A 64,596-nucleotide genomic window follows, 5' to 3' on the forward strand; every position below is an offset into this window, starting at 1 on the left:
TCCCTAGAGTTCCTCCAGCTCTTCCGTTTTTTGTTTTTTTTGCTCAAGATTCCAGCACCTGCAGTTTCTTGTGTCACCAAAATTCATAACTGTATCAGAACAGTTCTAAATATCTAAAAGAGAATCCAAAAAAAATGTACAAAATAATCACAGTCAAATCAGAAAACTACATGCCAGGAATTGGACACAATGCTGAATGTTTACAAGGGAAACTAAGGTGACTGCAAAATATCCACATCTAAATTGAAAATGCCATTAAATGTTTAAACAGAGTCTGAGAATTCTATCATGAAATCAATATGGTGCTTAATATACAAAAGAGAATTAGGTTTGTCCCTAAATATTAATAATTGAATCAGAAAAGAATCCTAAATTTGCATGGCAAAACCTAAATAGAATATTAAACGCAACCTATGAAATATGTATATGATGTATATGATGACAAATGTCAATAGACAATAGACAATAGGTGCAGGAGTAGGCCATTCGGCCCTTCGAGCCAGCATCACCATTTAATGTGATCATGGCTGATCATTCTCAATCAGTACCCCGTTCCTGCCTTCTCCCCATACCCGTCCCCTCCCCTGACATCAGTCTGAAGAAGAGTCTCGACCCGAAATGTCACCCATTCCTTCTCTCCCGAGATGCTGCCTGACCCGCTGAGTTACTCCAGCATTTTGTGTCTACCGAAGATCAGTCTAGATTTGGTTTAGTTCAGTTTATTGTTGTACTGAGGTAGGGTGAAAAGTTCTTGTTTGCGTAGTATCCAGTCAAAGAAAAGACTATACACGAATAGCCATCGACTTTGCACAGATAAAGGCTGTTGAAATAAAAATTGCAAAGAGTGGAGCGATTGTAATAAATGATGGCAGATCCTCTTCTGGGACCGATAGATTTGCTGCCCTCCAGCCCCGTCTAACATCGATGCCACTAACTATCCAGTTTTGTACCAGAATCTGGTTTGTAACACCGTGAACAGAATCACAATATAACACTCAGTATCCTTTTGTGATTAAGAATTTTCTGTTGAATACAGAAAGCAAAATTGGAATATGGTATTCACTATATTTGATGTCCTCTCTCCAGCTAGAGAGTAGTCCCGACCTACCATCTAACTAATTGGGAACTTTTGAACTGTCTTTAAATGAACTTTATTGAGCAACTTTGGTGCGTTAAATAATATTCCGTTTATCCTGTATCTGTACACTGTGGACAGTTGGATTGTGATCATGTGTAGTCTTCTCGTTGACTGGACAGTATGCAACAAAGCTTTCATGTGTATCTTGGTACACATGACAATAATAACACAAACTGAACTAATACTGATTCCACACAGCATAATTGGATAATGTTTCCAACACAAAAATCGGGAGACATATAATGTGCTTATAAATACATTATTGTAAATATTAAATTCTGGTATTTGAATCTCATACCAAATATCCACCTTTGAGTCAGGAAATGACAATAAACGTCACAAAAGAATAAAAAAGAACAAATAGTCAAAATGTAGTAATCATTAGGATTAATTTTGACATGTTAACATTTGCATAATTAGCATAGTAATCATTTAGATTACGATATCCACAGCAGGATTTCAGTCTGAAGACCCGAAACGTCACCCATTCCTTCTCTCCAGAGATGCTGCCTGTCCCGCTGAGTTACTCCAGCATTTTGTGTCTACCTTCGATTTAAACCAGCATCTGCAGTTCCTTCTCACACAGGGTGTCAACGGCTGTTTGAATATTGTGTCAAGTGTAAATCGCGGAAACAAAAAATCAAATGGCCACATTTACAACTTGATCATTTGAGAAAAGAATCGAGATATAGGATCGAATACCTGTAGCCGGCTCTGAAAGTGGCACAAAATAGGTACGAAAGAATCAAAATATTGTACAAAACATGCATGGAAGATTAACATGTTGGTGCTAAACCCACAGCAAAATCAAAACGTGGCAAAAATAGCCTGGAGGAAAATAGCAAATCACAAAGAAATATCCACGGTCCAAATAAAATCTCACCACCGCGCATACAGATAAGTTAGAACACAAATATAATGAGACATCGGAACACCCACAGCCAGAGGTGCAGTGTTGCTGGAGGTCACCGGAGTGCCGCTCCGGCACGTCTGTACAAAAAAAGCCAAAATAAACAGCGGGGAATTTTAACTAGTGGGAATTTAACAGCAGCAGCTCTGTCATCTAAAAAATTAGCACTGCAACACTGCCCACAACAGGAACAGAATTTGCAGTCAGATTCCAGATTGACATGTGTGCATTCCTATGCAATGTAACCCTGTATATTCCTGTTGAATTTATTCCTTCGTAAAATGTCCAAAAATAAAGTTGGAACATAATGCAAATATCAAAACCAAATTTAGTGTAATGAACCAGAATTCGTACAAATTAAACTGAGTAGCCTGTAGTTGCAAGGTATATCCTTCCACCCCCTTTTTTGTGCAGAGGTAAGACAATTGAACATCACTATGTTCAACTGGGATAAAATCCTTGATGATGAATAGTTTACACAATGGCAAAATTAATATTCTAAACGTTAAATATTGAAAAGATCTTACTGCACTTTCAAGGTATTTATTCACAAAATGCTGGAGTAACTCAGCAGGTCAGGCAGCATCTCAGGAGAGACGGAATGGGTGACTTTTCAGGTCGAGACCCTTCTTCAGACTGAAGAAATCTCGACCCGAAACGTTCAGTCTGAAGAAGGGTCTCGACCCGAAACATCACCCATTCCTTCTCTCCTGAGATGCTGCCTGACCTGCTGAGTTACTCCAGCATTTTGTGAATAAATACCTTCGATTTGTACCAGCATCTGCAGTTATTTTCTTATACTGCACTTTCAATTCAATGGCAAATATTCCATAAGATTATGTCACGTTTCCACCTTTTCGGAAGCTTAATGACCTTTTAACGACATGAATAATTCAGCAAGACTGAAAAACATTGAAGAGGGTCCTGACCCGAAATATCATCTCTCCATTCCTTCCACGGATACTGCCTGATCTGCTGAGTTCTTCCAGCACTTTGTGTTGTACTCTGCACCCAATTCAGTGGCGCTCGATACCAAATGAACAGAACATCTTTGACATTAATGATACTCCACTGGGCTGCTGCAAGTAAGATGTCTATTGCTCATTTCAGTACATATGACTACTAAATACCCTTGTCTCTTGACTTTACATTTTCCTTTTTTTCTTCTTTTTTTAGTTTAAAACAAAAATTGCAGTGGGTATGATTTGTTTTATTACCTTGGGTAACATTTTCCAGTATATTAAGAAGATACTGTCAAACATTTCAAGGGCATCTAGAGCAGCCGAATGTGTGAGTTTTGAGATTGAAAAAACAAAGAACACAATTTCTTTCAGGACACATCTCGTTTCCCTATTGAGCAAACAAAAAAATTAAAAGAAATTTAAATCATAATTTATTTCTTTATGCAGATAAACAAAATAAAAGACAATTTTTGAAACATTTACTTCTAATATCATCTAATATCATAGAATAGAATAGAATAGTTCCTTTATTGTCATTGTAACATGAGCCATGTACAACGAAATTGTAAAATGTCAGCCAGTCAGTGCACCATTCAAACATTTCTAAAAGCTAACGATACATACAAGGTAAAATATTTTAAAAAAGATAAACAACTAAAATAAATATCATGAAAATAGCACGCATAAACACCCAACCCTACATCCTTCTGTCGATTTCACAGTCTCTTATTATGTATCGCCCCTGCGTTCCTTGGCGGCTACATTTAGTGCCTTTATAGCAGTGGGGTAAAAACTATTTTTAAGTCTGTTTGTCCTTGTCCTTGTAGATCTGTACCGTCTACCGTCCGGGGTGGGAAATGTCCAACCATTTATAATAGGTGGTGTAAGAAAATAACTGCAGATGCTGGTACAAATCGAAGGAATTTATTTCACAAAATGCTGGAGTAACTCAGCGGGTCAGGCAGCATCTCAGGAGAGAAGGAATGGGTGACGTTTCGGGTTGAGACCCTTCTTCAGACTGTATCCCTGACTGCAGAATAAGCTTTAATCCAGCAACAAATTTTCTAAAAGATCACTTGTTCCTCTTCTGCAATGTAAGAGGGAAATATTGGTAAAGGGCACAATCAAATACGCATGCAACTTATAAACTGACATTTCATTTGCTTGGTAATTGTGACCAATTGTGTTGGAAAGTAGAATCATAATTACAGCCAAACCTTGGAACAATATCTTTTGTGTGTTGCCTTTCATGTGCGTCCTCTGTTTTATTATTTATTTATGTTTTATTGGAAACATTTGTATTAAAAAAACATGACAATTTTGTAGCTTTATGAACAGCTTCAATTTTAACACTTTCCGAAAAGGGCATTTAATCAAATACAATACAATACAATACAATATATCTTTATTGTCATTGTACCCAGGGGTACAACGAGATTGGGAATGCGCCTCCCATACGATGCAATAATTTAAGAAAATTTAATTTAAGAATTTAAGAATAATTTAATAAAAAAGAGATAGAAAGAAGGAAAAGAGAAATAAAAAATAAAAAATAAAAAAGGGGATTTGTACCTGCTCACCCAGCCCTACGAGTGATATTGAATTGTGTTCAAATATTGTATTGTTCGAGAAAATCAAGAAAAGGTGACCATATTTTTAAAAATTGCTTCAGTTTGTCATTCGAGATAAACCTAATTCTCTCTAAATGTAATGTGTCCATCATTTCTGTAATCCACATCTTCACTGGAGGAACTTCAACACTTTTCCAGAATTTAAGTATGAGTTTTTTTTGTTAATATTAGTCCATAGCCGACAAAGCGTGGCTGAAAAACAGTCAGTGTACTACATGCTTCTGATATTCCCAGTATTATCAGTTTGGAGTCTGGCTCTAATGGGATTTTCAGTATATTGGAGAAAATGTTGAATATTTCCGTCAAAAAACATTCTATTTCTGTACATAGTACGAAACTGATTATGGATTAAAGTGGCTTCTTGGAATTGACACTTATCGCAAAGAGGAGAAGCACTGGGGAAAATTTTGTTCAGTTTGGTTTTTGAATAGTATAACCTGTACAGCACTTTGAACTGTACCAGGCAATGTCTGGCATTTAAGGAGCACTTATGGATATGTTGTAAGCTTACGTCCCATGTATCATTGGAAATTTGTTGACCCATTTCATCTTCCCATGCACGCCTGTAAAACTCAGATGATGGGGAGTTGATGTTTTGAAGAACATTGTAAATGTAGAAGTCTGAAGAAGGGTCTCGACCCGAAACGTCACCCATTCCTTCTCTCCTGAGATGCTGCCTGACCTGCTGAGTTACTCCAGCATTTTGTGAATAAATACCTTCGATTTGTACCAGCATCTGCAGTTATTTTCTTACACTTGTAAATGTAGGATATCAACTTCTCTGTATCTGCATGTCTATTCAAACATTCGTCAAGTTTATCTGGACTTGCAGTGTTGTAGTCTTGCATGTATGTTTTCACATAGTCCCTAACCTGAAGATATCTGAAAAAAGTATTCGTATTCAAATCGTATTTCACCTGCAACTCTTGGAAGGAGGAAAAAGTTCCCTTCCAGTATAGGTCTCCCACAGTATTAATTCCTTTGTTCTTCCATTGGGTGAAGACACCGTTTAAAATAGAGGGTTTAAAAGAGGGGTTATTTGCAATAGGAAGGAGTAGAGACATGTCTCTCAATTTAAGACTGAACTTCAACTGTTTCCCGATACGAATAGTACCATGAATTATAGGGTTATAATCGTACATTGACTTATTCAGGGTTATTGGAGACAGGACAATCGAGCCTATGGAACAAGGCAAACAATCTTCTCTTTCCATTTTTAGCCAATTGGCCTGTTGGTATGAATCATCCAACCAGAAGATAATGGTTTTAATATTCGTTGCCCAGTAGTAAAAAAGAAAATTGGGTAAAGCTAGTCCTCCATTCTCTTTGGATTTGCATCGTTTATGTATTCGGTGACTTTTGTAGTCCCATATAAAGTTAGTAACATTGGAATCCATTTTTTTAAAGAAAGATTTGGGAAGATATATCGGTATTGTCTGAAATAAATATAAAAGCTGCAGGAGAAAAATCATCTTTAAGGCATTCAATCTGCCAAGGAGGGAAATAGGCAGTGTGTTCCAAAATTCAATATAAGTATGAAGTTTTGTAATTAATGGAGAGAAATTTGTTTTAAACAGGAGAGAATATTTCCTGGTAACGTAAACTCCGAGATATCCCTAAATCTCTAAATCTAAAAAAAAATCTTTTAAAAATCTGAATTTATCGGTAACAGTTCTAAAAGGGAACTGTTGGAGCCGGGGGACGTTTTGTTCATTTATTGGCATAATATCGCTTTTATTCCAATTAATTCTGTAGCCAGAGAAGATGCCGAATTGGTCTATAATGGATAGTGAATTTTGGAAACTAGTTTGGGGGTTAGTGATGTATAATAGTACATCATCTGCGTAGAGGGGAATTTTGTTCGTAGTATGTTTAGTATTGTATCCATATATGCCTGGGTGGGTCATGATTCTCTCAGCAAGTGGTTCTATGGCTAATGCGAGTAGCATCGGGGAGAGAGCACATCCTTGTCTAATACCCCTGAATAGGCAACATTTAGATGAGAGGGTTTGATTGATTAATATTCTGGTGTTCGGGTTCCCATATAAAAGCTTCAGCCATAAGATAAAGTTTTTGCCTAATTGGAATTTTCCAGCGCTGTGAAAAGATAGGACCAATCAACTTGGTCAAAGGCTTTCTCCGCATCCAATGCGATAATTGTGAGATCTTTATTCGGTATTCTATGTGAGTAAATTATATTAAACAGACGTCTCAGATTAAAGAATGAGTGTCGTTTAGGTATGAACCCGGTTTGATCTGAGTGTATAAGTTTGCCAATGACTAGGTTGAGTTTATGACCCAGAGTCTTGGCTAGGATCTTCTGATCGCTATTGAAAAGGGCAATTGCTCGATACGATCCCGGCTCTCCTAGATTCTTATCTTTTTTCGGAATTAATGTAATAATTGATTCTGCTAGAGTGTGTGGTAAAGTCTGCTCCTTGAACGCTTGAATATACAGGCATTGTAGACGTGGGGAAATTATATTGTTAAATCTTTTGTAAAATTCATTATTGACCCCGTCTGGGCCAGAAGTTTTTCCATTTTTCACTGATTTAATAGTCTCTGAAATGTCCTTTACTGTTATCTCTGAACCCTACTCGTTACGTTCGGTCTCACTGAGGGTTGGAAGATTGCACTTATCCAGAAAAGTCTGCATCATCACTGAGTCGGCTATTGTTTGAGATGAGTAAAGGGTTTGGTAAAATTGTTGAAATCTTTCGTTGATATCTTTGGGCAGTGAAAGTAGTTCTCCTTTTTCCGATCTAATTTTACGTATTGTACGGTCATTTTCTAAATTGCTAAAAGTTTATGGGGTTTATCGCCGAATTCAAAGTATTTTTGATTGGTAAATTGAAATGCCCTACTGATTCTTGCTGAGAGTATCTGATTTAATTTGTATTTAAGTGCAGCAATTTTGTTATGTTTTCCTATGAATGTGTCGGCAGCATTTTCTGAGTTCAACTGTTTTATTTATTTTTCTAGTTCCTGTTCCTCTGCCTTTCTTCTCTTGTTCTGCGATGCTTGGTAAGAAATAATGCAGCCTCTAAGGTAGGCTTTAAAGGTTTCCCAAAGCAATGTTGGAGAAATGCCAGGGGTATCATTTGTCTCAAAGAAGATTTCCATCTGTAACTTCAGGTATTCACAAAATGTAGCCTCTGTGAGTATTTGTGGATTAAATCTCCAACACGGCTGTCTTTTCGCCATTCCTTCCAGTTTCACAGAGAATGTAAGAGGACAATGATTTGAATTAATAATATTGTGATATTTTGGGTTGTGGGTATATGGCAGGAGTTTTGAATCGACCAGAAAATAATCTATTCTTGTATATACTTTATGGGCACCTGAGTAGAAAGAATACTCTCTTCCTGAGGGGTTGGCAATCCTCCATACATCTTTTATATTTGTGTTGTTCATATACGTATTCAAAAGTTCACTGGACATGGATGTAATTATTCTACGGAATGAAGATCTGTCTAAATATTGGTCTAATACACAATTTAGATCACCCCCGATTATCAAATTGGACTGGAACATATCTGGGATTAAATTAAATACTTTATTGAAAAATTGGGGGTTATCAAAATTTGGACCGTAAATGTTCACCAAAGTCTGTGAGGTTGAATACACTTCTCCGGTCACTATGATATACCTGCCCTCCTTATTAACTATTGTAGATTTATGTTTGAATGGGGTACCTTTGCGGATTAAGATTGCGGTACCCCTGGCTTTTGAGGGAAAGGTGGACCGCTCATCTTTGTAAAATTGCGTATCAGTAATGAGCTGTTTAAACAGTGGATACGTTGCAAAATGAACTGTTTTGTTCTTTTATTCTTTTTGTTGATGTGATTTGTTCAGCAAGGTGCAGAGCTACTTAGACGTATGTCCTATCTCTCCATAACGCCACCGCTACATTTTATGCTGATATTTTCTTCTAATCTTGATGACAATGTTTACAATGATTATAATGCCTGAACACAGTCACAGTCACAGTCACAGTCACATGCCTGAGCACAGTCACACTTATAATCCCAGTCCATCTTTCCCACCATACCGCTGGTACTGACCTCCCCACCATTGAAGGGATCTATAAGAGGCGTTGCCTCAAAAAGGCAGCCAGCATCACCAGAGACCCCACGCCACCCTGGCCGCGCTCTCATTTCACTCCTGCCATCAGGAAGAAGGTACAGGAGTCTGAAAACTGTGATCACCAGGCTCAGGAATAGCTTCTTCTCAACAACACGATGAACACCAACTAAACAACAAACTCTGAAACGTCTTGATGGTACTAGGGATATTGGGCTTTTGTTTTTTTTAGTTTCTTGAACTTGTTTTGTTGATGATGTTGTCTATGAGAACAGTGTTTACAGACCTGTTGTGCTGCTGCAAGTAAGAATGTCATCATTCCGCATCGGGACATCTGACAATTAAACTCTTGACCCCCTTAATCGATCCTTGGAGTCTGGAAATGAAGGACAGAAGCGTTTAAACAAATTCAAGTCTCTTTCGTTTCAACGGGTATTCTTTGCATTGAGAAGAATTTCGACAATATGACTGCAGAGCGCTTTAGTTTCAGTGTTGGGCGCTGTAGTTGAATACTTTGGGTTTTCTGAATGTCAGAAGGTATACCTCAGGGTGCCAAAACAAACAACAAAAGGAAACTGAATGCTTCTGTGGACCACACAATTTTAACCAGTTTGAGTCCAAGATTCAACCACCGATCCCTAATTTTATGACCTACTAGATATCCGTGTAAGATCCAGTATTTTAAAAGAGTTCTGTACTTCTGTCATGTTGAAATGTCCTCACGAACAACTTATAATTTAGTGAACAAGAAAAGGAATGCTAATTTCGAACCTTGGGGTGATTTGGCAACAGATAATCAATCATTAAATTATTTTATTTCTTGAGGGTATTTCGAATTTTCTCATTGTCCATTTTGGATAAATCTACCATTTACTTCAGCTAACGGAAAATAAAGAGCAATCATTTTAAAATTACTTCAAATAGGATCACATTTGTAAATTAATTTTAAACTAAAGTGATGGATTCACCATGCCTAAATTATCCAGAAAATGAAACTAAGTACAAAAGATGTGAAAGATATTTCTTTTCCAGAATAAAGTTTATTCGTATTTTCACTGAAAAATTTTTATTGCAGAGTTTTATAGAATTCAGGAGAGGGTTTTGCTTTGAACATTTTCCACAGCAAACCTTTCCTTGCAGCTAACCTTCAAATGTTTACATGTTTGTGGCTGCCATCATCTCTTTAAAAGAGGGAAAAAGATGGATCAGAGGTTAGGAAATATTCAGCTGGACAAAAGGTGGCATTCAGGAACCTAAATGATACTTTGGTGAACTGATCCATCATTCCAGTTTTGCATCCACCAGGAAATACACGGACCAGAAGCCATGAACTTTGAAGGTGCCTTTGAACTGCGGGTTCTGTGTCTGTTTCCAGCTCTGCACAGGGACTAAGCCTATAAAGGCCGGAAGCTGCAGATGCTGGAATCCTGAACAAAAAGCAAAGTGCCAGAGGAACTCAGCAAGTCAGGAAGCATCTGTGGAGGGAATGGGCAGATGACGTTTCGGGTTGGGACCCTACTTCAGTTTAATGATGGACAGACCCTCAGCCTGAAGAAGAGTTCTGACCCAAAACATCATGTGTTCCGATGACTGAACGACCCAAGGCAACACCTGTGGAGGGAAATGAAAGACAATGTTTAGGGGAGAAAGGGACCGGACTTGAAACATCGTCTGCCCATTCCCTTCAGAGATGCTGCCTGACCTGCTGAGTTCCTCCAGCATTTTGCGTTTTGCAAGATACTTAATATTGATTGAAAATCAAGGAATAGTAGGCTAATCTCTTAATTGTGAAAGGCGTGGAATAACAGAAAATGGCTTTTGTACACAAATTTTAGAAATGGTAAGTGCAGGTAGATAAAGCCAATAACTCAGCTCTTGCTCTATGCACCTCTCACGGTCACCTTTACATTATCTCAAAGTTCAGGAACTCAAGCAATGTCTTTACTTGTGACTTTATCTACCTGCACTTCCCATTTGTGTATAGGAAGGAACTGCAGATGCTGGTTTACACCGAAGATAGAAACAAGACACTGGAGTAACTCAGCGGGACAGGCAGCATCTCTGGAGAGAAGGAATGATTGACATTTTGGGTGGAGACCCTTCTTCAGACTGAAGTCACCCATTCCTTCTCTCCAGAGACGCTGCCTGTCCAACTAAGTTACTCTTACCATTTCTGTGATCCGTGTAAACAAACCACGATTGTTATTGGTGACAACAGCTTTTCCTCGTAGCTTAAAACTTACCAGAACTAAAATTTAAATGTTCACTTATAGGTAGAAGGCTTTTCTTTAAAAAAAGGAATGATTTTGATTATTAACATCAGTTTTGCGATTCAGTTAATTAAATTTAACATTTCGCATGTATGATTAATTAAGCTAATGATATGAATAAGATCTAAATTCCAAACTATCAGTGTTGGAAAGAACTGCAGATGCTGGTTTAAATCAAAGGTAGACACAAAATGCTGGAGTAACTCAGCGGGACTGGCAACATCTCTGGAGATGGAAGGTAGACACTACCTTCTCTCCAGAGATGCCTTACAAACTATCAGTGCAGACACAAGAAACACAAGATTCACTGCTGCGATTTGTGCGAAAAACACAAGATGTTGGAGAATCTCAGCAGGTCAGGCAGTATCTGTGCAGGGAATAGAAAGACAATGTTTAGGGGAGAGGAGAAAGGGAGCCGACCTGAAACATTGTCTGTCCACTCCCTCCACAGATGCTGCCTGACCTGCTGAGTTCTAACAAGCACTTTGTGTTTTGCTCAAGCTAACAGTGATGTCGTTATTAAATGGTAAAGATGGTAAAGAATCATTGATACATCATTTCAGATATACTGTCATTTACTCCAGCATTTTGTGTCTACCTTCGATTTAAACCAGCATCTGCAGTTTTCTTTCCTATCTATAATCATAAATCTTTGCCTGGTTTGGGCTGTCATGACAGGACTGAGATGAGGAAAAACTGTTTCACCCAGAGAGTTGTGAATCTGTGGAATTCTCTGCCACAGAAGGCAGTGGAGGCAGTTTTCTTCCCACATAAATAGATCATTGGCTGCTTCATGCAACTAAATTTCAGGGAGGAAAATGCGACTGGGTTTTATCTTGAGTGTGGAGAGGCAGTCTGCTCTCCATGTTTAGTGATCACCATCTGCTTGGAAGGATTGGAATGGTTCTGCATTGTTGAGACATTTCACAGGAGTGCATCAGTAGGCAATAGACAATAGACAATAGGTGTAGGAGAAGGCCATTCGGCCCTTCGAGCCAGCACCGCCATTCAATGTGATCATGGCTGATCATTCTCAATCAGTACCCCGTTCCTGCCTTCTCCCCATACCCCCTGACTCCGCTATCCTTAAGAGCTTTATCTAGCTGTAACAGTCGGGGCAACAAACTGCAACTACCTTACAGAATTTTAAAACTGTTTAACTCCATTGAAGTTTTGATGCCTAAGATGGTTGTGATTATAAAATGGATTAGTTGAGCCATTTCAAGAGCAAGGCATTCCCTGGTGCATGATTATTTTTCCTTCTGAAGAATCACACGGCATGTAATTAATTATGTCCATCATTTTAATCCAAGGGTTCCTGTAAAATATTGTTTTTACACAAGTCATTAATTTGTGGCATTATTTGCCTTGAATTGATTTCACATGTGTGTATTTGTAGACCACACCAATGCCACAGCGGGTGCAGCGGGTGGAGCTGCTGCCTCACAGCGCCAGGGACCCGGGTTCGATCCTGACCTCGAGTGCTGTTTGTGTGGATCTTGTACGTTCTCCCTGTGACCGCGTGGGTTTCCTCTGGGTGCTCCGGTTCCCTACTACATCCCAACGATGTGCGGGTTTGTGGGTTAATTAATGTCTGTAAACTGCCCCGGTAACTAAATTCCTTTCAAACTTGTTTTGAATGACAAATAAATTCAATTCAATTTTGTGTAGGGAGTGTGAGATAAATGGTTACCTCATATGATAGTTATCAATTTATTATATTATTGATTGGTATATATTATCGGTGTTATTCCATTTACTGACCTATTAAGCTGCAGCAGGTAACCAAGTAAGAAGTAAGTCTGAAGAACGGTCTCGACCCCAAACGTCACCCGTTCCTTCTCTCCAGAGATGCTGCCTGTCCCGCTGAGTGACTCCAGTGTTTTGTGTCTACCTTGAGAATATTATTGTACCATTACCGGTTCACATGACAATTCTTCACTCTAGATTAATCTTCGCATTTAATTTGTAGAGGCTTTATTTTCTTAATATTGTTTCACGTTGTCTGTTGAGAGTCACAATTTTCTGATCCTGAGTTTGGTAAAATTATAGATAGACAAAAAATGCTGGAGTAACTCAGCGGGACAGGCAGCATCTCTGGAGAGAAGGAATGGGTGACGTTTCGGGTCGAGACCCTTCTTCAGACTGATAAAACTTGTAAAATTATCCCGTGTGTGGCAATATTAAGTAACAATTTGATCGTTATGACCTCTGGGAACAATTTTTCCAGAAATCTCCATTGTGAGCGATATTTTGTAGTGGCCCTTTTGGTTTCCAATAACAACTTAGGTTCAGATTTATCATTGCCAAGTGTACCTAGGTACAGTGAAAAGCTGTGTTATGCATGCTATCCAAACAGACCATCAAGGCAACTTCCAAGGACAATAGCTGGAGCAAAGGGGAAGATACAGAGTGTAGAATTTGGTTCTCAGCATTATAGCGCATCAGGCATTGTAACATGTCTAAAGAACTGAAGTGCTACAATACTGAGAACAATGCTGGACTACAGTTATGTTGCTTGGCAATTAACATTGTGTCTTATTAGTTTAGTTTAGTTTAGTTTAGTTTACTTTAGAGATAGAGCACACAAACAGGTCCTTTGGAGCACCAAGTCTATGCCGACCAGCAATCCCTGTACACTAGTGCCATCCTGCACACCAAGAACAATTTACAATTTTACCAAAGTCAATTAACCTACAAACCTGTACATGTTTGGAGTGTGGGAGGAAACCGGAGCAGCTGGCGAAAACCCATGCAGATCACGGGGAGAACGTACAAACTCCATACTGACAGCACCTTTAGTCAGGATCGAACTCGGGTGTCCGGCGCTGTGAGGCAGCAACTCTGCCACTGCGCCACCGTGCCGCCCTGATTAAGAACTCTACTGATGTGCTCCCTTTGGAAAAACTGTCAGCATCGACAAATATAATTGTTCAAGGTCAACAAAACGTCATTTTTTGTCCGGGTCAATAAATGGCTTTCTGTGCCTTTTGTAAATAGTTTTACACTCGTAACTAAGTGCAAGATGACATTTAGAGTGCGGCAAACTCTGGCTGAGTGGTTTCAAATCTGGGCTGCATCACCTCTTTGAGACAAAGGATGGAGAAAGTGAGGTAGAAAATAATGGCACTGAAAGATTTTGAAGGAGTTATCTCTGGTGATAACCGATGCACTGTCAGATCTCGCTCTAGATTTCACTGATTTGGGAATGATTCCCACAGATTGGAAACTGGCAAATATGGTGCCGCTATGTAACGAAGGAGGGAAGACAGGAATCTATGGAAGAGTTAGAAAAGTCCGTTATGAAGGAAGTGCGAGAATCAAGAGTCAAGAGTGTTTCATTGTCATATGTAACGATAATGGAACAATAAAATTCTTACTTGCTGCAGCTTAATAGAATCGTAGGCATAATAACACCGAAATAAATAAATAATAATCAATAATACAATCAATGAATAACAGTAATAATAGATGACCATAATAATGTAAAACTGTAGTCCATAATGCAACCAAAACAAAGCCCATACACCATTACAGTTGCTGAGGTCAGTCTTGTGCAATTTTCAAAAGCCTGATGTTTGCTGGGCATAAGTTGTTATTAAACCTGGTGACCATGGTTTTCAGGCTCCTGTACCTTATTCCCCATGGTAGCAGCGAGATGAGAGAGTGGCCAGAGTGGTGTTGGTCTCTGGTGATGCTGGCTGCCTTTTTGAGGTAGTGCTTCCTGTAGATCCCTTCAATGGTGGGGAAGTCAGTACCCGTGATGGACCGGGCAGTGTCCACCACTCTCTGTATTCTCCTTCATTCCAGGGCATTCAAGTTGCTGAACCAGGCCGTAATGCAACCAATCAGTACGCTCTCTACCGCGCTCTCTACGCTCTCTACCACGCATCTGTAGAAGTTCAAGAATGTTTTCATCAACATCGCGAATCTCTTCAATTTTCCAAGGACCGAGAGGCATTGATAGGCTCATTCACTTAAGACAGAGATCAATATATTTTTGGGCATGAATAAGATCAATGATGTAGAATTAGTGCAGGATAGTGACATTGAGCTGAAAGATCAACCCACAATCTTATTGGGAATGCCAATGGGGCCAAATAGCCAAACCTTGCTGCTATATCTTATTTTCTTGTGTATAAAACTGAAGCTGTTAAAATCCATGTTCTGTGAAGTTATACTGAGAAAGACTGTGGACACAAGGAACAGCAGATGCTGGTTTACAAAAATATACACAAAATGCTGGAGTAACAGCATCTGTGGAGAACATGGATAGGTGACATTTTGGGTCAGGACCCTTCTTCAGTAAATGTGTCCAGCTTGTTAGCTTAGCCGAATGGAAAAAGTCTACTCTTTCCAATTAAATTGTGACCAATGAACTTTTGGGAAAAATACTCAACTTCCAAGTATTGTCTCAATGGACAAAAAAGTGTTGCCTTTTGAGTTTAAGAAAATAACTGCAGATGCTGGTACAAATCGAAGGTATTTATTTCACAAAATGCTGGAGTAACTCAGCAGGTCAGGCAGCATCTCAGGAGAGAAGGATTGGGTGACATTTCGGGTCGAGACCCTTCTTCAGCCTTTTGAGTTTAGCGATCAGACTTCAGAAACTCTCTCCAGAGATGCTGCCTGTCCTGCTGACTTACTCCAGCAGTTTGTGTCAATCTTCAGAAACAGTTAACTGGCTGGTTCAGTTTTACAGACTCGTTTTTGCTTCTTTCACTTATTTATTATATAATTTCAAACAAAATCCACAATTACAGGGGACGCGTTGGTTGCCTCCAGGGTCTGGGCTTTGATGTGGCCCTGACCATAATCTGTCTACTTTTATTGCAATACAGCACTGGCAACCCTGGCCAAGAAATGTGCAACACTGCTCTTCCCCAATACAATTTCAACAGCGCAACATAACTTTAAAAAAATACATATCCTAAATTGTATTAATGAATTTCCAGCACCACGACATAAAAACCTTGTAGACACAAGGAACTGCTGACCCTGGAATCTTGAGCAAAACACAAAGTGCTGGAGGAACTCAGCTGGTCAGGCAGCTTCTGTGGAGTGGGAATGGACAGGCAGTGTTTCGGCTTGGCTTGAAGTTATACACCTCTCGATGGACACAAAATGCTTGAACGGAGGGTGGGGGGGGAGAAAGCGAGAACAGAGAGGTGGGGGCAGGATCAAAACTTTTTTATCTCAGCGTTGGTCAAGATGCACTATCACCAAACTTTTGATAACCCCTCCTCAATGTTCATTTTGTTAACACCACATCTATTTTCTCCCTTCCTTTTAAATTTTAAATATTGAAATTATTTTTATTTTTTTTCAAGCTACAACATGGAAACAGGCCCTTCATCCCACTGAGTCCACGTGGGTCATCGATCACCCGTTCACACTAGTTCTACGTTATCCCACTTTCTCATCCACTCCCTGCAATAAGCCTACATCAAATCTCATTGTGACTGTCTGCAAATAACCACCACAATTTCTCTCTGCTTCATTTCAATAGACAATAGGCAATAGACAGTAGACAATAGACAATAGACAAAAGGTGCAGGAGTAGGCCATTCGGCCCTTCGAGCCAGCACCGCCATTCACCATGAGCATGGCTGATCATGCACAATCAGTACCCTGTTCCTGCCTTCTCCCCATATCCTCTGTCTCCGCTATCATTAAGAGCTCTATCTAACTCTCTCTTTCAATATGATACGATACGATACAATACGATAGAACTTTATTCATTTATTAACAAATGTAGCTGCTCAAAATTTTAATGAAAAAATTTATTTTGCCTTTAATCATGAGAATATAACAACAAAAATTGATTTCAGAGATAAGAAATAATTCTGTTAACTGTTTAAGTGAAATATTTTCATCGTTTGGAATATGTCCTTAAAAAATCTATATCAGCTGCACTCTATTTTATACAAAGAGGAATGACCTGAACAGGTTGTAAATGGAGTCTGAAATCTACAAAGATTGTAAATCCAGTTGTTTGCAAAGCATTGGTCGTAAGAGTCGGCGTTTGTGTGTAAATGTCCTGAATGTTTATTCAACAGAAGAATGGAACTTTCACAGTACGGCACAGTGGTGCAGCAGTAGAGCTTCTGCGTCAAAGCACCAGAGACCCTGGTTCGATCCCAACTACGGGTGCTGACTGTGTGGAGTTTGTACGTTCTCGCTGTGATCGAATGGGTTTTCTCCAGGTGTTCTGGTTTCCTCCCACACTCCATAAGACGTATAGGTTTGTAGGTTGATTGGCTTTTTTAAAATTGCCCCCGGGTGCGTAGGATGGGAAACTGGGATAACATGGAAACAGTGTGAACAGGTGATTGATGGTCAGCGTGGACTCGGTGGGCCGAAGGGCCTGTTTCAACTCTGTATCTCTAAACTAAACTACATTGTAATGTCAGTTAAAACTAACCTATTTTAGCAGAGACAGTGACAGTTACCATCCACGCCCAATGTCCGTTTATTTGTTATATGTTACTGTTGTTATCTGAGACCTCCATATTGAGTATCCATTCGTACAAAACCCACAACACCTATGACACTGTGTCAGAGGGACTGAGTTATGAGGTAAAACTGGAAAAGGGTGACTTTAGAGATATGGACACGTGTAAACAGTAAAAATGATTAGACTCAGGACCAAACCAAACCACAACACACGTGACACATACTTAAAGCACTCACAAACAAATTTGTTGCGACTAATTAAATTTACTTGAAACTAAGAATGATGAATAGGCAGAATAGATTTTTATGGAACATAATAGTTGGGGAAATAGCAGTATTCAACAATTATTTAAGGAGCGTCATCCAGTTCTCCAAAAGAAGAAAGATTTAGAGATGGGCAAATGAAGGAGGTTTATTAATAATTTTTAAAAAGTGCATTTTTCAGTTCCAATCATTCCATGAACATTCCCAAAGCTTCCCTCAGATGGCAAATTTAATTCTGGTCATACTCAAATGTTAAAGGACAAAGACTCCACTTATATGGGTAGTGAAGTAGAATTGAACAAAAGAACATGAGAAATGGAAGCACGAGTCAAGAGTGTTTTATGTCAAATGTTCCGAAATCTAACAATGGGATTCTTACTTGCAACACAACAGGTCTGTAAACGTAGTACTCTGTAGATACCACAAGAAATAACAAAAGGAAATTTAATAAATTTTAAAAACCAATATCGTGCAAAAACAAGAAAGGAGCCTGAAATCCTTCATGCAATCAAGGCAGTTTGTAGTTGAGAGTTTAGTTGGAGTTTGTGGTCTTCAATAGCCTGATGGCAATTGGCCTCTAGTGACAAACCCACCATCGGGTAAGATCATGGTGATCAGTTGCCTCATCACCACACCAATGCACTCAGTCTAAAGAAGGGTCTCGACCCGAAACGTCACCCATTCCTTCTCTCCAGAGATTCTGCCTGTCCTGCTGAGTTACTCCAGCATTTTGTGTCCACTCAGTCCATAGCCTCTGGTTCACTTTACATCCAAAGTTCTATTGATCTCTTCCTTCGGGAGAGAGACTCGGAAGATTGTCGACCTGCCATCCTGGCCTTATTTTGCCCATGTCACCCCTGGTTCCAGATCTTTAAGGTATTAACCAAGAAAAATGGGGTGATCGAAACATTGAGTGTGAGCTGCCAGAAGTTAAATAAAGTAAGTCCGTTATTTCAAACTAATTTTAAAATATAATTGAAGTCTACATGGCCAAGTATAGATTTCTAGTTGAAAGCATTAAAGAAATCTCAGAGACTCAACGTATAAAGCACGTGTGTATTATTGCCCCTATGGACAAGTTATGAAGTACCAGCTGTGCTAAATATTCACCAATGTTCACGAATTAAGATTATGTGAGAGTAATTTGTTAATGGACCTTAATAAAACCCATAGGAAAAAACATTTCGGTTTCTATTTAAATATAGAAATGAAACCTAAATTAAGTTAATGAAAGCAGGAATGGGGTACTGATTTTGGATGATCGGTCATGATCATATTGAATGGCAGTGCTGACTTGAATGGCAGTGCTGACTTGAATGGCCTACTCCTGCACCTATTTTTGATGTTTCTATGTTTCTACGTTTGGCCACTCTGATACACAGAAACAAAGGACACTACAGAAGTGGTGGACACTGCCCGGTCCATCACAGGTGCTGATGTCACCACCATTAAAGGCACTGCCTCTAAAAGTCAGCTAACATCATCAAAGACCCACACCACCCTGGCCACGCTCTCATCTCACTGCTACAATCAGGAAGAAGGTACAGGAGCCTGAAAACCGTAACGTCCAGGTTCAAGAACAGCTTCTTCCCAACAACCGTCAAGGTCTTGAACATTGCACAACACTAACCTCAGCAGCTATGACATATCCATGGATTATGTCTTTGGGTCTACTATGGACTTCGGTTTTGAACTATTAAGGTTGCCTAGTATTATTGTTATTAATTTATTGCATTATTGATCAATACATATTTATCTTTTATTACATTTACAGATCTGTTAAGTTGCATCAAGTAATTAGTGCATTACTCTGTTGCCGACAGACATGACAATTAAACACTCTTGACTAAATGTCCAAAATATTTATCATATTCAGTCACTCTTTACTGCTTCATTTCAAACAGAATTAAGCGTCTGCTTCTTTCTAAATCCTTTCTAGAAGATTATTTTGCAATTAGGTCACCTACATTGGAACGAAGAACTGCACTGAAGAATAACTCAATGAAGAACTTAGGTGAAAATTACAATATTTTAAAAAGTGGTGAACACTGCCCCGGTCCATCATGGGTACTGACCTCCCCACCACACACTGCCCGGTCCATCACGGGTACTGACCTCCCCACCATCCAAGGGATCTACAGGAGGCGCTACCTCATCAGGCACCCACACCAGCCTGCCCACACACTCATTTCACTCCTGCCATCGGGAAGAAGGTACAGGAGTCTGAAAACTGTAACGTCCAGGTTCAGGAACAGCTTCTTCCCCAACAACCAGCAGACTCTTGAACACTACACAACAACAACTGAACATCACACTACGAACTGTCTTTAGACACAAAAAGCAGGAGCTACTCTGCAGGCCAGACAGCATTTCTGGAGAAAAGGAATAGGTGACGTTTTGAGTCGAGATCCTTCTTCGGACTGAGAGTCAGGGGAAAGGCAAACGAGAGATATAGACCAGAAGGGTCTCGACCCGAAATGCCACCCATTCCTTCTCTCCAGGCCAGTCTGAAGAAGGGTCTCGACCTGAAATGTCACCCTTCCCTTCTCTCCAGAGATGCTGCCTGTCCCACTGAGTTACTCCAGCATTTGGTGTCTATCGAGGGATGTGGATGGTGATATAGAGAAATATAGAACAAATTAATGAAGAATATGTAAAAAAGTAACGATGATAAAGGAAACGGGCCATTATTGGCTGTGGGCTAGGTGAAAACAAGTGATACATCTCTGGATAGACACAAAATGCTGGAGTTGCTCAGCGGGTCAGGCAGGATAGAAGGAATGGGCAAAGTTACATTGTGAATTGATGCTGGAACTGGTTTGTGTGAAGGGCAGCAGGTTTCATCGAAATGTGCCACCTACAGGTTTGTGGCCCAATTACAAGCAGCGAGCAGTTAGTTTTGCAACAGGCGGAGCAAGTTTTGCACATGTGGAATTGGGAGGTTTGCAGATGTTTTTATCAACAAGAACTCAAGCGATCATTTCTGACCCACCAGTCTGGCATGAAATTCCACAGCATTTCTGCAATCAACCTTCTATCACATTGCAATTATTTATTAAAGTCATGGGCAACAATTGTTTTGGTTGGAATCTCTGGTTGGATATTTCTTTCTTTCAATTTTCAGTCTAAATACATTTTTATATAATTAGGTGATTTTCATCCAGATAAAAGCTAACCATGTTATGAAAAAAAATTGATTAAGTGAATATTTTATTAGTTAACGTTGAAAAACAATGTAATTGCAACGTTGAGACACATACTAATGTTGTGTCCTTTATTCTGTACCTCTGCACTGTGGGCAGCTTGATTGTATTCATGTCCAGTCATTTCATAGACTGGTTAGCACACAAACAAATGTTTCAGGGTGGGACCCTTCTAGGGTTGCCAACTTCCTAGAGTTGGCCGCCATTGATGGAGCAGGAGCACGTGGCCGCTGGCTGGGTGAGGTCACGTGGGGCGCGGGGCGGTGACGTCACCCTTTGTCCCTTCTTTGGGAATGAGGAAGTTGGCACCCTACTAATACGGGACAAGGGCGGTCCCGTACGGGACAAACTAATTTAGCCCAAAATACGATGTCCTGGCTAACAGGGGACAGTTGGCAACCCTAGACCCTTCTACAATGCAGTGTTGGTTTGGTTACAACCATTGCAAGGAGCATCGTTATATTCTCATTTCAGCAGCTACTTTAACATAGATTACTGAAGATTAGCCTTTCTGAAGAAGGGTCCTGAGCCGAAAATTGTCTGACAATTCCCTCCGCAGATACTGCCTGACTGCTGAGTTCCTCCAGCATTTTGCGTTTAGTTCCAGATTGCAGCATCTGCAGTTTCTGGTGTCTCTATTTTACTGTTCCTCTGCCAAACTCCTCAGAATGTTCTCACTTTGAAGAGGTTCTCCTCCTCTCTCCAGCAGGATTTCTGCAAGACCCTCTCTCGCTGTGACCCACAGCCCCCCCCCCCCCACCCCCCAGAGATGCTGCCTGTCCCGCTGAGGCACTCCACCATTTTGCGTCTATCTTTGAAATAGTCAATGATCGATTGTAGAACGTGTGGTTTTAAACACACATGCAAGGTTTGCTAATCAATCACTGCACACTGGCCAGCCCACTGGAGATGTGCGTTGGGAGGGAGGTTAAACCCAACTGCCTGCCGCATAAAAACATTGTGCTACAAGAGAGAATGTCCAGGCCAGGAGCCAGAGCAATAGAGGACCATAGGGAAGGAATCAGTGGGATTTAAGAACCCAGTGTGATTTGAGTGGATTAGTGTATGCACAAAATAGGAAGAGATTCTGTACAAAGATAGACACAAAATGCTGGAGTAACTCAGCGGGACAGGCAGCATCTCTGGAGAGAAGGAATGGGTGACGTTTCAGGTCGAGACTGCCTGTCCCGCTGAGTTACTCCAGCATTTTATGTCGATCTTCGGTTTAAACCAGCATCTGCAGTTCCTTCCTACAGATTTCTCCATCACGATTGCTTAACGATACGATATGATAGAACTTTATTTATCCCAGGAGGGAAATTGAGGCTCTTTGGTCTTTTTGGTGAAGCTGTTGCTTGTTCAGATAGTGCACTATTTTATTACAATCTGGCTGCATCTACAAAACTGCTCTGTGGATTTTCAGTGAAGGGTCTCGACCCATAATGTCGCCCATTCCTTCTCTCCAGAGATGCTGCCTGTCCCGCTGAGCTACTCCAGCAATTTGTGTCTACCTGCAAATTATCAACGTGATAATTCATATCATCGGAAAGGTTAAAGAATCAGTGCTTGAAGTGTTTGCAAATTAATGTTTGAATAAATATTTGTGGTTCTGTATTTATTAGAATTTTTTTTAAACGTACTCTCGTGAAGTAAAATATGAATTGGATTACAGCAGTGGTATTCCACTATATAGCAGGGAGATCCAAATTTATCATCCAAACCAATTCGAAGGACGACTTATGAGAAGCAAGCTTTATTTGACCAAGCTATTCACAGAAATACATAAAACTAAGTGGGTTTTTTTAAATGCCCAGCTGTTAATACCTTTTTCTCAGAGGAAAAACATTTCCCACTGCTCTAAATCAGGAAGTTTTAATAGGAGAAAGATTTAATAGGAACCTGAGAGGCAACCTGTTTCACACAGAAGGCGGTGGGATATGGAACGAGCTGCCGTACTGTTGAGGCGCGTACAATAACAACTTTCAAAAGACGCTTGGACAGGTACATGGACGGCAGGTTTAGAGGGACATGGGCCAAATGGAGGCAGGTGGGAGGAGGTTAAAAGGGGCATCTTGGTCAGCATGGGTACGTTGGGATGAGCGGCATGTTTCCATGCTCTTGGAGTTTCTGACTCTATGTTGAACTCAATTTTTCCCTGTCCACCCTCAATAACCCATGTACTTTGAGTCAGTGCATCCATGCCTGTTTGTAACAATCAAAGGCACAAAGTGCCGGAGTAATTTCAGCGGGTCAGTCAGCATCTGTGGAGAACATGCTGCCTGACCCATTGACTTACTACAGCACTCTGTGTCTTTCTTTTTGTAAAGCAGCATTTGCAGTTCCTTGTGTCTCTGTAAAAATGTCAGGGTCAGAGACTGAGGCAAGAATGGCCTGTCGTGCTTGTACCAATTTCTTAGCAGACCCCTGAAACTTCAGCCAGTACCAGTGTGAAATTTGTACTCACCTGTACAGTTCCCTCGTGTGCCCACTGATACTTGTAGAATCCGCAGGAGGCTGCAGACTAGTTGGTGATGTTGCTGCTTAATTAACAAAGTAACAGCAGCACAGATATCACCAAAAGATCCTTGAGAGCCATAGAGTTGGACAGATGGGAATCAGGCCCTTCGGCCCAACTGGTCCATACTGACCAAGATCCCCATCTAAGCTATTCCCATTGCTATGTCCCTCTAAACCTTACGTTGAAAGCATTAAATGTAGAGTTTGACAATAGTTATTTTGAAAAAATGGTAAGTTCACCAATGAACCAGATTGATTCCTGGGATGGCAGGACTTTCATATGAAGAAAGACTGGATAGACTTGGTTTGTACTCGCTGGAATTTAGAAGATTGAGGGGGGATCTTATAGAAACTTACAAAATTCTTAAGGGGTTGGATAGGCTAGATGCAGGAAGATTGTTCCCGATGTTGGGGAAGTCCAGAACAAGGGGTCACAGTTTAAGGATAAGGGGGAAGTCTTTTAGGACCAAGATGAGAAAGTTTTTTTTCACACAGAGACTGGTGAATCTGTGGAATTCTCTGCCACAGAAGGTAGTTGAGGCTAGTTCATTGGCTATATTTAAGAGGGAGTTAGATGTGGCCCTTGTGGCTAAAGGGATCAGGGGGTATGGAGAGAAGGCAGGTACGGGATACTGAGTTGGATGATCAGCCATGATCATATTGAATGGCGGTGCAGGCTCGAAGGGCCGAATGGCCTACTCCTGCACCTATTTTCTATGTTTCTATGTTTCTATGAAACTGTGAGACTTACCTGGGTGAACGCAAACCCATCTGCTTCACTGTAGGTTTGGGAATGTGATATCTCCAGACGTGGGATAGTAAGTAAGTTGGTAATACGTGCATTCTGCATCACAGGAAATTGCAGTGTGTTCTGCCCAATCCATCATGCAGACCAGACTCCCTATCACTGACCCCATCTATTGTCAAATTCTACATTCAGTAGTTTCAATATATCATTACTTTTATCACGAGAAATTGCAGAAAGTCGTGGCAAGTCCATCACACAGACCAGAATCTGCACCATTGACTCCATCTACACTTCACACTGCCTCGGGAAAGCAGCCGACATTACCAAAGGTCTCTTCCACCCCATACCTTCCTTCTTCTCCCAGCTTCTGTCGGGCAGAAGGTACAGAAGCTTCAAAGTGCGCATCACCAGACTCGGGAACAGCTTCAAATGAGACATTAGAAAATCTGTGGTGAAGAGGTGGTTACAGTGGTAGATCTTGAATGATGATATATTGTCTGAGAGTAAAACGGAAAGTAAGATAATGCATCTATACTTGTGTTCTGCAAATGAATAGGAAAATATGCGAAGCAGAAAATTGCACCTGGCATCATTTAAGTAATATATATCTTTTAATCAAATAACACTGTTATATAAATAGCAGCATGTAAAAACAATGACCAGGTTGAAGATCGGCTTCTTTCCAGCGACTGTCAGGCTCTTGAAAACAACACAACACTAACCTCAGCGACGATGAACTTCTCTGGACTGTGGTTTTGCTTGCACTACGGACTTGTGTTTTGCACTGGTTATCCGTTTATTGAATTTTTTCCCCCTTATATTTATCTGTATTATTGCGTTAATGGGCTTGTTAAGTTGCTGAAACTAAGAATTTAATTGTCTGTTGTCAGTACATATGACAATTAAACACTCTTGCCTAAATTCATTAATGCCTTCTCCAATTTTTGAAAAATATTTTGTACTGATCATAAACTGAATTATGGTTAACTTTTTGAGATTAAAAGGTTTTCAAAATAAAGAGTATGAAATTATGAAACACCATGAGCGACATACAAGAAGAAATTTTGACTCAGTTACGACAATGTTCCTCTTTTTTCATTAAAATAAGTTAGTTAAAATGTATTAGATGGCAGATAGAGGATGTTTCCAAAGATGCACAGGCAGCATCCAGCTGTTAGAATTACTAATGGTATTGTACATTCCCATTTGGAACGATAGATTAACAACAATACTCCACACTAACCCAGATATCTTTAATACTGTAAACCTCAATGAGGCAGGATTATTCAATTTATTCACAAGTGAAATAAAGCAAATACCAAAAAGGGAAAACCATGATGGTGATGTCCACAAAATACAGTCATCACCCTTCCTCCACCAGTCCTATCAATTAAGAAAAATGAGTGTACTTTTGCAGATAAACAGCGAATTGTATTTCATTTTTTGCCCATCTCATCCAGAGCTGCTTTAAATCCTACTAGACAAAGTGGACCCGTTGGGCCCAAACCTCTCCTGCATTAGTGCAGTACACTGTCCTCCCCCCCCCTCCCCTCTCTCCTCAACCCTCCCCCTCCCCTCTCCCTTCTCCCCCACTTCCCCCTTCCCCCCTCCTCCCTCCTCCCCTCCCCCTCCCCTCCTTTTAAACTTTAAAATGTGAATAACTTAAAAGATATAACACCGATTTCAATAAAACGACTTGCATTATCACTAAAGTGACAATGGTGAGTAAGGTGGGCCTAAAATTGTCACGCTATCGTGTACCGTTTTGGCTGAAGTTCAGTCACAAACAGGCTAACAAACGAGAGTTTGTAGTATATAGATATTCACTTACTAATCCATACTGGAGGTTAATGGGATTTCCTTTATTTTTTTACTGAAGGGACATGGAAGACAATACACAAAACAGAGGCAATCACTCATAACTGTGCAGATGACTCCCGTTATAATGGACCATGGGCGGGAGGGGGGTGGGGGGGAATAGTGCCTGTTATTGTCAATGGTCCCCTGTAACCGAGTAAGGGGGAGGGGGGGGGGGTAAATATGTACAGTATTGGAAGAACAGCCAATAAACATACACATAGAAACATAGAAAATAGGTGCAGGAGTAGGCCATTTGGCCCTTCGAGCCAGCACAACCATTCAATATGATCATGGCTGATCATCCACAATCAGTACCCCGTTCCTGTTTTCTCCCCATATTCTTTGATTCCTTTAGCCCTAAGAGCTAAATCTAACTCTCTCTTGGAAACATCCAGTGAATTGGTCTCCACTGCCTTCTGTGGCAGAGAATTCCACAGATTCACAGCTCTGGGGATTTATTCAAATGCACTAAACATGACACAAAATAAAAAGGAAAGGACGCAAAATACATAAAACTACAATGTGAGCGCACAACCCTGCCCTGACACTGAGTGGCGGCAAACACAGACAGAGACAAGATTTGCTCCAACCACCTGGTGGTCACTCCGTGAAGCAGGAACTTGGCCCTTTGTTCACAAATACGAAAGAACAGTTACAAACAGATTTAGTCCGTTCAATTCAATTCAATACTTTATTTACAGGCTCAGGGTTTAGATAAAAGACAAGACACTGCATAGAATAAATTACATACAAAAGCACAATAAATTACACACAAAAGCACAATAGATTACATACAAAAGCGCAATAAATTACATCCAAAAGCACAATACATGGTTTAAAACCAAGAATTAAAAAATCAGTGTCCTACAACAAGACAACTACACCAATGTCTCCACAGCTGGGATTGGTAGCCTGTAGTGCTAAACCTTATGTTTGATAAGGCCAAGATTATTTCATTTTCAGAGTCATTAATCCAGCAAATAGATTTATACATAAGATTTCTTAAGACAGTTTGTAAAGTATTGACTCCTGCAGCCCACAAACATTTCACTTGCACTACACCATCTAGGTCTCTTAAGTAATATTCTCATAGCATCATTATAAGCTACCTGAAGTCTCTGTAAGCTTGCTTTTCTGTAGTTTGACCACAAGTGTGCAGTACAGAGTGGTGTACAATATGCTCTGAACAGAGACATCTTCACTCCATCTGTACACGCACTAAACTTGCGTAAGATAATGTTTGCTTGTGTATTAATCATGCAGTGTTGCCTATAAATATCCTCATCATCTGTCATTTGTTCTGTAATTAAATGTCCAAGATATTTTACCTTATTACGGACACACTAAGATTATTATCAGACAATTTAAAATCATTATAAAGAGATCCGTAATAACGAGTGTAGATAGTTTTACTACATAGAACCTGTGGAAATCACACTTGTTTTGGCCAAGGGTAGGGGGAATCAAAAGAAAGAGGCTCTTTATATGTGTATGGAGAAAGGTACAAGATTTAATATAAACCCGAGGGACGACTTTTAACACATAGGGTGGTGGGTTTATGGAAGGAGCTACCAGAGGAGGGAGTTGAGGCAGGGACTATAACAACATATAAGATGCATTTGGACAGGTACATGGATAGGAAAGGTTTAGAAGAAAAACTTGAAGGTTTTTCAAGTGCGGATGACAAACCAAGAGAGCTCCTCCATGCTTTGCATCCATGCATCTCAACTCACTGAAGAAGGGTCTCGACCCAAAACATCACCCATTCCTTCTCTCCAGAGATGCTGCCTGTTTCTCCAGCATTTTGTGTCTATCTTCGTTTTAAACCAGCATCTGCAGTTCCTTCCCACAACATCAATTCACATTCTGTCAAACTCATTAAACTTCTCACTCCCAGCAGAAACTGATTCATGTCAGAGGATTGGGTCTTCATTTGGATTAGGTCCACGAAGCAAAACTATTGATGCACAATATGCAATGAATATTAAGATGTTAAACCAATTCTGCGTCTGAAGAATGGTCTTGGACCAAAACGTCACCTATTCCTTTTCTCCAGAGTTGCTGCCTGACCCGCTGAGTTACTCCAGCTTTTTGTTGTCTACCTTCTGTTTGGAGACACAAGGAACTGCAGATGCTGGAATCCTGCATAAAGTACTGAAGTAACTCAACGGGGTCAGGCAGCATCTCTGGAGGACGTGGATAGGCGACGTTTCGGATTGGGACCCATCTACCACAATCAACCTGAAGAAGAGTCCCAATTTGAAATGTTCTCCAGAGATGCTGCCTGACCTGTTGAGTTACTCCTGCACTTTGTTATTTTGTTTGGGGATCTAAAAGATTCACTGACACTGTTTGAAGAGGGAAATAGTGTCCTAGATTTATATTCCTGAATGTTGTAAATAGGTTATCTCCCCATTATCTCAACGGAGTTGTGTGTTCTATTGCTGTACTTATTGAGTAAGTTCTATTTCAACAGTGCTTAACTGATTACTTATTGCTTTGAGAAACTCTCAAGACACGAAAAGCACTAATCCATGACAAATTATCGCCATTTCTCTTGGATTAACTTCTTCGGGGAACTGCTCAAGGTTACAAATTATTTCAGTTAAGCAGAAAATAATTAAAGAACAAACCAATAGAAACATTCAAACTCCTGTTGAGGTTTCTCAGAACAAATAATGATGGTATATTTACATTGTTGGGTGGATTAATAACAGTGTATAAGTTTGTAGTTTACAATAGAAATATAAGATGAGGGTTTGTAAACTTATTTGTGTGTGTGAATAGATTTGGGCTACATTATTACAGGTAGCTCATGGAGCTCACTTACCCCACGTTGCTATGTAGAGTCTATTGTTTGTGTTTGGCAGTGAACCTAGCAACCCCCTGCAGAAGGTGTTTTGAAGGAGAGAAGACGACATCTGAGAAGAAAAAGCTGTTGGTAATGTGAGCTAACATGATTCTAGCTTAGGAAACTGAGTGGTTAATAATTTGGCGGTCATAGGGTCAAGCAAGCTGGGTCCCATTGATGAGATGAACTCGGAGAAGGCATGGGGCAAATGGGCCAGGCAGCAGCTTGGCTTCAGAGACTTGGGGAGGGCAGGAAAAGAAACTATGGGGGAGGGTACCAACTCAAAACGTTGTCTGTCCAATCCCTCCACAGATGCTGCCCGACCCGCTGAGTTCCTCCAGCACGTTGTAGAGTCAGTTGATCGAATAGGTACATTGGGAGTGACAAGAAAGCACAGAGTTCCACTCATGATAGTGGAGTTAAGAATGCAGGAACCTAGAGACAGGGTGACTTCATCAATATGAAATTCCAAATATGGTCAAATTGAAATGAATTTTACGCACCAGGAGTCTTAATCCATTTTAATTTTACACACCAAGATGTAGACACAAAATGCTGGAGTAAGTCAGCGGGATAGGCACATCTCTAGAGAGAAAGAATGGGTGACATTTCGGGTTGAGACCCTTCTTCAAGTCAAGTCAAGTCAACTTTATTTGTCACATACATATACAAGATGTGCAGTGAAATGAAAGTGGCAACGCCTGCGGATTGTGCTAAAACTACAAAACAGAATAGAAAAAAAAATTCAACACAAAAATTAAATGAATACAGTAAATTAAATTAGTCCCTGGTGATATGAGAGTTAACAGTCCTGATGGCCTGTGGGAAGAAACCGTCTCATCCTCTCTGTTTTCACAGCGTGACAGCGGAGGCGTTTGCCTGACCGTAGCAGCTGGAACAGTCCATTTGTCCGTTGCAGATCGATATATTAATATTAATTTTACGCTGAATCTTAATTGTTTACTGTATGTTCATGTTGTTACTTGCGAACGCGGAGCACCAAGGCACACATTCCTTGTGTGTGTACATATAGTTGGCCAATAAACTTATTCATTTATTTATTCATTCACTCATTCATTCATTCATTTATTCATTCATTCACTCATTCATTCATTCATTCACTCACTCACTCACACACAGTGAGCTCTTACTGTGAACCAGAACCAGAACTTCAGGTTAACTTTAGGGCACATGAGCCTGTTCCGGCTCCAGAGTGGAATCCGGTCCGTGTTTTGTCTGCAGCTCCAGTGCGGGCTCCGCTCCGCTCCGCTCCGGGTTCCGGCTGCGCTCCACCCCGGGTTTTGGGTGCGCTGGGCGGGCGGGCGGGCGGCGCTGATGGCGGACGGACGGCGGCGGCGCTGAGGGGAGAGGAGGTAGAGAACATCTCCCCAACACTGTCCGGCGGGCTGGTGGCCAGAGGCTGCCCGTCCCCACGCCCGGTCGGCGGGCAGGCAGGGTGACCTGGGCGGGAGGGGAGGGGGGCTGCGGCCGTTGCTAGGGCCTAGGCCGCCGGGGGACCGGGGACTCGGGTGGAAGCGGCGCCTGGGGAGTGAGGGGGGGGGGGGAGGGGGAGGTGGGTGGGTAGGGAGTGAGGGGGAGAGAGGGTGAAGGTGAGGGGGGGAGAGGGAGTGAAGGGGAGGGAGTGAGGGGGTAGGGACTTGTGAGGGGGGAGAGGGAGTGAAGGTGAGGGGGGGAGAGGGAGTGAAGGGGAGGGAGTGAGGGGGTAGGGACTTGTGAGGGGGAGAGGGGGAGAGGGAGTGAGGGGGGGAGGGAGTGAGGGGGAGAGGGAGTGAGTGAGGGGGGGAGGGAGTGAAGGGGAGGGAGTGAGGGGGTAGGGACTTGTGAGGGGGGAGAGGGAGTGAAGGTGAGGGGGGGAGAGGGAGTGAGGGGGTAGGGACTTGTGAGGGGGGGAGAGGGAGTGAAGGGGAGGGAGTGAGGGGGGAGAGGGAGTGAGGGGGGGAGGGAGTGAGGGGGAGAGGGAGTGAGTGAGGGGGGGAGGGAGTGGAGGGGGGGAGGGAGTGAGGGGGGGGAGGGAGTGAGGGGGAGGGAGTAAGAGGGGGAGAGAGGGAGTGAGGAGGTGAGGGAGGAATGGGAGTGAGGGGGGGAGGGAGTGAGGGGGGGAGGGAGTGAGGGGGAGAGGGAGTGAGGGGGGGAGGGAGTGAGGGGGGGAGGGAGTGAGGGGGAGAGGGAGTGAGGGGGGGAGGGAGTGAAGGGGAGGGAGTGAGGGGGTAGGGACTTGTGAGGGGGGGAGAGGGAGTGAAGGGGAGGGAGTGAGGGGGGAGAGGGAGTGAGGGGGGGAGGGAGTGAGGGGGAGAGGGAGTGAGTGAGGGGGGGAGGGAGTGAGGGGGGGAGGGAGTGAGGGGGAGGGAGTAAGAGGGGGAGAGAGGGAGTGAGGAGGTGAGGGAGGAGAGGGAGTGAGGGAGGTGAGGGGGGGAGGGAGTGAGGGGGGGAGAGTGAGGGGGGGAGGGAGTGAGGGGGAGAGGGAGTGAAGGGGTGGGGGATAAGAACTGGTTCGTAGGGGAAAGGGATGGGGGACAGGGGTTCTGGGGTGGTGGGTAACACAGTGGGGGTAGGGCATTAGAGGGAGTACAGAGAAGGTTCACTAGATTGATCCCTGGGATGGCGGGACTTTCATATGAAGAAAGACTGGATAGACTAGGCTTGTACTCGCTGGAATTTAGAAGACTGAGGGGGGATCTTATACAAACATATAGAAACATAGAAACTAGGTGCAGGAGTAGGCCATTCGGCCCTTCGAGCCTGCACCACCATTCAATATAATCATGGCTGATCATCCAGCTCAGTAGCCTGTACCTGCCTTCTCTCCATACCCCCTGATCCCTTTAGCAAAAAGGGCCACATCTAACTCCCTCTTAAATATAGCCAATGAACTGGCCTCAACTACCTTCTGTGGCAGAGAATTCTACAGACTCACCACTCACTGTGTGAAGAAATGTTTTCTCATCTCGGTCCTAAAAGACTTCCCCCTTATCCTTAAGCTGTGACCCCTGGTTCTGGACTCCCCCAACATCGGGAACAATCTTCCCGCATCTAGCCTCTCCAACCCCTTAAGAATTTTATATGTTTCTATGATCCCCCCTCAGTCTTCTAAATTCCAGTGATTACAAGCCCAGTCTATCCAGTCTTTCCTCATATGAAAGTCCCTGCCATCCCAGGGATCAATCTGGTGAACCTCTGTACTCCCTCTAAGGCAAGAACGTCTTTCCTCAGGTTAGGAGACCAAAACTGCACACAATACTCCCGGTGCGGTCTCACCAAGGCCCTGTACAACTGCAGCAGAACCTCCCTGCTCCTAAACTCAAATCCTCTTGCAATGAATGCCAACATACCATTCGCTTTCTTCACTGCCTGCTGCACCTGCATGCTTGCTTTCAATGACTGGTGCACCATGACACCCAGGTCACGTTGCATCTCCCCTTCTCCCAATCGGTCACCATTCAGGTAATACTCTGCTTTCCTGTTCTTGCTGCCAAAGTGGATAACCTTTCATTTATCCACATTATATTGCATCTGCCATGCATTTGCCCACTCGCCTAATCTATCCAAGTCACTCTGCAGCCTCCTAGCATCCTCCTCGCAGCTAACACTGCCACCCAGCTTCGTGTCATCCGCAAACTTAGAGATGTTGCATTCAATTCCCTCGTCCAAATCATTAATATACACTGTAAATAACTGGGGTCCCAGCACTGAGCCTTGCGGTACCCCACTAGTCACTGCCTGCCATTCCGAAAAGGACCCGTTTATTCCTACTCTTTGCTTCCTGTCCGCCAACCAATTTTCTATCCACCTCAACACTGAACCCTCAATACCGTGTGCTTTAAGTTCTTAAGGGGTTGGAGAGGTTAGATGCGGGAAGATTGTTCCCGATGTTGGGGGAGTCCAGAACCAGGGGTCACAGCTTAAGGATAAGGGGGAAGTCTTTTAGGACCAAGATGAGAAAACATTTCTTCACACAGAGAGTGGTGAGTCTGTGGAATTCTCTGCCACAGAAGGTAGTTGAGGCCAGTTCATTGGCTATATTTAAGAGGGTTAGATGTGGCCCTTTTTGCTAAAGGGATCAGGGGGTATGAAGAGAAGGCAGGTACAGATTACTGAGCTGGATGATCAGCCATGATCATATTGAATGGCGGTGCAGGCTCGAAGGGCCGAATGGCCTACTCCTGCACCTATTTTCTATGTTTCTATTGCACTGGTGGGGACGGGTGATGGGCAGAGGGGGGGAGACACAAGGAGCTACAGATGTTGGAACCTGGAGCAAAAAGCAAAGTAGACAAAAATGCTGGAGTAACTCAGCGGGACAGGCAGCATCTCTGGAGAGAAAGAATAGGTGACGTTTCGGGTTGAGACCCTTCTTCAGACTGAAGAAAACAAAGTGGTGGAGGAACACAGTGGGTTAGGGACATCTGTGGAAGCAATGGACAGACGACCTTTCGGGTTGGGAAAATTCTTCCATCTGATGGCATGGGGAGGGAAGAAAGCTGGAAAAGAGAGGTGGGGGCGGGCAAAGCCTGGCAAGTGATAGATGGATACAGGTGGATACCTCTGCCAATACATATTGGCAGATGTGTGTAAGAGACAAAGGCTAGAGGTGAAAAGGAGATGTTAGATGAGAGACGAGCAGTGAATTATTAAACCAGGGAGAGAATTGTGAAGGCCTATCGGGGCATTGAAGAGGCTTTTAGATTTGCAAAACAGAAAGTGCTAGATGGTACAGAGTGCTGGGTAACTCAGCGTGTCAGGCAGCATCTGTGGAGGGAATGGATACGCACTTGGAAATGCAGGGATTGCAGAGATAGAGATCACATACGGACAGAGGAGATTAGTTTAATTTGGCATCATGTTTGGCAAGGACATTGTGGGCTGAACTTGGAGCCTGTCCCTGTGCTGTACAGTTTGATGTGTTCAGGGGAGAGGTGAAATAAAGCCAGGGGAAGGATGTGGGTGGAAGGGGTTGGGGGAGGCGAAAGAGAGGGGAATAAAGTTCTTTAAAAGGGGCCACTTGAGGATGGGAGGTGAGTGTATGAAGGTGGGGAAAGGAGCAGGGTGACTGGGAGGTGGGAGTGCACTGAGGTGAAGGTGGGCAAAGGAAGAATTCAGTGTTCATACCATTGGGTTGTAAGCTACCCAAGTGGAATATGAGGTACTGTTCCTCCAGTTTGCTTGTGGCCTCTCTCTTGCAATAAAGAAGGCCAAGGTCAGAGAGTTTGGTATGGGAATAGGGAGGGGAGTTAAAATGGTTAGCAATGTGGAGGGAAGGGGAGAGGCGTGTATCCAGCCTGGTGATTCAGGGGTGGGGTTGGTGGGGAAGGAGTGGGGGGGGAGGGCTGAGGGATGTGAACACAGATCATAACACAGGAATGATAGGAGAATGGAGAGGGAGTGACTGCCAGTGGAGGTGGTAAGGAGGAGAGTAGCACAATGAGCATGGCTGAGAACCTTGGACAGCTGAATGGATGGGAAAAGTTTAGAGGGATTTGGGCTGAATGCAGGCAAATGTCCATGCAGTCCAATGTACCAACCTGGTCGGCATGAACAAAGTAGGCCAAGAGGCCTGTTTCCGTGCTGTACAGCTCTATGACGATATTGGAGTAACTCAGCGGATCAGGCAGCATCTCTGGAGAACATGGATAGCAACGTTTCGGTCTGGAAGACAAATCTGAAAAGGGTTCTGACATGAAATGTTGCCTATCCATGTTCTCCAAGGATGCTGCATGAGCTGCCGAGTTACTCCAGCACTTGGGTCTTTCTAAGGAATCGTAAACGACTGGGTTTGGAGTTTTGCCAATAGGGAGTTGGAGAGACTAAGGACTGGTGGATGGCTGCCCTCCTGTGCCCAACCTTAATCAGTCAATCTCCATGAATCCAGCTCTTGTTTGGAATGTTTGTTTCAAATCAACACCCTAAATGTTTACTATTTATAGTAGTTTATAACTTTTTAGAAGTTGCATGTTCATGTTTATCTAAATATGCCATACTGATAGTTAAGTCATTTCAAGGATCTCTTCCAGTTATTTGGTCGTTCTGTACGGTTGTTTCATGCTCCTTCAGCAAAAACAGTCACTTTGTGATGAGTTTAATATTCCCACACCTCTGGTGATTGATGTAAACTGAGGTTTAACATTTGACCGAGAATGTGCTCATTGGGGAAATGGGGAAATTAATATTTTGCTGTGGTATACAAGCAATACAGCTCATTCCTGTAGGGCACTAAACTGGCCTCAGTGTTTTGGGAAGTCATGTCTGCCAGGGTGTGACTGGTGACCGCATGTGTCACAACCTGACTGAGTACTTCCAAAAGTGTTTCCAGAACAGTGTGAGGCTGGATTTGTACCTCACAGAGAGACATTCGCCAAATGGGTGTCAAATTTGATACACTTGCCAGACATACTTTTTGTAGCTGAACTTAAATTTCAACCAGGTTCATCTGACACTTAAAAAAAAAGTTGAATGTTTTACTTTGTTTACAGAGTTTGTTTTTGTCATTATACCTACAGATATGATTTTGTCACGTGTACCAAGGTGCAGTGAAAAGCTTTGTTTTGCCTGCTATTCATTCAAATCAGATAATACTATACATCAATACAATGAATCCAAACTCAAATACAATACAAAGGGAAAGACAGAGTGCAGACTATAGTTCCAGATTTACAAATAGATAAGAGATTTGAGAGAGTAGGACGTTTGTATCAAATGATAGCAGATGCACCTATGGAATCAGTACGCAGAGAGTCATCACATTCTGGCACAGTCTTGTTCCATTTTTTGATGCCTTCCAAAGATCAAACCAGGTGCTAACCATAATGCATTAACAACGATGTGCTTATCTGAATGGTCTAGTGTGTGTAAATTACTCTCATTCTATTATCTGTACTGTCCTGTAGGGTGGAGGTAAAAGAGACTGCAGATGCTGGAATCCTGAGCAAAAACAAAGTGCTGGAGGAACTCAGTGGGTCAGGCAACATAGCTGGAATGAAAGAAATGGACAGATGATGTTTTGGGTCGGGACACTTCCACAGATGCTGCCAGATGTGCTGAGTTCCACCAGCATTTTATTTTCTGCCTGATAGGACTTTGTTAGGTTATGTTACAATTTTAAAAGGTGTGATAAACAAAGAACTGAATTTTTCAGCAGCAGAAATTTGCATACTTATTATATACAGTGATCAGCCAAAACATTATGATCACTGACAGGCGAAGTGAATAACATTGATTATCTTGTAACAATGGCACCTGTCAAGAGGTAGTATATATTAGGCAGCAAGTGAACAGTCGGTTCTTGAAGTTGATGTGTTGGATGCAGGAGAAATGGGCAGGAGTAAAGACCTGAGCGACTTTGACAAGGGCCAAATTGTTATGGCCAGACGACTGGGTCAGAGCATCTCTGAAACGGCAAGGCTTGTGGGGTGCTCCCATTCAGCAGTGGTGAGTACCTACCGACAGTACTCCGAGGAGGGACAATTCACAAACTGGCGACAGGGTGTTGGGCGCCCAAGACTCATCGATGCGGGAGGGCAACAAAGGCTATCTGGTCTGGTCCAAACCGACAGAAGGTCTACTGTGGCACAAGTCACAGAACATTTTAATGGTGGTTACGGGAGGAATGTGTCACAATACACAGTGCATCGCACCCTGCTGCTTAAAGGGCTGCACACGGAGGACCAACAGCATATTAGGCAGGTGGTCATTATGTTTTGGCTCATCAGGTCATAATGTTTTGGCTGATCGGTGTATCTACTGTGCAGCCAATCCCACTAATTTCCTGTGTACTGAGGAATAAAGGCTAAGTTTTAAAAAAAATACTCTACTGGCTGCAATCTGTTCAATTTATTTAGTACACTTGTCTGCACAATTAGAAATGCTGTAGAAAGGGTTTATAAATGCACTTTTATACCATGAAAATAAAATAGGAAGAGTCAGGTTGTACATTTACTGGTGCAAGCAAACAATTCTCACATAATCAGGATTGTTCAGGTAACAGAAATTTGCCCTTGCAGAATTCGCAAATCAATACTCAATTAGACATGGAATAAAATTCATTTTCACAGAATTTATAAGAAAACCCCCCCCACTTTTTTTCCTAACTTGCGTTTCTTGATGCAAGTGCCGATGATGTGGCTTTGTTTTGTGGAGAATTGTGGTGACACAGACCGTAATGTGGGGGTCATCAGCAGTTGTTTCCATAGCAATCTGGTACAAGAGCACAAAATCCACACGGCCGTCTTTTGTTGAATTTGTTGTTTTTTGCTGTTTTCTGTGGATTTATTTCTTGTAAATTCCTGTCCCGGGTGAATGCAACTTATTTGAGATATTGGATATTTTTGTAATCTGATTCTTTAGTTGCAGTGGCTGTCATTGAAGTTAATTCGTGATCTGTTGTGTGGAAATTCGGTTCTTGGTCTTTCATTCCTATTCTCCTTGCGAGGATTCTTATTCCTGAGAGCAACATTAAAATAAATCAGGATTCTCAGATGTGTTGCATGTTTTAGTTTGTTCAGCTTTTACCTTTACCTCCCCCCAACCCCGTTTATGGGGAAATGGAATTGGAATATTCCTAGAAATTATTTTCTATGATGATTTGAACAACTTACTTCATAAAATATTTATTATCATGGCTCCAGGGTTTAATTTCTTTAACTTCCTCCAATCAATAAAAAATGTTTCATTGGCATTTGGATCGTAACAATGTGTTTTGAGGTGCAGTTTGAGTTCTGCTTGAAATAGCTTGGAGTCTTTGGCTTCTGCTGAAAAATTTAAATCTAAATTTGGATGTTTTATGACAGGTTCTGCTAGGTGTAAGCTAAGAATAGAAAGTTCAATCCCATTCTTCACTTTCCACAAGAATAGGTGGGGACATTTTGGACCTTGTGGCTGCTGCTCTCTTCAATATGAGTATGGCTGATCTTTCACCTCAATGTTCAATTATTCAATAAGTACTTTATTGTCACATATACCTAGATACAGTGAAATGCTTTGTTTAACATACAATCCAGTAAAATCATACCAAACATAAGCACAATCATACTTATACTTATAAGTAAAATAGTGCAACCATTGTAATTTCATTAAATTGCAGATTTCTTCCGAGGAGTACACAAAGAGCCACCATGATTTTAGTGCCAACTTGTGCCTTTCAAGTATCGTTCTTAAAAATATTGAGTCTTATCTTGGCCCTAAAGACCCCTTGTCCCGACGGTGGCACCGTGCCAGTGATGTAGGCGTTCACTTTTGATCTCATTCTTTAACAATATTCAGTGCCTGAACTCCTCAGGCCTCCTGTGTAGTGAAATCGAAAGATTCACAACATCTTGGATGAATAAATTTATTTGCTTTTGACCACATACTTTGCGGTAAAAAAAACCCAGAATCCAGCGGGCCAGACAGTATCTGCAGAAAGAGATGAAAATTTGGTTTGGGAGAAGGAAGAGAGTATTTTGATTAAGATCGAATTAGATTTTAATAATGGATACATTTCTAAATAAGGAATAAAAATATAAAGGTTATTACGTTTAACATTTTTCCAAGGAAGTGGAACTGTAATAAGTGTGTAAAAAGAATAAAATGGACGTGGGAGAGTTTTATAACATTCTGCAAGCTGAGGGATCTGAATCCCTGAAACAGATTATCCGTAAAATGCATGGGTGATTGATACGGCTTAGTTATTTGAAGGATTTGTGTTATTGCAAGTCATGGAATGAAAGGACTGAAATAATAAGTTGGAAGTTTGTTACGGCCACAGAAAACTAATATTGCAGTGTTCTCACTGGTTTAGCCAAGAGCATATTGATTTATGGGTACGAAGGAAGACAATATCCATAAATATTATTACATGCTTGATTTAAATTATTATGCCATTTTATTAGATGGAATTTATGTGTCAAAGAAGAATTCATTTCTTAAACCCCAACTTTGATACAGTGCCCTCCATAATGTTTGGGACAAAGACCCATCATTTATTTATTTGCCTCTGTACTCCACAATTTGAGATTTGTAATAGAAGAAATCACACGTGGTTAAAGTGCACATTGTCAGATTTTATTAAATGCCATTTTTATGCATTTTGGTTTCACCATATAGAAATTACAGCTGTGTTGAAAATAGTCTCCCCATTTCAGGGCACTGTAATGTTTGGGACACATGGCTTCACAGGCATTTGTAATTGCTCAGGTGTGTTTAATTGTCTCCTTAATGCAGGTATAAGAGAACTCTCAGCATCTAGTCTTTACTCCAGTCTTTCCATTACCTTTGGAAACTTTTATTGCTGTTTATCAACATGAGGACCAAAGTTGTGCCAATGAGAGTCAATGAAGCCAATTTCAGACTGAGAAACACGAATAAAACTGTTAGAGACATCAGCCAAACCTTAGGCTTACCAAAATCAACCGTTTGGAACATCATTAAGAAGAAAGAGAGCACTGGTGAGCTTACTAATCGCACAGGGACTGGCAGGCCAAGGAAGACCTTCACAGCTGATGACAGAAGAATACTCTCTATAATAAAGAAATATCCCCAAATACCTGTCCGACAGATCAGAAACACTCTTCAGGAGTCAGGCGTGGATTTGTCAATGACCACTGTCCACAGAAAACTTCATGAACAGAAATAGAGAGATTGCAAGATGCAAACCACTGGTTAGCTGCAAAAATAGGATGGCCAGGTTACAGTTTGCCAAGAAGTACTTAAAAGAGCAACCACAGTTCTGAAAAAAGGTCTTGTGGACAGATGAGACGAAGATTAACTTATATCAGAGTGATGACAAGACCAAAGTGTGGAGGAGAGAAGGAACTGCCCAAGATCCAAAGCATACCACCTCATCTGTGAAACACAGTGGTGGGGGTGTTAGGGCCTGGGTATGTATAACTGCTGAAGATACTGGCTCACTTATCTTCATTGATGATACAACTGTTAATCGTAGCAGCATAATGAATTCTGAAGTGCATAGACACATCTTATCTGCTCATGTTCAAACAAATGCCTCAAAACCCATTGGCCAGCAGTTCATTCTACAGCAAGACAATGATCTCAAACATACTGCTAAAGCAACAAAGGAGTTTTTCAAAACTAAAAAATGGTCAATTCTTGAGTGGACAAGTCAATCACCCGATCTGAACCCAATTGAGCATGCCTTTTATATGTTGAAGAGAAAACTGAAGGGGACTAGCCCCCAAAACGAGCATAAGCTAAAGATGGCTGTAATACAGGTCTGCCAGAGCATCATCAGAGAAGATACCCAGCAACTGGTGATGTCCATGAATCACAGACTTCAAGCAGTCATTGCATTCAAAGGATATGCAACAAAATTCTAAACATGACTACTTTCATTTACATGACATTGCTGTGTCCCAAACATTATGGTGCCCTGAAATGGGGGGAACTATGAATAAACAGTGCTGTAATTTCTCCATGGTGAAGCCGAAATGTATAAAAATGGCATTTATTAAAATTTGACAATGTGCACTTTAACCACCTGTGATTTTTTTTAAATTACAAATCTCAAATTGTGGAATACAGGGGCAAATAAATAAATGATGGGTCTTTGTCCCAAACATTATGGAGGGTACTGTATATGGCCAACAAAGATGTACGGAAGACTATTCGGAAAATATTTTGATTTTGTTGCTGGAAAAATAATGTTGGGAAGTTGAGTTCCAGCACACGGAAACAAGCTGAGTAGATAAATTAGATTTAGTTAACAAAATAAATTACAAGACATCTGGACAGATAATTGGGTGGGAAAGGTTTAGAGGGATATGGGCCAAGCGTGGGTAAACGAGCCTAGTTTAGATGGGGCGTCTTGGTGGACATGGACAAGTTAGGCTAAAGGCGCTATTTTTGAATGGCTCTGACTTTATATGGTGTCAGGAGTGACCCATGAAGATGAGGGTACTCGGTTTATAAACTTCACCTCATTTATTGATGTTGTTCAAACATCTTGCTGGGTTTTTCCAGTAGTTTTATTTGAATTTAGTACACGATTCATAAGTGTTTAATCTCTTTACAGGTGCCCAGAGGCAAGAACAATTGTTGGAATTTGAATCTTTCCACAATGTCAAAGTTAAAAAGTTCTGAATCGGTGAAGGTGGTTGTACGATGCAGGCCAATAAATGAGAAGGAGGTGGCAGGAGGCTACGACCAAATTGTTCGAATTGATGTGAAACTGGGTCAGATTTTGGTGAAACACCCCAAAGGAAGTTCAAGTGAATTACCCAAAACATTCACGTTTGATGCTGTGTACGATCAAAATTCTAAACAATTAGAATTATATGATGAGACTTTTCGACCTCTCGTGGAATCGGTTCTATTGGGTTTCAATGGAACAATATTTGCTTATGGACAAACTGGAACTGGGAAAACATATACAATGGAGGGAATTCGTTTAGATCCTGAAAGAAGAGGTGTTATCCCAAATTCCTTTGAGCACATATTCACACACATATCTCGATCACAAAATCAGCAGTATTTGGTGAGGGCTTCGTATCTGGAGATTTACCAGGAGGAAATAAAGGATTTACTAGCAAAAGATCAAACTAAGAGATTGGAGCTAAAGGAAAGACCAGACACTGGCGTGTATGTCAAAGACCTGTCATCTTTTGTGACAAAGAATGTCAAAGAAATCGAACATGTCATGAATGTTGGCAATCAAAATCGATCGGTGGGTTCCACAAACATGAATGAACACAGCTCGCGTTCCCATGCTATCTTCGTTATAACGGTTGAGTGCAGTGAAATTGGACTTGATGGAGAGAACCATATCCGTGTTGGAAAGTTAAATTTAGTTGACCTCGCTGGCAGTGAACGCCAGGCTAAAACTGGAGCCCAAGGAGACCGGTTAAAAGAAGCGACCAAGATTAACCTTTCTCTCTCAGCTCTAGGCAACGTGATATCTGCACTAGTGGATGGTAAAAGCACTCACATTCCTTACCGGGATTCCAAGCTAACACGATTACTGCAGGACTCATTGGGTGGGAATGCCAAAACAGTGATGGTAGCAAATATCGGCCCGGCGTCCTATAACTGCGAAGAGACCCTGACAACACTAAGATATGCAAATCGTGCAAAGAACATCAAGAATAAACCACGTGTAAATGAAGATCCTAAAGATGCACTTTTGAGGGAGTTCCAAGAGGAGATAGCGCGGCTGAAAACCCAGCTGGAAAAACGAGGTGTGGACAAGCAAAAGAAAAAAAACCGAAGAAGGCAGGGAGGCGAAGGAGAGGAGGATATCGAGGAAGACGACGGAGAAGATGAGGAAGGAATTAAAATTGATCCTGAATACTGGAAGGCCCAACAGGAAAAGCTGGAGAGGGAGAAGCGAGCCATTTTAGATGACCACAGCCTCGTGGCAGAAGAAAAACAAAAGTTACTACATGAAAAGGAGAAAAAGATGGGGGATGTACGGAGAGAGAGAGAAGCCTCCGAGGCTCTTGCTACTAAAATAAAGGTACGGTCATCAGCCACTGCACGGATCATTAGTTTAAAATTAGAAACTTCCATTGATTAGGTTTTGAAACACACAAAACCAGTTGAAATAGTGAATATCTGTTTGATACAATGTTAAAATCATGGATTATTTCCTTTTTCCCTGGGGTGGAAATGTCAAAGACCAGAGAGGGGCAAAGTTTTAAGATGATGCGTGGGACAGGTTTTTGTTTTACACAGACTGTGGTGGGTGCCTGGAACACGCTGCCAGAGGTGATGGTGGAGGCAGATACATCAGTGAAATTGAAGAGGTTTTTAGATGGGCATGTGGCAAGCAGGGAATGAATGGATATTGGATCTTGCATAGGCATGATTAGTTTAACTTAGCATAATGTTCGGCATGGACACTGTGGGCCGGAGGGCCCCTTCCTGTGCTGTTCAGTGCTATGTACAATATAATGTTTGGCACACATGGGGGTCAAAGCATCTTTAAAATCGTGTGCTTTGAAAATAAAGTGCAATGATGATTATGTATTCGTGGTCAACATACCTTTGAGGAAAGGAGTCAGTAAATTAATTTGAAATGTTTTAATTTTCCGCATAAATAGGGCTCGTCAGATAACACATTGTGATCAGTTTTGCTGAGTTAATCCTCCATAAGGGATTCTGCTAATTAAAATGTCACTCCAACCTCTCCCTTGTCCATAAACACCATTTCTGCTGCACTTACTGCATGCAAAGGTCACTGCAATTGTTCAATAAGATGACTAAGCTAATAGATCCCAAATGTACAAACTATATTTCCAGTTAGGAAATGGGCAGAGGATGCATGGAAACACAACAGACCCTTCTCAATCCTTCATCAATTGTGCTGTGTTTCAAAGCTCAAAAGAAAGATACAATTTTAAAGGGCGGCACAGAGGTAGAGCTGCTGTCTCACAGCGTTAGATACCCGAGTTCGATCTTGACGTTGAGTGCTATCTATGTGGAGTTTGCACTTTCTCCCCATGACCACGTGGATTTGCTCCGGGTGCGCCTGTTTCCTCCCAATTCTCAAAGATGTGTGGGTTAATTGGCCTTTATAAATTGGTCCAAGTGCGGATGAGAAAATAGGATAACATAAAACTAGTGTGAACAGGTAGCCAATGGTCAGTGAGTCGAAGGGCCTGTTTCTATGCTGTATTGTTCAGTCAGCACCCAAACACGAATAGTGAAATCTCTGTTATCTACCTTGTGCTGGATTTGGCTTGGGCCTGAGAGCTCCCTCGATACTGTCCCTCAATTGGCCAGGCTGCTCTGTCTGTGCCACTGGTTGCCGGAGGATGCCAGTTAGTGGTTATCGGCGAAACCAAGCGCAGGCTCGGCGATCGCTTCGCTGAACACCTGCGCTCGGTCCGCATTAACGCCACTGATCTCCCGGTGGCCCAGCACTTCAACTCCCCCTCCCATTCCCAGTCTGACCTCTCTGTCATGGGCCTCCTCCAGTGCCATAGTGAGGCCCGCCGGAAATTGGAGGAGCAGCACCTCATATTTCGCCTGGGCAGTTTGCGGCCCGGTGGTATGAACGTTGACTTCTCCAACTTCAGATAGCTCCTCTGTCCCTCCCTTCCCCTCCTCCTTCCCAGATCTCCCTCTATCTTCCTGTCTCCACCTATATCCTTCCTTTGTCCCACCCCCGACATCAGTCTGAAGAAGGGTCTCGACCCGAAACGTCACCCATTCCTTCTCTCCCGAGATGCTGCCTGACCTGCTGAGTTACTCCAGCATTTTGTGAATAGTGGTTATCTGTATTGCTGGCTCCATTTCCTCCTGCTCCCGATGCACAATGCTACAGAAAAACCTTCAAGCAATGAAGTTGAATAGGTTGTACCGTCATCATCTCAAGGACAGCAAGGAGTGCTGACTTTTCCAGCGGCTCTTGCATTTGCTAATATATAAAACCACAGGGAGAAGTCGCCTTCATCTCTCATCCTTGCTGGATGCTGAATCTAAATTAAGTATGAAGCAAAGAGATCAGCACATATTTATAACTTTGATGAGTACTCCAGCAGCCAATGCATCATAAAAACGTGTAATGTACATCCTCAACCCCCCCCCCCCCTTTAACGTATGTGGAAGGTTTTTATTGTTTGTGATTTTTAAAAATTAAAAAAAGAACCAATCCTTATTTCACACACCAGGAAATAAAGTGGATAATCCATGTTTATTAGTTACTTTCAGATCGCTTATTTTATTAAGTTAAATGTTTATAAGTATTAAGACGAAGTAATCGTCTCAGAAAACCTGTCAACAACTTAAAAGATTTCAAATGTCAAGTAATTGAATTTAAATCTTCTTTATCAGGCTATGGAAAGCAAACTTCTTGTTGGAGGGAAAAATATTGTGGATCACACAAATGAACAGCAGAAGGTTCTGGAACAGAGACGCCAAGAAATTGCAGAGCAGGTAATGGTGGGGACTAGACAGAGAATTCAAAACTATTTGGTAGTTACAAATGGAGTCAACACTGTCATGAAGGGCGTAAGGTTATTTGCTTCAGTATCTTTAAGCAGCAAGAACACATAAGCAAGAACATCCTTCCATCGGCATGCAGCACATTGGATCCCTTCCAACTGTTAATGTTTTTATTGCCCTTTGCTTATTAAGTGAAGGTGAAATAGTCTATAATTGTATTTTGCAAATATGGTAGATTTGGTCTGGGGTCATATCATTGACTGACTAGATTATGGAGGCTGAAGGTATTGCAGGAGACAGGAATGTTATAAATCAGCTGCATAAGGAAACAAAAATGACCTTTATTGTAAACAGGTTTTCTGGCAATCAAAGTCACAGATACCTATTTCATCTTGTCTTTTATGGGCTAGTAACAGATTCATCATTATTGCACTGCTGTCATGAAATTAAAATACTTCAAATAAGATACCCCATTTCTGTTTTAAACCACTATTTTCACACTTTTTCAATTACTATCATTTTTAATTACAATTACTGTCAATCCCATCCGTGCTGAGATTGATTTATGTCCATCAGAGAAGCGCAAGCACAGGTCTGGGGAACTTATTAAAATACAATTTAAAAAATAAAATCACATCATTATTTACAAGCAACATAAAACCTGCACACAATTAAAACAATGAACTACAATTAACACTTTTCAATATTTGAATCTCATCAGATTAACAAGGTCTTTGTGTTCTGTGGACAGGATTCTTCCCATTGGTTTGTTTGGGCCAAGTAGCTGGGAAATCTGCACTTCCCATTGTATTTCACAAAGGCTACAGGGCACCTTGCGTTTTTAAGTGTATGATTTATGTGGTTTTTGAAATAACACGCTTGTTTAATTAATAACAAAACCTAATTTACACACTGTATTTTTTAAATAAAGAGCTCAAATTTATGCCTGTTAAAATGTTTAAATTTACGTGTTTAATTGACATGTTTTTGAATTATGTACTGGTTTCCAGGAACATAACCCATGTGTAAAACGCGAGGTGCCTGCACACCCTTGTATATGTGACTCATAGAAGTGGACATTCATCCAATCAAGTGCTTAAAATGTAGCAGAGATCTTTTTACTATCGAGCAGAACTGCTCTTCTCATGATGTGATTTGATGTCAAATTCCGTTTGTTCTGATGAAACATCCACTAAGACATTTCTGCGTTGGAGTTATAGAAATGCAAACATGTGCGAGTTAAAATATGTGTATGTACGGAAAAGTATAATGATATTTGAGAAAGTTCTGACACTATTTCTGTCGACATCTTTGTTTGAAGAAACGGCGTGAACGTGAGATGCAGCAGCAAATGGAGACTCAGGACGAGGAGACACTGGAGCTAAAGGGGACATTCAGTTCACTCCAGCAAGAAGTGGACGTTAAAACTAAGAAGCTAAAAAAGGTAAGGTGGCTGAATAGTTCTGTCATTTATTGCCCTCTGGCTTTACATTTCACTCCTGCTCTTCTTTCCTCATTTGACACCCTTTTGTCTCCTTTGTCACTTACTCCACATATGTTGCCCATCACCCTCCCTCCCCCGTATCACTTGCCAGCTTGGCCCCATTCCCAGCTTTTTTTCTGCTTCAGAGAAAATGGTCCAACTTCTCCTTACAGCTACTCCATGCAGCCTTCTGGTAAACCTGCACCTTCTCCAAAACCTCCACATCTTTCCTGTAATGGGGCAACCAGAACTGCACACAATGCTGCAAATGTGGACGAACCAAGGTTTTATCCAGCTGCAGCATAACTACCTGACTTTTCTAGCTCAATGCCCCACCCTTCCCTTCCTTTACCACCCGATCTTCTGATGTTGCCACTTTCAGAGAGTGGAGACGATGTCTACAATAAGTGAGATAAGTGACAGTCCCATGAAGGATTGATAAAGATGATGTGTTATTGTGATTGTGTTCAGTCCGTTGAAGAAGGGGTTCGTGAAGATGATGCGTCACTGTGGCTGAGTCCAGACCCGGTGGCGGAGGCTGAGCCTAACCCAGCGGTGAAAGCCATCACTGCTGACACCCTGAATCAAGAGCAAGCAGGTGGGCAGCAGGCCCCTTGCAGGATGGCGGAGAGAAATGTGCCCCACTGCTTGGCGGCAATACCCTCTCAGGGGGAGATGTGAATCTTGAGGTTCATATCAGATGTCAGAATGATCTAAGTCCTTGGTCGGGAGTTAGGTTCAGATTGACCATGGTGAGGTCAGGTCATAATTTTCTACCTCAGCTGACTATTATAAAATCAGAGGCGAACACGATATGATACGATAGAACTTTATTTATCCCAGGAGGGAAATTGATCTGCCAACAGTCATAAAACACAAGATACATGAAACATGAAATTAAAGTGACGAGTGGAAAGGTTTGGGGATGTGCAAAGATTGGGGGGGGGGTCAGTCTACCCCACGACAGAAGGGGGAGGAGTTGTACAGTTGATGGCCACAGGGAAGAAGGATCTCCTTTGAAGTTCTGTGCTGCATCTTGGTGGAACCAGTCTGTTGCTGAAGGTATTCCTCAGGTTGACCAGTGTGTCATGGAGGGGGTGAGCTGTATTGTCCAGGATGTTCCACAGATTGAGGAGCATCCTCCCTTCCGAGTCCACCTTCCATGAATCAAACTCCACCCCCAGGACAGAGCCAGCCTTCCTGATGAGCTTGTTAATCCTGTTGGCTTCTGCGGCCTTCGCCCTGCTGCCCCAGCACACGACAGCGAAGAAGATGGCACTGGCTACCACCGATTGGTAGAACATCTGCAGCATCTTACTGCAGATGTTGAAAGAGCAGAGCCTTCTCAAAAAGTATAGCTGGGTCTGCCAGAGAATGGGCCAAGCAGTGCTTGGTTTTGGCTTAAGAACACCCCTGAAGCCTCCTGGCCTCAGAACTGCATACGATTTTCAGGTCGTCACACCTGCTGATTGACCTGATTTATTTTTAATTAAAAAAAATAATTTGTCTCCTTGAAGGAAACTTCACAAAACAAGGAACAGAACAATACAGGAATCGGACCTTCGGCCAACAATGTCCATATGGAACATGATGCCAAGTTAAAATAATCTCCTCTGCCTGCACATGAACCATATCCTTGCATTCTCTGCATACCCATGTGCCGATCTAAAAGCTTCTTCAATGCCACTATCGTACCTGCCTCCACCATAACTCCTGCCAGTATGTTCCAAGCACCTGCCACCCTCTGTGGTGAAAAAAAACTTGCTCTACATTATCTCCTTTAAACTTTCCCCCTCTTACCTTTAAGCCATGCCCTTTAGTCTTTGACATTTTCACCCTGGAGAAAAAGGCTATGACTTATCTATCTGTGCCTCTCATAATTTTATAATCTTCTCTCTTAAGATTGCAAACTTGAAATAATATTTTAATGCTTATTATTTCTAAATAAACCACAGTTTATAAATTTGTTATTCTGGACTAAAGAACTACTAAAATGAGAATTGGTTGAACTTTTCTAAATTGACAGCAGTTTAAATAATTTCTTTTTTGCAACTTTGCTTTGTGACTGCACTGCTTAATTGAATATAAAGTGCTTGGGTACATAAGTGGTCTTTTTCTTTGGTCAGCTCTTTGCTAAGCTCCAGGCAGTAAAAGCTGAAATTGATGACCTGCAAGCGGAGCACATCAAAGAGCGGCAACAGCTGGAGCAAACTCAGAACGAACTCACACGGGAACTCAAACTGAAGTACGTACCCTGTATAGGTCAAGAAATAAATATGAGAGTAACAAACTACAAAGATTCTTACAAACTATTGTGATTGCCTAAAATAGAGTTATCGTCGTGGTGTATTCCATTTGCTGGTTAAGAAAATACATTATCTTTCGAAACTGAAATGCAGCACTCTGCTTCTGATAGATTTTGCATTTGTTTTGCTTAATAATTTGAAAGGAAAGTTTTCTTTCGAAGAGAGTTCACCTTGGAAATGATCTGAAAAAAACCCATCCAGAATTATTAATTTCTCACTCCTGTCAAATAACATTTAGGGAATTGATAGTAAATAATGATGATGGAAGAAAATTGACCTATTTTAACGTTGTAAAATGGGTTACCTGACGTATAATTTAAGAGATTATTAAGAGAGGCAATTCTAAAAAAATAAAATTCCAAACCAGCAAAATGATTTCTCCTCATGTAAGTGAAATTGTAATAGCTTGAGATGTTGGAAATCTGAAATAAAAGGAGAACATTTGGCATTTGTTGAACAAGAGTTAACCTTTCAAATCAAAGACACTTGGTCAGAAAAATAAAATATGAATTAGTTTTAATTTACAGAGAAGACAGGGAAGGATATAAACTTACGTTGTTACATTTATTTTGCTTAGACTAGACAATAGATGCAGGAATAGGCCATTCGGCCCTTCGAGCCAGCACCGCCATTCAATGTGATCATTGCTGATCATTCTCAATCAGTACCCCGTTCCTGCTTTCTCCCCATACCCCCTGACTCCGCTATCCTTAAGAGCTCTATCTAGCTCTCTCTTGAATGTATTCAGAGAATTGGCCTCCACTGCCCTCTGAGGCAGAGAATTCCACAGATTCACAACTCTCTGACTAAAAAAGTTTTTCCTCATCTCTGTTCTAAATGGCCTACCTCTTATTCTTAAACTGTGACCCCTGGTTCTGGACTCCCCCAACATTGGGAACATGTTTCCTGCCTCTAACATGTCCAACCCCTTAATAATCTTATACGTTTCGATAAGATCCCCTCTCATCCTTCTAAATTCCATGTGTATACAAACCTAGTCGCTCCAGTCTTTCAACATAGGACAGTCCCGCCATTCCGGGAATTAACCTAGTAAACCTACGCTGCACGCCCTCAATAGCAAGAATATCCTTCCTCAAATTTGGAGACCAAAACTGCACACAGTACTCCAGGTGCGGTCTCACTAGGGCTCTGTACAACTGCAGAAGGACCTCTTTGCTCCTATACTCAACTCCTCTTGTTATGAATGCCAACATTCCATTGGCTTTCTTCACTGCCTGCTGCACCTGCATGCTTCCTTTCAGTGACTGATGCACTAAGACACCCAGATCACGTTGTACGTCCCCTTTTCCTAACTTGACACCATTCAAATAATAATCTGCCTTCCGATTCTTACCACCAAAGTGGATAACCTCACACTTATCCACATTAAACTGCATCTGCCATGCATCCGCCCACTCACACAACCTGTCCAAGTCACCCTGCAACCTCATAGCATCTTCTTCACAGTTCACACTGCCACCTAGCTTTGTATCATCGGCAAATTTGCTAATGGTACTTTTAATCCTTTCATCCAAGTCATTGATGTATATTGTAAATAGCTGCGGTCCCAACACCGAGCCTTGCGGTACCCCACTAGTCACTGTCTGCCATTCTGAAAGGGACCCATTTATCCCCACTCTTTGCTTTCTGTCTGTCAACCAACTTTCTATCCATGTCAGCACCCTACCTCCAATACCATGTGCTCTAATTTTGCCCACCAATCTCCTATGTGGGACCTTGTCGAAGGCTTTCTGAAAGTCGAGGTACTCCACATCCACCGGCTCTCCCATGTCAATTTTCCTAGTTACATCCTCAAAAAATTCCAGTAGATTAGTCAAGCACGATTTCCCCTTCGTAAATCCATGCTGACTCGGAACGATCCTGTTACTGCGATCCAAATGCTCCGCAATTTCGTCTTTTATAATTGACTCCAGCATCTTCCCCACCACTGATGTCAGACTAACTGGTTATAATTTCCCGTTTTCTCTCTCCCTCCTTTCTTGAAAAGTGGGATAACATTAGCTACCCTCCAATCCACAGGAACTGACCCGGAATCTATAGAACATTGGAAAATCATTACTAATGCGTCCACAATTTCTAGAGCCACCTCCTTAAGCACCCTGGGATGCAGATCATCAGGCCCTGGGTATTTATCAGCCTTGAGTCCCATTAGTCTACCCAAAACTTTTTCCTGCCTAATGTGGATTTCCTCCAGTTCCTCTGTCACCCTAGGATCTCTGGCCACTAGAACATCTGGGAGATTGTTTGTATCCTCCTCAGTGAAGACAGATCCAAAGTACCGGTTCAACTCTTCTGCCATTTCCTTGTTCCCCATAATAAATTCCCCTGCTTCTGTCTTCAAGGGACCCACATTTGCCTTGACTATTTTTTTCCTCTTCACATACCTAAAAAAGCTTTTACTATCCTCCTTTATATTATTGGCTAGTTTACCCTCGTACCTCATCTTTTCTCCCCGTATTGCCTTTTTAGTTATCTTCTGTTGCTCTTTAAAAGAGTCCCAATCCTCTGGCTTCCCACTCTTCTTTGCTATGTTATACTTCTTCCCTTTTATTTTTATGCTGTCCTTGACTTCCCTTGTCAGCCACGGGTGCCTCTTACTCCCCTTAGAATCTTTCCTCCTCTTTGGAATAAATTGGTCCTGCAACTTCTGCATTATTCCCAGGAATACCTGCCATTGCTGTTCCACAGTCTTCCCTGCTAGGGCCTCCTTCCAGTCAATTTTGGCCAACTCCTGCCTCATGCCTCTGTAATCCCCTTTGCTATATTGTAATACTGACACCTCCGATTTTCCCTTCTCCCTCTCCATTTATAGAGTAAAACTTATCATATTGTGGTCACTGCCTCCTAATGGCTCATTTACCTCGAGTCCCCTTATCAGGTCAGGTTCATTACATAACACTAAATCCAGAATTGCCTTCTCCCTGGTAGGCTCCAGTACAAGCTGTTCTAAGAATCCATCTCGGAGGCACTCCACAAACTCTCTTTCCTGGGGTCCATTACCAACCTGATTTTCCCAATCTACCTGCATGTTGAAATCTCCCATAACCACCGTAGCATTACATTTGTGACATGCCAATTTTAGCTCCTGATTCAACTTGCACCCTATGTCGAGGCTACTGTTTGGGGGCCTGTAGATGACTCCCATTAGGGTCTTTTTACCCTTACAATTCCTCATCTCTATCCATACTGATTCTACATCTCCTGATTCTATGTCACTCCTTGCAAGGAAGTGAATATCATTCCTTACCAACAGAGCTACCCCGCCCCCTCTCCCTCTCCCCACCTGCCTGTTTTTTCTGTACGTTGTGTACCCCTGAATATTCAGCTCCCAGCCCTGGTCCTCTTGTAGCCATGTCTCAGTGATTCCCACAACATCATACTTGCCAATGTCTAACTGAGCCTCAAGCTCATCCACTTTATTTCTTGTACTTCGCGCATTTAAATTTAAATACAACTAGAAGCATTTCCTTTATATAGATTTGAATAAAAACATCTGATTATTTTATTTTAAGGCACCTTGTAATTGAGAACTTCATACCTTTGGAAGAAAAGAATAAAATCATGAACCGAGCTTATTTTGATGAAGAAGAGGACCAGTGGAAGACCCAGCCTATCACCCGGATCGAAGGGTACGGTACAGTATTCATGCTTAGTCAGACCAGCACAGAATTTGCAGCAGTCACTGACAGTGTGGGCCAGTGTAACTGTGCCAGTGTTTAATGCTCTGCAGGAGGCTCTGCCCATCTTGCATCAACTAGCCCTAATGCAGCTTCCACTGAAGGAACGCAGAAGTACACGAGAGTTCTCGAACATTTGTCTGCCTTCCCTCAAAAAGCTTTTCAGTTTACCTTTCAATGCATCTACACTGAGTTTGTTACTGGCTACTGTCTTGCCTGTTTAAATCCTGAATCCTTAAACTCTCTTTTTTTGGCATTTCTTTGGATCTCTTCTTTCTTTCCCTTTTTAATCTCATTGTGATAATAAAGCAGAAATCGGCTCAACATCAAAGCATTTTCATTCAATTTCCCACATGACCTTCCACATAATATCATTACTTAGAATTCCCTCCCGAGTGAATTGAATTTAAAATCAGTTGGATCATGATAAAGTTTTCTCTGTCACTGAATTCTCATCAACTGAAATCTCTAACGTCTAAGAGTTAAGAAATGCGATTTAACCCAGAATTCACAAAATCGGTAGCGTTTTTATCATCAACTCATGGATCATATAAAATAATTTGCAGGAATTGCATACCACTTGTTGCATTAACTATTGCAAGTAAAATCAATTGACTACTAAAATCAAAAAAGGCCACTTGTTTATATTTTTAACAAAATTAATCTGTCCCTTATTAAACATGAAAATGGATTCGATCACCCAATCAAACGGCACCTATATTCCAAAACTCTAAATTCAATGTCGCTGAAATATATCAGAAGAAAGGCATTTATTGCAATAAATGAACATCATTTAAGATGTTGAAGAGGCTCTAACCGTGGGTATTTGAATGCTTTTGTATGCCTTCTAGGAATCAGCAGATGATGAAGCGACCTGTATCAGCAATCGGATACAAGCGACCACTTAGCAGCTATGCAAAAATGGCTCTGGTCTCGAGGTCAGACCCTAGGTACAGGGTGAGTGCATAGGATAATTTGTTTCTCTCCCTGGCTGCTAAAACATAATTCAACCAGAGCCGACGAGTATATTCACAAACAAACACAGCAGGTTGGGCAGCAATTGTGGGAAAAACAAACAGTAAATGTTTCAAAGATAGATACAAAGTTTTGGAGTAACTCAGGCAGCATCTCTGGAGAACATGGACAGGTGATGTTTCAGGTCAGGAACCTTCTTCATGTTCTCCAGGGATGCTGCCTGACCTGCTGAGTTCGACAAGCATTTTGTGTCTATCTTTGGTATAAACCAGCAACTGCAGTTTCTTTTTATTATATGCAGTAAATGTTTCTGCTTGGAGACTATTCATTATAAACTGGAAAAGGGGTACAGCAAGTTTGTTTCAATAATGGGGGAGGGATGGTGAATTCAATGTCATACTGTTAGGATGTAAGCTACCCAAGCGGAATATGAGGGGCTGTTCCTCCAGCTTGTGTGTGGCCTCACACTGGCAATGGAGGTCCCAGGGCTCAAAGGTCAACAGACAATAGGTGCAGGGGTAGGCCATTCGGCCCTTTGAGCCAGCACCGCCATTCACTGTGATCACGGCTGATCATCCACAATCAGTATCCCGTTCCTGCCTTCTCCCCATATCCCTTGACTCCGCTATCTAACTCTCTCTTGAAAGCATCCAGAGAATTGGCCTCCACTGCCTTCTGAGGCAGAGAAAGTATGAGAGTCAGTATGGGAATGGGAAGAGGAATTTAAATGGTCAGCAACCGGGAGATGCAGCAGGCCTTGGCGGACCGAGTGTAAGTGTCTGGTGAAACGTCGCCCAATATATTAAAGTGTACAAAATTGATCTGCATGATCTTTTCTTTGGGAGGTGTACAGATGCTTCATATCATAATTTACTGGCTTTCCCTTGCACTAAACATTATTCCCTTATCATGTATTCAAGAGAGAGTTAGATATAGCTCTTAGGGCTAACAGAATCAAAGGATATGGGGAGAAAGCAGGAACAGGGTACTGATTTTGGATGATCAGCCATGACCATATTGAATGGCGGTGCTGGCTCAAGGGGTCGAATGGCTTACTCCTGCACCTATTTTTCTATGTTTCTATGTAGCTTTACACAGTGAATGGCTCGATTGTAATCGTGTATTGTCTCCGCTGACTGGTTAGCTCACAACCAAAGTTTTTCACTATACCTCTGTACACGGGACAGTAAACTAAACTGAAATGAACTAATAAATTAATTTGGTGACATAATCATGAGAATTGTGGATGACATATTGCATTGGTTTGACATTGTCCCTCGTGTTTCAGGCTGAAAACATCTTGCTGTTGGAACTGGACATGCCCAGCCGAACCACTCGGGACTATGAAGGACCTGCCATTGCTCCAAAGGTTCAAGCTGCCCTGGAGGCTGCCCTGCAGGATGAAGATGAGATTCAAGTCGATGCATCTACATTTGACCCTCTCAGAAGTGGCAGTGCTAGAAAATCTAAATCCAGGTGACTGCAGCATCAATTTTCACTAAAATATACTTTAGTTTTGAAGTGGATAAATAATTACAAGAACATAAGACCTGCATATGAATACGAAAGATGTAGACACGAGGAACCACAGTTGCTGGAATCTTGTTTAGAACATAAAGTGCCTGAGTAACTAAGTGGGTCAGGCAGTATCTCTGGAGAACAAGATAGGTGACGTTTCATAGAGTACTGGAGTAATTAAGTGGGTCAGGCAGTATCTCTGGAGAACACGAAAGGTTACATGTTGGGTCTGGACCCTTCTTTAGACTGAAGTCTAGAGAAAGGTTCTGATCTGAAATGTTTCCTATCCATATTCTGTAGAGATGCTGCCTGACCTGCTGAGTTACTGCACTACCTTATGTTCTACGCATGGATAGGAAAGGTTTAAAGGGATATATGTGGGTAAACGGGATTAATTTAGATGGGGTATTTTGGTCAGCATGGACCAGTTGGGCCGAAGGGGCTGTTTTGTGCTGTAAGGCTCTGACTCTTAACAACATAAGTAACACTTGCATCAATAATTGAAAAACATGTTCAGGGCTACTGAACTCAGCACCATCGAAGGGATCTATATGAGTCACTGTCTCAAAAAGGCAGCCAGCTTCATCGGGAACCCCACCACCGTGGATCTGCATTTCATTTCATTTCACACCTGCAATCAGGAAGAAGGTACACGAGTCTGAAAGCTGTAAAGTTCAGGTTCAAAACAACAGCTTATTCCCAACGACCACTGGGTATTGAACATCATGAACTCCAAATAAACTACAAACTACCTTGGTTGGATGCGGGATCTTGGGCTCTGTTTTGTTTTTGCACAATATTGTTTTTTTTAAAATCTATTGAACTTTTTAATGTTTGTTTATTATATTAACTATTGAGTACCGTGTTTACAAACCTGTTGTGCTGCTGCTGCTCAAGTAAGAATTTCACTGTTCCGTTTCAGTATCTATGACAATAAATGTGTAAGAAGAAACTGCAGATGCTGGTTTAAACCGAAGATAGACACAAAAAGCTGGATTATCTCATCGGGACAGACAGCATCTCTGGAGAGAAGGAATGGGTGACGTTTCGGGTCGAGACCCTTCTTCCTATCCCGCTGAGTTACTCCAGATTTTTGTGTCTATCTGACTATGACAATAAAACACTCTTGACTCATTCAGTTGACAATCTGAACCCCTTTTGTGAACCACTAATAAGGATTATGTTTTGACTGCAGGTTCAAGCTGGAAGTCTTTGGATATTGGAATAGATAACATTAAATCTAACGATGTTCTTTTTGAAATACCACAAACTGCAGTTTTGTCAATCACACACTCTCAACTCTTAACTCTTTTAACTTTTGATTAAATTTAGAGGTGATAGAGGCCAGAATTGGAGGAAGTATGTTTCAAAATCTGACAATATTAAAACAAGCTTTATAGTTAGCAATGAAATAATTTAAACCTGGTGGAAATTTTTCACGCTGTTCATGGGCACACATGTTTCTATTTTGCATAAAGAAAAGACACAAGCTGCTGGAGTAACTCAACGGGTCAGGCAGCATTCCTGGAGAACATGGATTGGTGACGTTTCGGGTCGAGATCCTTCTGAAGAAGAGTCCCGACCCGAAATGTCACCTACCCATGTTTCTGAAGAAGGGTCCCGACCCGAAACGTTACCTCTCCTAGTTCTCTGGAGATGCTGCCTGACCCGCTGAGTTACTCTACCACTTTGAGTCTTTTTTTGGGAACCAGCATTTGCAGGTTCTTATTTCTGTTTCGTAGTTTGATCTGTTTGGTGTTTAGTAGCTTCACAATTCCTGATAGAGGACAATTGCACATTAGTAGTGAATAGTTTGTTTTATGTAATGTGCTGAAGTTATTTCTGCCTTGTCCTCAGCAGGCCTAAAACTGGGAAGAAAATGGGCCCCTCGTCCCCAGCTGGGTCAGGAACCCAGCTTTACCCACAGTCTCGCGGCCTTGTTCCCAAGTAACTCCGTCCTCAAGAGATAAGTAACTTGTCAGCAGGGACGAACAAGCAGAGATGAATGAGCTTCATCTCCAGGTCTCATTCGCATCTGGCCCTGTTCAGATCAGAAGTATTATTTCAGTTGAAATTAAATTAACAATTGTATTTTATTTTTCATGTGAACCATTCCATTTTTGGACAAAAAACTGCACTTGCTCTATACCCACATGAATTTGACAAAAATGTTTGTTTCATAATATAATCCGAGTGGATAATGCCACTGCTCGCTGCTATGGAAACACATTACCCGATATCTATCAAAAGAATACCTCACATTTTATGAGGAACTTATTGTATTTAAAAATTTCGCAAAACTGTTGAATAACTTTGTCTTTAATTTATTAGATTTTCTTGTTGGAAAGGAGAGTGTAGATAGAATAGATTTAAACATTTGTTACTGTATAGTTGGTATTTTTCATACACATTTTTATTACTGTTTAATGTTAAGTGCGAATGATTTTTTTCTGGACCGTTAAACAACATGCAGTAAGAAACAAAATCTTGCCTGTGGACTGACACTATAAAATACCATTAGTAATTGCTGCATACTTACAGGTCATCAAACATCAACCTAATTTCCATTATCACTGTGTATCGGCTCCACGTAAAGATTAATTGTAGTTTCTCGTTGTAATCAGACTGTAAATGTTGCAGATGATTTCAGCAGTGGAGATGTCATCGCTAATTAAATATGCTTCCTTGAACCTATCAGTATAGCATCATAAATATTCAAGTCTAGGTTCTGATTATAAATAATACTTGTAAATCAGCACAAGTAAAGCTTCTTGTAATAAAATGTAGAAGGCCTATTTTTAGATTACCAAGTCAGTGTCTGACTTAAAATCTGGGGCAAAAGCTATTGAGATACGGCCACTTCTTGGCCTGTTGAAACACTGTGTCGTGGCATCGTTCCACATATCTCTCGTCCCAGCAAATTATCAACATTCAAGATTCAATTTAATTGTCACATGTACCAATTAAGGTACAGTGAAATTTGAGTTACCATCGGTGTGCAACAAATGGTATCTCAGTCATGGCAAGAACCAGCAAGAGTGAAAATGTTGCGTTTAAGGCTGTTAATGTGGTGCCTCTTCTGAGAGAATCGCTTATCGGAACATTGAGAAAATTGTTCACTTAAAATTTGTGACGGTTTGCTGTTGGAATGCAACTTTGCAAAATTCCCTGCAACTCCACTTACAATATTTTTTTGTGAAGATTTGCTGATGTAATGAAACCTTTACAACACTTAGGCTTCTCCTGTTTTTAGGTTGTTTTAGCTAAACATCTCTTGCATTTTAAAGTTTTAGCATTGCAATAATTGGCTTGTTTGAAGGCACAATCTCCAAATCAGCTCCACGCCACCAGTCAAATTACAAAGTAGCTACGGATAAAAATCAAATGAAAAATTGTAGTGCGAGATGATTGACGGCTTAATTGCGTATTGTGGCAAATAACCACCTGAAACATGTTAAAATTCACACTTGTGGCAGAGAATGGCCTATTCTGCTCCTCCCCACCTGCCAAAAAAGTTTCATTCATTTGGAAGCACATATTAAATCTTTAAAAGGTTGATTTGACTTTGGATTGGTTTGTTGCAATCTCATTTAATGATCACCCTGTCTTCATTGTCGCTCATTCAGGGAGCCCGTCCTTACTGGTACAGCTGTACACCCCACCTTGACTTATTGTTTCCTCAATATATCTGATTCCAGGTTTTAGCTTGAAAATGTGGTGCTTCCAATGTATAGTCCTCAGTGGCACCTTGCATCCACGGTCAACGGTACAATTAAACCAAAATAGGGAAAAGTAGCCATTTTCCATCACGATGCTGAATAACTGACTGAATTTTATACTTTTAAAATTGTTACTTCTTGCTGGTTGCAGCTGTCTTTTTTAAAAAAGTATGTTTTTTGAACATTTCATGAGTTTGTTACCTTACAAAGCTGTAGAACTTGAGAGAATTTTATGTGTGCAATCGTTGTTTTCTGATTTTGACTTTATGAAGTCAGTCTCTAATACATTATTTATATCGAGAAGCAGTGTTGGACGAGGGTTGGGAGTTTGTGCTTTGATTAACAGAGAATGCCCTCCTTGAACGAGAACAACCTAGTGAAAATCACCTTTTTAATTGTTGCTTCAACTTAAGGTAAATGTTTGTGTTACCGAATTAGTAACATAAATAATTCTAATGAACCTCGCGTACTGTTCTGCATTATTTAAAAACTTTAGTAAAGCCTATTCTAGTTAAATGGAAGGTGATTAATATATTTATTGTTTATTACCATTTACACTGATAACATCGTAAAAAATGTATGGGGCATTAGTGTTGAATTATACCACTGATCCACTAATGTTTTGATAAATGTTCATTTAATCCAAAACTGCAAACAATAGGATTAAATTAGCACAGGTTTGAGTGAGCAAATATTTAAGTCATTGTCCAATGTCTTACAATGATGAGAATCCCACTTCCACAGAGATGTTTATTTTATAGTTCTCTTTAACCTCATGTGTCCCAGGCTGCATCCAGTGAGGTAAATTCCATGCCTGCTGTACCTGGCTTCTCAATCCCCAGCGTTGACTTGGAAACTGTCTAGGTGTTTAAAATGACCTGATGACTCACAATCCTCACCACAAAGTTCTGTACGTTAAACGTTGAAGCTAGACTGAAACAAAATTAAAATGACAGGTGCAAGAACTAGTCTTAGAACATTGAAGCAAAAATGAATGGCCATGATATTGGTAAGCACTGCACTTTTGACAACATTTCATTTTACTACTGATGTTCCAAGTCAACAGAATTCTGCATGGCACCTGATTTTTATGAAATGTGTATTATAAATGACAAAATCCAGAAGAGTGTAACGGATTGTACGAGAAATAGAGTCTATAACATACAGTGCAGAATTTTGAGTACCAAATCTCTACATTTAAATTATCTCTGCATCTTTTCACTCTGTATTAATCAAACTTTTAAGACTTCCATCTGGTTGTAAATGTATAATTGCAACATGCCATGTAAATGACCTGTAATAAACTTTCTGAAGCAAACTTAATTTTGAGTTTATCTTGTTGCATCTTCACACCCTTCACTGATATGAGCAGGGATTGGTAGCAACAAGTCTCATGACTTCCCATCGGGGTCTCCTGTTATCTTCAGAATGGAGACACAACGAGCTACAAACGCTGGAATCATGAACAAAACCCAAAATGTTGGAGGAATTTAGCGGGTCAGGCAGAGGGAGGGAATGGGCAGCGAAACACTGCCTCACCCACAGTGTTACTGCAACACTGTATTTTTCTCATGCTATCATCAAGTACTTGCATATACATCTGAGATAAAACATTTTTGATACTTTGGTCCTTTCATTAGCTAGGGTACTGTCCAATTCTCCTCCACCCCATGGTGCACATTAGACTTTGTCTCTGGAATTGGTGCACTACAATATGGAGAAGTATATTGTGCACTCTGTATCGTCCCCTTCGCTCTACATATTGTTCTTGAGTTTAACTTGATTATATTTATGTGCAGTATTATTTGGTCTGATGGGTAGCATGCAAAACAAAGCTTCTTTCACTGCGTGCGTGTGGCAATAATAAACCTATACATAAGCTTGATTTCTTTAAAGAATTATGCTAACATTGAGCAACTTTAAAAAAGAATGCCTCTGGTCAAGTTCATGATCTTGTTTGGAAGTGCAGGCAACCATTTTACTGCCATCAGACAAACATTACATGTGACCGTTGTAAGAAAAATATCAGTTTTATGGAAAATTAAAAATACAAAATCACCAAGAAGAAGAAAGATGAATCCACAAAAATGTTCAGGTAGGAGAATGCACTAAATTGCAATTGTCTCAAAACAATTGATGCACAATACAATTCAGAACTCTGAATAGCAGATATTGCAATAGTTTTCATCTTTTCAGATGAAGTGGTGAGTTACTGACAACAATTTCGAAAACAAAATTGTTATTACACTCATTTACTGCTCCATATTGGCAATTATGTGCTCTCAAACCAAATAGTTGTAGCACATTGTTTGATTTTCCAATGCCTTTAACTACCTGCTAATGAAAGTTTAACATGAATGCAAAAAAGTGATTGTTATTTCCATTTCACAGAGACAACATGATTATCACAAACAGAAACACCTTCAATAGAGCGTTGGGATCTATAATTTTTTTGATGCCGTTATCAGGTAAATTGTCTCTAAATTTGTGAAAGTAATTTTTTTTATCCAAAGAACGTAGAATTTAAGTATATTAATAAGTCATTGATGCTTCCCATTAATAACTTGAGGAAAAAAGTTTTGAAATAATGCCCTTTTTCCAATAAAATTAACAGCATGCGAAATGTTTCATTACAATACTCCCTAATACTTAGAAGGATTTTTGAGTGTAATATCTTGTTTTTTTAATTTATACAAATATCAATATTGTTATAAATAATTAATAAGCTAGCTTTAGACTTTACTGATCTCACAACTCTCTCCTCCCAGAAGCTGATTATTATTCTCCCCCATCCTCCCATTCCAGCTCTTTAGAGAACAATCCATTTAAAATCAACAGTATTTGATTTCATCAACCTACCAGTGGGGGAAGTGACCGTTATAACAAACTAGACCAAGCGGATCCGGCACGGTGGCACAGTGGTAGAGTTGCTGCCTTACAGCGAATGCAGTGCCGGAGACTCAGGTTCGATCCTGACTACGGGCGCCGTCTGTACGGAGTTTGTACGTTCTCCCCGTGACCTGCGTGGGTTTTCTCCGAGATCTTTGGTTTCCTCCCACACTCCAAAGACGTACAGGTTCGTAGGTGTAGGATAGTGGGTCCCTAGTGGGTGTAGGATAGTGTTAGTGTGCGGGGATCGCTGGGCAGCGCGGACCCGGTGGGCCGAAGGGCCTGTTTCTGCGCTGTGTCTCTAAATCTAAATCTTTACAAAAGCCAATTCAGGAGTGGCAGTGGGAGAAAGACCCGATGGGCCCAAACCTCTCCTGCATTGGTGCAGCACCCTCTCCTCCCCCTCCTCCCCTCCCCCTCCCCCCACTCCATCTTCCTCAACCCCCCTTATCCTTCCTCCTCCCCACTCCCTCAACCTCCCTCCCTAGGAGATAGATTTAAACTTTAAAATGTGAATAACTTTTAAAATATAACACCGATTTCAATGAAACTTCTTCCATTAGCACCAAAGGAACGACGGTGAGTAAGGTGGGCCTAAAATAGTTGCGCTATCGTGTACCGTTTTGGCTGTAGTTCAGGAACAAACAAACAAACGAACGAGAGTTTTAGTATATAGAAGATAGCTTTGAGGGTTTTTATTTTCGTCAACTGCAGTCAACATAGTGATAAGAAAGTTTGATTCAGCAGGGGAGAACAGAGGCATAAAGAGCGACACAATGGCACAGTGGGTAGAGCCACTGTCTCACAGCACCAGAGACCTGGATTCAATCCTTGCCTTTGGATTTTATACGTTCTCCCTGTGACCGCATGGATTTCTTCTGGGTGATCCGGTTTCCTCCAACATCCCAAAGACGTGTGGATTTGTAGATTAATTGGCCCTCTGTAAATTGCCCCTAGACTGGATGTGTAAGTGGGGTAACATACAACGTGTGTGAATGGGTAATCGATGGTCGCCGTGGCTTCGGGGGGGGGGGCTCAAGGGTCTGCAGCATGCGGTATCTGGTGGTCATGGTGGCGCAGCGGTAGAGTAGCTGCTTTACAGCGACTGCAGCGCCGGAGACTCAGGTTCAATCCCGACTACGGGCGCTGTCTGTACGGAGTTTGTACGTTCTCCCCGTGACCTGCGTGGGTTTTCTCCGAGATCTGTAGGTTAATTGACTGGGTAAATGTAAAAATTGTCCCTAGTGTGTGTAGGATAGTGTTAATATGCGGGGATCGCTGGGCGGCGCGGACTAGGTGGGCCGAAGGGCCTGTTTCCGCGCTGTATATCTAAATCTATCTCTAAACTAAACATGTTGTCAGCTACTCTAATTGGATAAGGTGTCAATTACATCTCAAAGTTACTAATTCTGATGTAAACAGTCTATACGTATGATGAAAGAATGTGTTGACTGGGCTTGTATTCACTGGAATTTAGAAGGATGAGAGGGGATCTTATAGAAACATATAAAATTCTTAAAAGGATTGGACAGGCTAGATGCAGGGAAAATGTTCCCGATGTTGGGGGATTCCAGAGCCAGGGGTCACAGTTTAAGAATAAGGGGTAGGCCATTTAGGACTGAAATGAGGAAATATTTCTTCACCCAGAGAGTTGTGAATCTGTGGAATTCCCTGCCACAGAAGACAGTGGAGACCAATTCATTGGACGTTTTCAAGAGAGAGTTAGATTTGGCTCTTAGGACTAAAGTAATCAAGGGATATGGGGAAAAAGCAGGAAGGGGGTACTGACTTTAGATGATGAGCCATGATCATATTGAATGGCGGTGCTGGCTCGAAGGGCCAAATGGCCTACTCCACCTATTTTTCTATGTTTCTACAAGGATCTACCAAGTGGACAGCAGCGTTAGCCAGTTAAGTGACTGCTATTTCACTTCAATGGGGAAATATTTAAAGAGAAAAAGTTATGGTAGTCTACTTTCAACCTCACGAGGGCAGTAGGGTCACAGAGAAAGTAACGACAGTTACATTGATTGTTCAAAGGTCAGCTGCTGATCGGATTTCTCTGCTCAGCTACCAACTTGTTCTGGCCTTTTCCTACATCCAATCTTCCCAAACTTCTTTCAATCTGAAGAAGCGTTCCGACCCTAAACGCCACCTATTCCTTTTTCTCCAGAGATGCTGCCTGACCCACTGAGTTACTCCAGTGTTTAACTTCAGTATAAACCAGCGTCTGCAGTTCCTTCCAAGACAGTTCATAGTGTTTGAAACAGAACAAACTGAGTCAAGGGCAAATTTGTTTGATGAAAGATTGTCAGGGTTATTCAGAAAGCAGGTAGAATTATTGCAGGGTCATATCCGATAACTACCCGAACCCTTAAGTCGTTGCTTGCTGTGCAGACTATTTTAGTGCTGCATTTCTGTGATGAAATTGCATTTAATGCAATGTCTTTTGCAAAGCAGCGTTGTGCGAAAATAGAAGAGCCCATTGCTTCCAGCATTGTTGAGCTTATGATGTTCCGTTTAGGCATTGTTAAGAAGATAAGGATAAAAGGGAATGAAACCAAAGGGAAATGGAGGCAAAAAAGAGTTGAGTATGAAGGAATCATTTGAGAAAAGCAAGAAATAAAGAAATAGGCGGGTAAAGGATTCTAAGACTAGAGGACATAGGGTGAAAGTGAGAGGACAGAGATTTAAGAGGAATGTCAGACAATGATTTTTCTCAGAAGGTAGTCTGGATCTGGAATGAGCTGCTGGAGAGATACAATTATGTCACTTAAAAGACATCTGGACAGGTACATGGATAGGAAGGATTCAGAGGGATATAGGCCAAATGCAGGCAAAGGGACGAGTATGCCAACGTGGTTAGCATGGACAAGCTGGGCCGAAGGGCCTGTGTTCGTGCTGTACAGTAACAGTTTAACATATCTTGACTAATGCAGGTATGTAGGTTAATTGGCTGGGCAAATGTAAGAAATTGTCCCTCGTGTGTGTAGGATTGTGTTAATGTGCGGGGATCGCTGGGCGGCGCAGACCCGGTGGGCCGAAGGGCCTGTTTCCGCGCTGTATCTCTAAATCTAAAAATCTAAATCTAAAATCTAATGACATTCAATTTTTAGGCAATACTTTTAAAAAATTGAGCATTTTGCTTGTCCTGACTCTGATCAAATCCTGTACTGTTGTTAATCCACATTTCTCTGACAAAGAACAGAGAGTGCTGTGCTCTG

At 41.5% G+C, this 64,596-nt stretch overlaps 1 protein-coding gene across 2 annotated transcripts; it reads left to right on the forward strand.

Moving 5' to 3' along the window:
• Positions 1 to 30,219: 30,219 nt before the first annotated feature.
• kif3b (kinesin family member 3B) lies at positions 30,220 to 59,793 on the forward strand. Of its 2 annotated transcripts, none has more exons than XM_078419152.1 (9): positions 30,220 to 30,266; positions 40,913 to 42,352; positions 44,674 to 44,775; positions 46,106 to 46,228; positions 48,394 to 48,512; positions 52,107 to 52,223; positions 53,123 to 53,228; positions 54,535 to 54,722; positions 56,622 to 59,793. In XM_078419152.1, the coding sequence occupies exons 2-9, from the start codon at positions 40,958 to 40,960 to the stop codon at positions 56,713 to 56,715; spliced, it is 2,244 nt and encodes a 747-aa protein (XP_078275278.1). In that variant the 5' UTR covers positions 30,220 to 30,266; positions 40,913 to 40,957; the 3' UTR covers positions 56,716 to 59,793. The 2 variants fall into 2 exon arrangements, with proteins under 2 accessions (XP_078275278.1, XP_078275279.1); XM_078419153.1 differs by having other exon boundaries at positions 56,625 to 59,793.
• The last annotated feature ends 4,803 nt before the right edge of the window (positions 59,794 to 64,596 follow it).

The sequence above is a fragment of the Rhinoraja longicauda genome, chromosome 22 (assembly GCF_053455715.1).
Source record: "Rhinoraja longicauda isolate Sanriku21f chromosome 22, sRhiLon1.1, whole genome shotgun sequence".
Classification (NCBI taxonomy): domain Eukaryota; kingdom Metazoa; phylum Chordata; class Chondrichthyes; order Rajiformes; family Arhynchobatidae; genus Rhinoraja; species Rhinoraja longicauda.

Coding starts and splice junctions, on each gene's coding strand:
- kif3b (XM_078419152.1), top strand. CDS start 40,958: ATGTCAAAGTTAAAAAGTTCTGAATCGGTGAAGGTGGTTGTACGATGC. Junction 44,776..46,105: donor GCCAAGAAATTGCAGAGCAG/GTAATGGTGGGG, acceptor CTTTGTTTGAAG/AAACGGCGTGAACGTGAGAT. Junction 54,723..56,621: donor GCTAGAAAATCTAAATCCAG/GTGACTGCAGCA, acceptor CCTTGTCCTCAG/CAGGCCTAAAACTGGGAAGA.